The 72,089-nt window shown below is 39.2% G+C and overlaps 1 protein-coding gene across 4 annotated transcripts; it reads right to left on the bottom strand.

Annotated features, from left to right (window-relative positions):
* Window positions 1-13,174: 13,174 nt before the first annotated feature.
* LOC129087225 (pre-mRNA-splicing factor 18) lies at window positions 13,175-68,644 on the bottom strand. 4 transcript variants are annotated; one of them, XM_054594041.1, is made up of 11 exons: window positions 68,470-68,644; window positions 53,073-53,150; window positions 52,931-52,957; window positions 50,279-50,383; window positions 47,652-47,765; window positions 41,703-41,849; window positions 36,176-36,244; window positions 34,568-34,708; window positions 32,920-32,991; window positions 30,270-30,425; window positions 13,175-16,465 (listed from the first exon to the last, which is right to left on the bottom strand). In XM_054594041.1, the coding sequence occupies exons 1-11, from the start codon at window positions 68,533-68,535 to the stop codon at window positions 16,385-16,387; spliced, it is 1,056 nt and encodes a 351-aa protein (XP_054450016.1). In that variant the 5' UTR covers window positions 68,536-68,644; the 3' UTR covers window positions 13,175-16,384. The 4 variants fall into 4 exon arrangements, with proteins under 4 accessions (XP_054450016.1, XP_054450018.1, XP_054450017.1 ...); XM_054594043.1 differs by lacking the exon at window positions 34,568-34,708; XM_054594042.1 differs by lacking the exon at window positions 52,931-52,957.
* Window positions 68,645-72,089: the final 3,445 nt, after the last annotated feature.

Raw genomic sequence — 72,089 nt, 5'->3', positions numbered from 1 at the left:
ACTATGAACTCTGGGTGATTATGATGTGCCGATGCAGGTTCATCAATTGTACCAATGTTGTCACTCTGGTGGGGAATGTAGATCGTGGGGACAGCTGTGCAGGCGTGGGGGCATGGAGTACATGGGAACTCTGTACCTTCCCCTCAATTTTTCTGTAAACTCTAAACTGCTCTAAAAAATAAATTCTATTAAAATATGAAAAAAAAAGAAATTGATTCTTAAAAATATAGGTCACCAATTAAGTTTACAATACTTGTAATTTCACTAATTTAATCTATGGTTTAAACTCACTTAACTGGTTAATTTATATATTATCTTTTATATATGTATATTATACCTTTCTGTCTTTATGTACTTGGGTAGCATAAGTATAACTCGGGTGATATAAAATATAAATTACTTTGAATTTTTAAAAACTTGATATGATCTGTATTTAAAACTTATGAGATTTTTTAAGTCCTATGTAAAACAATTTAGGGTGATGGTATGAAATAATATTACAACATATATGTAGGGTAGGTGGAGGCAGTCTGGCTCCCTCACCCAGATGCGTGGGTAACTGGAGGGAGCAGCTCCTCACAACCTTGAAGGAGTGTGATAAAGCAGTGCTCCCACAGCCTTGAGGCCCAGGTTCAATAAACTGCCCTGTAGCCTTGAGTGGGATCGCATGCCCAGCTCATGACAGTTACTTCACTTTCTGGCCTGTAGCCTGCTTTGTTTAGGGCTAGTATTTAAGGGGTAGGAACTTTGGGTGAGGTGGAGAGTAGGGGTGCCAACTTAGACACCAGCTTGTGGCTTGTGTGCGGCGCAGACACGGGCTTTGTGGCCTGTGTGATTTCCCCAGACACAGGGTTGTGCCTCTGTGACTCTCCTGAATAAAGGCATGTCAAGCATCCCCAAGGCTCCATGCATCTTCTTCCGTCTACCTGAGCCCTGAGTGGACCTGCCCAGCCTAGGGAGGCTGAAACACTATAGTATAATCAACCAATGGAATATTAGAGATAAAAGAAATCTTAGAGTTCTTCATGTCTATTCTCATTTTATGGAGAAATATGGTTCTTACGTGGACAAAAATGCATCTCAGAACACAAAGTATTCTGATTTACTTTTGAAAATCTGATAGTATTATTTAGAAAGCAGTATTTTACCTCCTGTTTTCTACTGTATTTCTCTTCCCCTTTCTTCTGATGCATTCCGGTCTGAAAAGAAGGATTCTAACACTTAGGCATTTTTTGAAAAGCTTACTGCTTTTACTGTTTTCGGAGAATATAAATTAGTTAATTTAATCCCAATTTCCTTCAAAATTTCAAATTCATAGAGTCAGAATTTTTTATTGGAATATTTCTTCTACTTTTTATGTTTTCAGTCACAATCATGATTACTTACTTGAAATATACCCAGAGAAAAGAATATTCTTCTTGCCTAGCTAAATGCACACACACACAAACACACACACACACAAACACACACACACACAAATTATATAGTCAGATTTGATGAGAAATGCCATATGAATATAGAAAAAATGGTACTAAAAGATACTATATACTGAAGTAGTAGAATGGATTTTGTTCCTAGATTATTTCTTTTCTTTCATCAGAATTTCACATGATGTAGGAAAACAGAGACACAGATTTTTTTTCCCCTTAAAGCTTGTTTTTCAAAACCATTCTCATCATATTTGTAATCATTTAGGTAATATATTTATTATTTTGCAAAATATTATTACATTTTACCAGCTTTTAATACAAAAAACTTCAAAGTCCTACAGACAAATATAAAACAATGATCCATAAGAAGAGATTTTAACCCAGTTCTTTAAAACATAGCACAAATTTGATATAGAAAGAACAACATTTCAAAGTATTGTATTTACATTTACTATTAGAATATTATTAAACAGTATGCAGAAACTGATTTGTAAAGAAAGTATCAAAGTTGAGGATGAAATAATTATGATAAATGGCTTTAAAAGTTTTCATTAATTAGTTTTTGTTGGTACGAGGTAAAGAAACTTGATATACTTCATTATAAGCAGGACTCAATGATATGGTTGAGAATTATATTGGGGAAAGAAGGAAATTATGGAATATTCATAAATATTTTCCCTAAAAATTTTCAAAACATCTGCCAAATCACTACTTGTCATTTAGTTGAAGATAAGTATCCCAACCTACCCAGTTTTTAGTGAAATCCAGTGCTAAGTGTTCATATTAATGCAAATACCTACGTGATGCACCCTCCATCCCACTCACATTAGTGTGGAAAATCGAGAGTTGAAGGTCATGCACCTTCCCTGCAGCTCTCATCCTGGGCAGGGCAAGCTTTCACAGGCCCGCACACATGTGCCCTAGCACTGCTCGGAAGTGGAGTTGCTGCTGCAATGATCTAGGACCCACAACCCAGGACCAAGCAAAAGCACCCACCACCCACACTCACCACAGACCAGCGAGCCCCGAATGAGCTGCCACGTGGCTCCAAATCTCAGAAAACCAGTGCTTTCAAAGTACAGTATGTGTAACATTTCAGAGGGCAGAAAATGATGATGACATAGAAACTGCATGTCAAAGGGCACAGGCGACAAAAATTCCACTTGACCCAACACTGACTCTATTTCACTCTTTGTTTAGCCCGGGCCTGATATAAGCAAACAAGAAAGTGACTCACCTGCAAGCACAGGATGTCAGTAATCACCACCGCCCCGCCCCCCGCCCCCTGCCAGCCTAAGTGGGTTTCCACTTATGCAGGAATTACAGTGAATCGCCAGAGGGCTGTTTCCCTCTCTAGAGAATCTAGCCTGTTGTAAACAATCTATTCCAGCATCTTGGAAAAGGCTGACCCTGTTTATTCCCTAAGATTAACAGCTATGATTCCCAGGTCTCTTTTAGTGGCTTAATCATGGCTGTCCCCAAGCTGTCCATGTAAATTATGTGGCTGTACCTCCAAATGGCCACAGCGAGTGCCTGTGGCGAGCTGTGCCTGTGCCTGAGGAGGACAGATGACCTCCTGGTGTACACGAGAATACAGAAAAAAGGGGAAAGAAATCCCACAAACCTATTATCCAAGTTCAACAGCTGTCAGCCTTTGGCATATCTGGACTCACCCCAAACACACACATACACGCATACGCAGACCAGAGTGTTTTAAAATAAACCCCACACATGGGACACATCCTTTCGTGCACCTGCATTTTGGCTGTGATGGTCGCCCCAGGCAGCCGGTGTCCCTCCCTGCAATGCCTGGTTCCCATGGTCTCCCCACTGCCTCTGATTTCCTCAGGCAGAGATTCCGTGACTGATCATAGGAGGCTGTGAAAATGTGATGAGATGTTGATGTTACCCCTCCAGAGATACTTCATTTTAAAGTGGCATCTGAAATCCTTTGCTAAAGCAAACAAATGGCTGGTGTGAGAATTCTAAGGGGAGGAAGGGCGTGCTGACGTGCCGGCCCTGGCTGGTTGACTCCTGCAGCCCCCAGGGCCCACTTTGTCTCTGGTCCTTTCCTACTTAGACCTTGGGCATTTGCCCCCCACCCGGACGGCCTTGCTATTTTCCTGTCAGACTCAGATGCCCGTGACAGAGCCTGTGTCCGGAAGGAGAAGTTCTGGCTCAGCCTAATCTCAGCGGCCAACAGATATGTTCTGCTGACAACGGGCCTTCACAGACCAGCTCAGCCACCTCGAGAGGCTGCTGGGGACAGGTGTTTCCATCTGCTGTGACCACTCAAGGCCTGTCCTGGCAGAGACGTGTGGACACACTCCCCTCCCTCGTCCCTGTGCCAAACATCGCAGGAACACTGACTCTTTCTGCTGTGATAGCTTCAAGGGAAAAATGAGCTTCTCTCACCCCAATAATCAGAACAGAGAATAAATAAATGTTCATGAGACTAAAGTGTTCAGTCAGGCTCATTAAGCAACATTCAGGATTCAGAAAATGTGGTTCTCAGAAGGCCCATTTTTTAAAATTGTCAACTGAGGATATGTATTTGAGAGAGGGGAGAAAAGGGGGGGAGGGGAGAGAGAGAGAGAGAGAGAGAGAGAGAGAGATGTGAAAGAGAAACATCAATTGACTGCCTCCTTTCCCTGCCCCAACTGGGGATTGAACCTGCAACCTGGGTATGTGCCCCCACTGATAATTGAACCCTCAGCCTTTTTGGCTTACGGGACCATATTCCAACCAACTGGGCCAACTGGCTGGGGATGGCCCATTATTTTAAGACAAGTCCAGTGGAAACAAAACTGGTGGATAGAGGAAATAGTCACACATGTCATCACATATGCTCATGTGCGCATCCTATCCAATGGTTCTTTTATTTAAGAGAAAGTTCTTTAAGACAACAAATGTTATGTTCTGAAGGCTTAGAGCTTAAATGACAGAGGGGACCACTCCACAGCTGTTGACTCCATCTCCTTGGACAACATCTGACCATCTGTCTTCGGTGGCCACCAGTGTCAACCCTGTAGGGCCTCCCCCCGCGTCTTTCTTCCTACAGATACTGCAGCTCTGGAGTACAGAAAGCAAGTCATTTGCATGGATGAAGAGACACACACTGATGTGTAGGACAGTACAATGGTCTTATTATTCTCCACTACACTACCATTTTAAGAGAAGGATTAAGTATTTATTCTAATTATGGAATAAGATCTGACAAATTGGAGGTGAACATGGGACTTGATAATGTCCAAACACCTGAATGAAAGCAGTGACCAACACTCCCCCAAATGGAAAATCTATCGTTTACCCAGGCTTCCAGTGTAAGGATGCTGAGGAACAAGGCACACAAACACTTTATTGACAGATTACTTGGCTCAACATTGTTGCAATGCATAGAAGCTCTGCCTCTAATAGGCTACTCCTACTAAATTGTGCGGCTGAGCTAAATTGTGGGGTTATTCTGCCCTTTATTGAGATACAGCTGCTGAAAACCTGACAACCTCTCTGTGCCTCTCGATCTACAACCTGCTGAGAGAAAAGCCATTTTCAAAACGGCTCTCCGCAATTTCCAGCCTTGCCAGAGAAAGTTCCAGTGCAGTCAAGCGAGTCATTCCTGTTAATGGGCTTTAATAAAACAACACATTCTTTACATTTCTCATGAATGGTATTTCTCTAGGCACAGGAACGACCTCAGCCATCAGGCAGCTGTAGAGGCCACGGTGGACGCAGCAGGGTCTTTGTTGGGGGACACCAGAGCCACCTGGGTGGACACGGGGGCAGGGGGGTGGTTACTGTTAATGCGGCTTTTAAAATACAGTGAAACGATGCAAACTTTCATAGACAATGGGGTTCATGCTCCTAGTAAGAAAGAACACTGGAACAAAAGTTAGGTGCCCTACTTTAAAATGCACTTTAGGAAGACATGTTTTACTAGGTGTCATATACTTTTGCTTGAATTCATGTAAAAGTCAAACATGTTACCAAGTTATCTATACTACTGTACCAGAATACAACTATTCTTGCTTTAGGCATCTTACTTCCATATGGACATATTTTAGAAGAAACTAAAGTGCACACACTGTTCTATTTTCCACTAAACTTCATAAAAATGTCCTTGCGGCCTTCACAATCATGGCTGGATGCTGTGTGCTTCCTCACAGGGTGCTGGGCCGATAGCTGGACCCACACAGGACTCTGTTCAGGTCCCAGTCAGGTTCAGCTCTGGAATCTCAGGTCGTTTTAGTCCCTCTAAGCCTTAGTTTTCTCATCTGAAAAAACAAGTACAGTAGAACTTACATCTTAGCTTTGCGGTAAAGGTTCTAAAAGCCACGTTAGTTTAAATTACCACCCAAGTGACCAGATAATGAATAGTATAATTTTGAAATGTGTTTCCTTATAGTCCTTAGGCTATCTTAGTGACGAACAATTTTCCGTGGAATGGCTCATAAGTACCCGTCCTCGGATGAATTGCTTTTCATTTCCCTTGCCTGTTTATGCAAATGTTTTGACAGTGTCCCTAAAATACGAATGTATTTTATTGGGTTGGCTAAAAAGTCCATTTGATGGCTCTAATAGCACTTAGATGCCTTTAGCTTCATTTGAAACAATTTTGTTCAATTGTATTGTGATAGCTGTCATATCAGAGTGCATTAGAAAATCTCATGAAAATTGGTGAATTTTTATGTAGCCATTTATTATTGAAGATGGAAGAAATTAAGCGTTTTAAGCATATTATGCTTTATTATTTCAAGGAAACTAAAAATGCCACTGAAACACAAAAAAAGATTTGTGCAGTGTATGGAGAAGGTGCTGAGACTCATTGAATGTATCAAAAGTGGTTGGAAAGTTTCGTCCTGGAGATTTCCCATGGGACGATGCTAGTCAGGTAGACTAGTTGAAGTTGAGGGCAATTGAGACATTAATTGAGAACAAGCAACCGTATACCACTTAGGATATAGGTGACATACTGAAAATAGCCAAATCAAAAACGTTATTAGTGAAAATGAAAACTGTGTCTCTTATTTTATGGAAAAAAAAAGAAAAACCCAAACAGACTTTTTGGCCAACCCTATAAATACTCTTGTATTTGGTACAAAGACTTTGAGATAATAGTTTTATTTTCATTGGTGCATTTAGTGTTTCATGTGAATTTGTCAAACTTCATCACCTATTTTAAAAATATTTCATCTGATTTAAATCCATCTGCAGTTCATTCTTGTGTCTACAGTGTAGCTAAGAGCAGCCCATTCTCCTCTCTTGTTTTAGAAAGCCTGCTTTACCATACAAGGTTGTAACAAAGTCCTGTTCCAGGACTCCGCACGATGTTCTCCAGGACTTCGCTTTATCTTAACATGGGTTCCTCTCACGTCCTGCTGTAGTACTAGACATATTCTTTTTTAGAAGTTTGATGTGTTTTCAAAGCACATAAATACCATGATTTTGTACATGCAGATCATCTTTGCACTGGCACATTCCAGAATTTAAATTTTTTTTTCCTTAAAAAATTATCCCAACTAGAGGTTAATAGTTTTGTTATGAACAGCTGAATAAAACACTATTTTAATATTTGAAGAAACAGTGTCACATAAAAGGATTCAGATACAGCTGTGAACAGAGCAAGCTGTATCTTAAATTTGGCTACATTGGCAATTTAGTAACAGGATAGCTGGTGGAAACAAAATTAAGATTGGAAGCATTTCCTTTCTACGCAATCCCTGAAGTTTACTAAAATCATCTAAATGAGAGACCAATAAAACAGAAAGGCCAATAAAAGCTACTATGGATTTTATTTCAGAAACCCTGTGAAATCATTGTTAATTAAATAAAATTCTCATTTTGTCTCAACAGCACCCAGACAGGCGGCAGGCTACCTACCATCAGTAGGACTTTCAAGGAGGAATAAAAGGGCTTATTTGTATGTCTATGCATATGAACCACAACCAATTATTTTTAAAACTCTGCGAGGTGGCATTAGTCTTGGGAGTTCTGCCTTCAGCTGGTGGACTGAGAGTTGGCAGAATCTGTCTTTATATCTGGACCTGGCCAAGCACCAATATTCAGTCAAATGTCTGCAAGTCATCCAGGGCACCTCTGCTGCACGGCTTCTTTCCCTGATGAAGACCAAAATGTTTCAGGAAGCTGATCAAACCACAATAAAAAAGCAGATGTTGAAGTTCCATCTGAAACTGATGGTCTCACCCATTCATAAGGGACCAAATTCTGACTTGTTCTTAACATATACCCGTTCTGCAGGTGGGCGTCATCATCATGAGCAGAGAAGAGAGGGAAAGTAGGTGACATCTCAGAGCCACATAGTGTATCAAGCCTGTTTCTGGGATTTGAGTCCAGCTGCCACGCCAGCTCTGTTCACAGGAAGATCGACTTGATCCTCAATTTAATATCCCCCTGCTTTATCACTCAAGTTTATGCTGATAATGACATAATATATAACCTGCAGAGTTGTGTTAATATAGGATGAAATGTTCTACTAATGTGAAATGAATATAAAACTGTATTTTATTATAAGCTCTCAAACACATAATAATGCTTAGAAAAGTGTCAAACACCTAAAGGCTCTTTTAAAATAAAAAATTGTGTGGGGTGTGTGTGTGTGTGTGTGTGTGTTTGGGTTTTCTTCCTGTAATTTGTTTTAAGAACAAAGGTCTGTACTTTCATCATTCTTGTCAGGGTGGCCAGTGATGTGGGCTTTGAAAGAACTCAGAAAGAGAAGAAAATGCAGAGAGCAAAAGGTTATTCACTGTCCAAGGGAGGAAAGGGGCCTAAGGGCATGAGAGGCAGCACTAGGGGCAAAAGATCAGGGCAGGGAGTTTTCATTGGATTATAAAACGGTGGTGGGGAGGGAGGCTGCTGTGTGGCCATTGGGCTATTAGGATCGTTGCAACACAGGAGGTTTGGGTTGGTTTTGCATAAGTTGCAGTTTTCCCCAATGTTATCTTGTACCTGAAGCTACGGGGAGAGGTTAGTCACATTCTGTTTTTGCTTTTTCAGTAATTTTTCAGTCTGGGGACATAAGCTTTTAAGAGTAAAATGGCAATCATGTTTAACAAGGTCATAGGCCTGCTTAGCAAATAGCACCGAACTGTTCTTTCAATTCTGTTTTCCTTTAATATCTGATCATTCACAAATCCTATTTTTCGGTAACACCACAGTAATTTCAATGACCTCACAATCCCATATGGTTTCTCTCATTTGACTCTATGTATTCTTTTGAGATTTCGTCATACCTAATTATCCAGAGTAGACATGAAGAAATGAAGAGGTGGGAGTCCATCCTAGTGTTTCTTAAGGTTTAATTTCAATTACATACAAATTTATTAATTTCTACATAATTTAAAATATATGTATATATATTTCAGAGAGGGAGATAAATATGGATATGAGAGAACATGGATTGGTTGCCTTCTGCCTATACCCAACCAGAAACCCAACTCACAACCTAAGCAAATGCCCTCACCACAAACTGAATCAACCTTTTGATGTCTGGGATGACACTCAAACCACCTGAGCCACACTGGCCGGGCTACAGAGATTTAGTTCTGTTAAGCTGATTCCATCTACTTTCCACACATAGCCCTGCCACTGTCTGAGCGCCTGGCTCGTCTTCGTGAGCACACCACATTCTGCCCCCGCGCCCGCCTCCTTCACAGGCTCTGTCCTAGAACCTCACCAAGAGCTCATGGTCTTACTCTTCTCATATCCCAGATGCTCCCCAAATGAAAGAGGTCAATCTCCCCTCCCTAAACTGTCAGCAGTGTCACTCACCATTTCTTTGGGGCACCTGTATCCCTTTCCAATGTATAGAAAAGCTAATTATCAATATACCTATTTTGTAAGAAATACTGCAAACTCCCTTGATGCAGGCTTCACATGTGATATGTCTTGTATCTTCCACAACATCCTGAAGGCTACTCAGCTTACACAGCTTTCAAACCCCAAGAATACACTCCCCACACTGCATTAACAGAGTCACACACATGAAAACATGAGTATAATTTTTATGATAAGGACTGAATGTTCATTATTCTGAAAATATGTTTCATTCAAAACAAATTTCAAAGAATCCTGTTGATAGTGACAGAATGTCATTATCAATTAAATACTATAGTGATGTATGCCTTTTAATGAATATTTATACACACATGCCAGATACTAGCCACAAATATAAAAATATATTTTATAATATTATATTATTAATATTAATTCAAGTAGGCTTTTTAAAAACAAAATTTTTATTTAGTAAAGAATCTACATATTTAACAAAAAAAAGTTGTTAGATCTAGAAGTTAAAGCCACATTGAGGGAGAGTTCTTTGTGTAATGCAACTTAAAGGAATTCATTTTACATATCAATGTAAGTTCTCTCATTTGGGCCATATTTGTCTCATTTGGCAGCTTCCCTGTGTTTGTTTCTGTGGTTAGAGCTGCTTTGACTCCCTGTCTTAATAGTGTCGTACTGTAGAAAAACACACTGTAAGTTGTAACTTCTGGGATATCTCAACGTACCAACATCTGAACCATAGGGATGCCAGGAGGAGGAGAGAAAGAGCAAGAAATCAAAAACCAAGTTGTATGGGGTGGACCTTAGGGAATCGCCAGGACAGAGCAATCTGTGTCACCGCTCTGCAGCTCCGTGTGGGCAAGGGCTCAGAGAGGGGACACTGCCATTGGCGGGCCTCTGGAGTTTTGCCCAGGGGGAAGCTGTCTCCCAGCACTCGCCCTCTTGCCAGTCACTTCACTTTCTCCTTGTGTGCCACTGGTGCCCTTTCAGCTGTTGCCCTGCTGTTGAATCCTGGAGGGGATGGGTCTGCATGAGCCCTAAGTCTGTTGTGGGCTCTTTAAGTGGAGTATCCGGCAGTTTCTTCTGCTGTCCCAACACACACTGGTTTTCGCACCCAGTAGTTATGGGGACTTATCTTCCTGGCACTGGAACCCTGGGCTGGGTGGTCTGGTCTGGAACTAGGATCCCTCATTCCCTAGGTATCCTTCCCAATTTTTATCCACCACACGTAGAGGTGGAACCACCCATTCCACCTGTGTCTCTCTGTGCCACTCCATGTCTTGTAATTAGAAATAAGATTCACATAATTAGATAAAATGTCTTAAAGAACACTTCTTTTTTAAATAATGAAACCTCCCCATTAACTGATTTTTTTAAAAAGTATGCCTAGTACTTATTTTTAAAGCTTTCTGGTTTACATTGGAAGCTACGTAGTCACCTATCTCTCCTCAGTAGTTCATCCCTTTTAACTGTTACCTTATTTCAAAAACAAACAAAAAAACACTTTTTTATTCCACCAAGCTGATTAGAGAATAATTGGCTGAACCTGCTATGACTGAACTTTGGGAAGGTGTTTGCCCCAAACCCAATCTTCTTTTTGTGGACAGATGGAGGCGTAACAGTACAATCAGGTGACTCCTGGCTTGTGAGTGAGGGAAGCCATGGGGCGCTGAGAGTGAATCCGTATCTACTGTGGTGCGTGCTGGTGACGTACGCCCTGGGCTCTTAGAGACCGCAGTGCTGCCCCGCTGAACATTAAGCTAATTGCCTCAATAATAATTGCACTACTTACACTAAATATACTGGTCATAGTAACTGTCTCTAATATTCAGAAATACACTCTATTCCCAAACTGTGTAAAAACTGTAATCTCATACACCATTTCCACTAGCCCAATGCCCACTGTAACGTTTATCTACTCCAGCCAAGAAACAGTAATTTCTAACTGACACTGAGTAACAATTTGAACTATGGAACTATCAGTCAAACTAGACTAGTTCTCAGAGGCATTTACTCATATACCAGGAGCACTACTTGTCATGTGATCTGTTAAGGCCTTCTCAATATGACACAGGCACTCAGATCCAAATGTCAGTCAGTGTATTCTTCAGGTACCTGCTGGTATTTCTCATCACAGTACTAATCCAAGTTACCACTCACGATGGTTTTCAATTTATTAGCTGAGAGAGTAGGAATTACATCATTCCTGTTAACTGGCTGATGCCACGGCTGAGCAGATACTACTACTGTGCCCTGCAAGCAATCTTACATCACCATATCGGAGATACCAGCTTTATTTTATCAATGCATGATTCCCATTCAACCTTAATACAAGAATTACAACAGATCTTCTTACACAACGCTGACTTCTTGCTAACCAGATTCCTCCCAGCTGCTACCAATCAGCCCAATTCGGATTACCCATGACTGTCCTCGGCCATGGAAGGCCCTACACCCGTCTCAGAACTACTCCACTCAAACAGGCATTTCTCCATTAATCTGACTCCACCCACTTACAGAAAACAATCTTAATTCAAACAATGTCATGCCTAGGAGCAGCCACCACACTATTTATAGCAGTTGGTGTCCTCACCCAAAATGGCATTCAAAAAACTATAGCTTTCTCCACCTCAAGCCGAGGCCTAATAACTGTAACCATCAGCATTAACAAACCTGATCTAAGCCTTTTGCTGTGTGTGTACATACGCATTTTTAAAAGCCATTCTATTCTTATGTTCAGGGTCTATTGTTCACAGCCTGAACGAAGAACAAGATATTTGAAAGATGGATGGACTGTTCAAAGCACTGTCCTTCACTATCACCACACTCATTATTGGAATTCTGGCATTAACAGGAATACTTTTCTCAACAGGATCTTATGCCGAAGACCTAATTATTGAAACCCCTAACTCATGCTATACCAACTCCTGACCCCTATCAATCACTCACATCACTACATCCTTAACAGGAAAATTATATTTAAAACTTTACATTAATGAGATCGACAATCTTGGCAGCAAACTGCTGGTACCACTCCTTTCCCCATGTTAAATTTTCTTGATAGAATAGAGGCTACTGTTTTTCACTGAAAAACAAACTTTTATTCTTACTGCAATCTGGTAGGATACAGAGGACAGATATTGGTATTTCCATTTCAGTGTTACAATCACAGCAGGTAATACTCTTATGCAAGTTTTACACCCCTCTTTAGATGTGGGTCTGGGTATAGAACCCAGAGTTCTTGGTTTTTTTTTTTTCCTATGTGCCATTATGTACTTCAGATGCTGCAAGACTGGGTTATCCTACCTGTACCCAAAGGACTCTAAGTGAATTTTATAAAAATATTGTAGACTTCCAGCCAAGATGGAGGATAGGTAGATACACTTGCCTCCTTGCGCAACCAAAAGGACAACAAATTTAGAAACAAAAAATAACCAGAACTGCCAGAAAAATCAAACTGTATGGAAGTCCGACAACCAAGGAGTCAAGAAACATTCATCTAGATTGGTAGGAGGGGTGGAGATGGGCAGCTGAGGTGCAAAGGATGTGCGGCAAGCAGCGGCTGGAGAACTGGGCAGTCCCACATTTGCGTGCGGATAAACCAGAGGAACAGCTGGAGAGCAAGACAGACCGCACAATCCAGGGTTCCAGTGCAGGAAAAAGAAAGCCTCAAAACCTCTGGAGGTAAAAACCTGTGGGGGTTGTGGCAGCAGGAGAAACTCCCAGCCTCATAGAAGGGTCTGTTGGAGAGACCCACAGGGTCCTAGAATGTACACAAACCCACCCACCTGGGAATCAGCACTAGAAAGGCCCAATTTTCTTGTGGGTAGCAAGGGAAGTGACTGAAACCTTGCCCAGAGTGGAGCAGACAGCACTGTTCCCTCTCTGACCCCTCCCCCACCACGGCACCCCAACATAGCTAAGTGGGTTACCCCACCCTGGTGAATACCTAAGGCTCTGCCCCTTTCAACCTAACAAGTGTGCTGAGACAAAGAAATATGGCCCAAATGTAAGAACAGATCAAAGCTCCAAAAACAGAACTAAGCAGGAAGAGACGGCCAATCTATCAGATGCACAGTTCAAGACACTGGTAATCTGGATGCTCACTGAATTGGCTGAGTAAGGTTGCAAAATGGAAAAAGTGAAAGCTATGCAAAGTGAAATGAAAAATATCCAGAGAACCAACAGTAAAGAGAAGGAAACCGGAACTCAAATCACTGATTGGAAGAAGGAGGAGACAAATATTCAACAAGAACAGAATGAAGAAAGAAGAATTCAAAAAAAAATAACAAGAGGCTTAGGAACCTCTGGGACAACTTTAAACGATCCAACATCCGAATCACAGGGATGCCAGAAGGAGAAGAGGAGGAGAAAGAAATTGAAATCTTATTCGAAAACATAATGAAGGAGAACTTCCCCAATATGGCAAAGGAAATAAGACTTCCAGGAGGTCCAGGAAGCTCAGAGAGTCCCAAAGAAGTTGGACCCAAGGAAGCACATACCAAGGCACATCATAATTACATTACCCAAGATTAAAAATGAGAGAATCTTAAAAGCAGCAAGAGCGAAGCAGAGTTACCTACAAAGGAGTTCCTATAAGACTATCAGCTGATTTCTTAAAAGAAACCATGCAGGCAAGAAGGGGCTGGAAAGTAGTATTTTAAGTCATGAAAGACAAGGACCTACATCCAAGATTACTCTATCCAGCAAAGCTATCATTTAGTGTGGAAGGGCAGATAAAGTGCTTTCCAGAAAAGGTGAAGTTAAATAAGTTCATCATCACCAAGCCCTTATCATATGAGATGTTAGAGACTTACCTAAGAAAAAGAAGATCAAAACCTACAAACAGTAAAACAGAAGAATTAGGGGAAAGGTACAGGGAATAAGCAGCATAAATAGTAGGTACAAAATAGGCAGGGGGAGATTAAGAATAATATAGGAAATGGAGAAGCCCAAGAACTTATACATATGACCCACGGAAATGAACTAAGGAAGGGGGGGGGGAAATGCTAGTGGGAGGGTGCCGGTTGGAGGTGAATAAAGGGGAGAAAAACAAATGGGACAACTGTAATAGCATAATCAATAAAATATATATTTAAGAAAAAATAAAAAAATATCATCATAGCCCTTGCCACTGTGGCTCAGTTGCTTGGAGTATAGTCGCATGTCGCATAGCTGAAAGGTTACAGGCTGATTTCCAGTTAGGGCATATACCTGGGTTGCCTGCAGATTCTTGAAGTTCCCTTATAATTAGAAAAGTAAAGCACGTTCCTTCAGCTAAGGTGTATAGGAATTTGGGCAAAAAAGTTTGAGAGAACAGAATATATAAAGGAATTATTTAGTCAGTGGCTGGTTTAAATTGCATGTGAGGAACTGTTTCTAAACTATTTCTTAAAAATTATTTTTGTGGCCATGTCATGGCCAAGACAGCAGATGGGCACAGGGCTCCTCAGTGGGGCAGGGCCTGGTCCAGAGCCCGGGGAAGAGTCAGAGATCCTGCAGCGGAGCCAGTAGCCAGGTGGGGACCCACAGAGTGTGGTGAGTGGCACGAGGGCAGTGGCAGGGTGCTAGTCCTCACCCATCCCGACCCTGGAGCACAGGGCCACGAGCAAGCTCTCTGCAAGCTGCAGGAAAGTGCAGGAGAAATGAAGACAACGGTGTCTTTCACAAAAGCCATGAACAAAAACGGTCAGCATCATGGAAACTAAGAAATGCAAATACTTCACCAAGCCAGACACACAAATTCACAAATGCAATGAACAGCCACGCCAAACTAGATGGATGATGACAGAATGGATCCCAAGTTTATCAACCTGTGGAAAAAGGGTACAGAGCAGACAGGTGGTGTGTGCACAACAACTGAGCAATGGAACCAAGATGAGGGTCCCAAGAGGGACTGTGCTAGGCCTTACCCCGCCTCTGGCCTGTGCTGTGAGGGCCAGGACTACATGACCACGTGGGCCGTGGGGCGTGGTCGGCGATTAGGCAAGCGCGGCAAAGGTCTGTCACTGGACCTTGAGGTGTACTAACCCTAGATAGAAATGTGTCCCCTCCACCAGACCCAGGGAGGCTGAGGACTGTGACAAATACTCAAAATGCCACCTATGGTCAATGGGTAACTGAGCTAAGACAAACATAGGAACCTCGAATTTTTTTTTTTAAATGTTCCCAACAGTAGACATGTTGGGGTCAAAGTCCCTCTTATGAGCTCACAGGCTCCGCCCCTTCCCTCGGTTACCACAGATACTTGGCTAAAAGAAGGCCAGCATCCCGCTTTGTGAGCTGTTGGAGAGTAAGGAGTGAGGAGGAAAGAGAGGAGACAGAATTGTGCGAGCAGTTGGAGAGGAGTTTGAGATTGACTATTCCTGTGTTGAGCTGGTGTGGGAGTCCACCTGAGAGGCTGGTGAAGAGCAGGTACCACAGTGACATTGCAATCTGGAGCCCTCACCACCAGGACCACCATGACGCTGAGGTTCAGACCACCCACCACCATGACCAAGCTGCCACGGAGGTCCACCACCTCGACCACGACACCGCTGAGGTCCAGAGCACCTGCCACCTGGACAACAATGCCGCTGAGGTCCAGAGCAGCCACCACCGTGGCCACTGAGGTCCGCTGAGGCGTCGCTGAGGTCCGGCGGCCCCACCATGTAAATCGGCAACATTTAACTTTCAGCAACATTTAAGGATTGTGAAGTTTTGTTAAATGGTTCCATATTTTTGTTGAAATATATGAAAATACTTTCTGAAAATATGACATAAAGGATGATGTGAAAATTGCCATATTTTACAGAAACAATTAAGTCCACCATCATATGTACCTTTTCAATCATCAAACTGCAACTTTCAGGTCTAGAGGAAAAGGAGTCATTTTAAAGCCCCTTCTGTGACCGCTGTCTGCACATTTAAATTAGGGGGAAAGTCTTCTTGAACTTAATTTTTCAACTATTTAAAATGTCAGCAAGACAGAAATCACTTTGCAGTCAGATGTGGTATGAGTGCCAAGACACTTCTTAAAACCAAGAGCTGCATTAGGTAGAACCCAGAGTTGAGGAAATCCATTTTTCTTCCTCCCTTGTTCCTGCTGGTGTTCCAGGAGTCCGAACCATGCTCCCTTAAGTCTCTCCTTGTCATCTGCACATCGTACACAGATCTCAGAGTGCATTGTACTCCACACATTTTGAGGGATCAGTAGGAAAGTGCTTCTGACAAATGGTCATTAACCTCTTCAGTCCCTAAGAAAATAAGGAAAATAAAGGTTGGTTACGATACAGTTGAACTTTTCTTACTTGCCCTCCTCTGTATTCACTCCAGTTTACCCATGTCCCCAAGAAAATGTGACAGTCTCCAGCAATACCACTCAGATGTATACCTAGAGAAACATTTCTTCGTGTATACCCAGGGATATGTACAAAGTGGTTGCGGCAGAGCCGGTCACAAAACAGCAGCAGCAGCAAGAAAATGGGAAACAACCCAAATGTTCATCATAGGAGAACATGTGAAAAAGCATTAGTATGCTCACAAATGGCACACTTCACAGCAGTCAAAATTAATTAACTAGATAGAACTACATGTAACAGCTCAGGTTCCAGGAGAGAGTTAAGCTCCACTGCCTAGTCTCAAGCATCCATTGTATGTAATTAGACAGCTGCTCTCCAGTGTACATGCTAGAGAAGCATGAGAAAATAGGCACTCAAATCATCTTCTGTGTTCTATAGTCCAAATGGGAAACTCTGGTTGAGAACAACTGATATACATGAATCTTAGAAACAATGCTGAATGTAAACAGCGAGTGGCAAAGTTGCACAACAGTGTAACTGTATTTTAATAAAACTCAAAAAGTTCAAAAATAATATATTGCTTAGAAACACACACATAACATGGCAGAATTATTTTTGAAACAGCAAGGAAGGGACAGATTCAAGATGATGGTTACTTTTAGGGTCGAGAAGGAAAATACAGGTCCACGATTTTCAAAACGCTCTAGTTCTTAAGCCGCGATTAAGGCCCTTAGATATCTGTTTTGTTTACTTCACAACTTGCACGTGTCCTTTTGTATGCACAAAATGCTGCATAATGAAACCATTTTAATATCGTAACACCGGGTGCAATGTTCCAAACGTGACCTGGCCAATCTTGCCGAACTCAGCGTCATGCTGCTGCACTGCCTTTGTTCTGCACCTTTGCCATCTGTGTCCCCGGGGCCTTCAGTTCTTTGGAGACAACTACAACACACACCACAAATTCCCATGACCTCACAAATTTCAAGTGCTTTTTATCTCCACTGCAGTTAGGCCAGTTCTTAGCTCGTCTTTAACTTTATAGTGATACTTTTACCTGACGACAAGAACTACCACTCTTAAAATTCTTTGTCTCTTGCAATTCATCCTTACGTCTGTGATCTTTCAAAACCCTTAGTTGGCACACGTTTTCAGTTATTCCCCTTAGCCTTCTCATCTGCTGGTGAGCATATGTGCCTCTAAGTCGTCATCCAAATTCACAAACAGGCCAGAGACCAGCGCAGAAACCTGTGTTATGTTGCTTTAGGTCTCTCTAGAACAGTGCTGGGAAGAGTTCTGCAACCAGCAATAAATCCTATTAACTGTTTTCTCTACCAGCCTCCATGTGTCCTTGTTTACAAGGAGAAACTGTCAAAAGTCTTGCTGAAATCTATGTATCTACAGCTATATTGGCTAGTTATTAAAAATAACAACCACCAAGAACAGCAGCACTTAATTTTAATTACCTCCAATGTCATTTTGGACAAAAATTATTTTAAGGTTTCTCATCTTGGTTCACAAAAATTACAATCACCAAATTCCTATCACACTGACAGGAATAATGAAATCCTATCAGAGGGCAATGGTTGACTATGCACAGGCCTATACTGGATATTGAATATGAAAAGTGAATATACAGCACCCTGCCTGGTACTTAGCTAGTATTCCCCCCAAATTTGTTTTATTTACTCAAAATGATACAATCAAGTATCATCTCTTCAAAGAAAGAGCTTCATGACTTAGTGGGAAAGCAGAGTATGTGGCTATAACCGCACAACCCAACAACAGAAAAGCAAATCTGGAAGTCCAAGGAGGAAAGGCAAAGAACTGCCTTGAAACGCTGGCAGATATCTCAGGTACCTGACCTGAAACATCACGAGGCAGGTAGAATTCTTCATTACTCTGTAATTACCTAAGTATTCCAACAACTTTTAAACCCAAAATAAAAACAAAACAATTCATGAGAAACAGGTGAGAAGAGGGGTAAAGAGGAGAAAGAGAACACCCTGATGAAATACAAATAGCTTTAGCCAGTAGCAAAACCTGGCAAGAATTAGGATAAGCAAATAAAAGACAAACGGATATTAAGAGCGATGGAGTAACTTTCCTTTTAAGAACTGGTATCTTAGGTATTTGCCCCTTAAAGAAGATATCTGTGAGGTTAATTTACCCTTACTCAGCAGAATCTGATTTAAAAATTAATATAATTGTCTTGACTGAAATGTTAACTGCCAAAAAGTTTGGAAATGAACAGTACAAGCCATTAACAGTTTACATTATGGTAAATTTCGCAATAAGGATAGTACACAGCACAGATTTTTAAATTAAAGGGGCATAATTTCACGGCAGCACAGCTGAGGATTGAATTCTCTACACCACACCCACTGGCCCCACATAACGCACACTTGCACTAAACGCACTTTCCCCATCCCCTCCCACCCCCCAGTCACAATGCTTAGAGAACGCAATATTCAGGATTTACCTTACAATGTCTACAGATACTCTCCAAACAGGGCCACACAATATATTATGACAATCTCTCTTTTCACAGGTATTCTTTCCCATCTTTTTGCTCTTCCATATAGATATCACAGTTCGCTCTCTAACAGTGAGACGACTCTCAGTATGACCAAACACATTGGTCATGTCTGTCCCACTTTTCTTCCCTGGAGCCCTCTGCCTGCCTGTTCCACTCTAGACCAGCTGGATTCCGGACCTCCTTGTATACTGCTACGACCTGAGAACATCCCTTCACTTTCAGCCTGGGGCTCCTTTTCCCTGCTCCTGGGCCTCCTTTTCCCTGCTCCTGGGCATGATCTCATTTCCCACAGTTTTTTGTTTCTTTGTTTGTTCCCCTCAAGTAGAGGCAATATAACAGCGGAGTTAGGACAACCCAGGTTCGAATCCCAATCTCACCACTTCCTAGCTGTGTGGCCTTGGGAACTTAATTCTCTGTGCTTTGGTTTCCCCACTTGCAAAACAGAGAAATCATAATATCCTCATGCTGTTGCTGTAAACTGGTGAAGGGGAGCACGCAGAGGACAGCACAGAAGTGCTAGCTGTCACTGTGATGATTCCCGAGATGGACATGTGAGAGGGCTCATTTTGAGACTTCACCTGTCTGGAAATATCTTGAGCCTATATTTATACTTGATTGTTAGTTCAGATGGAAAGAGAATTGAGTTGGAAATCATCTCCCTTAGTATTAGAAAGGCACTGCTCCACTGTCTTCCGGCTTCCTGAATGAGAAATTACTGTTAATGAGAAGTATGGTGGCATTTTAATCCCCGAGCCTTTTTAAGTGACTGTTCCTTTCCTCCAGGTGCATTTAAAATCTTCTCTTTATCCTTACACTCCAGTATTTCATTACATTTTGCCTTAATGTGAGTTATTTTCTATTTATTTGCCTATGTACTCAGTGAGCTCTCATTTTCATTTTGTGACCTCCTATCCTTCAGTCCTTCAGCTCTGCGAAGTTTTCCTGCGTACCTTCCAGTTTCTCTGCTCTCCTTTTCCTGACATTTGAATAGTTGCAGACCTTACACATTCATTCCCCTATTCTTTTATTTTCCATATATTAAAGTTTTTGACTTTATCTTGTTTTATTTAATCTTTACATTTCTGCCGTAAGTTTAAGATCTAAGAACTCATTTTCTCTTTGCCCTTTCTCTTTCTAGTGGATTACTCTTATTTCATGGCTATGACTTTATCTAAGGCTGCTATGTTTTTCAATGAGGGTTTTTTCCTCTTCTCTATGCTCTAACTTTTTCTCCGAGTTACTTCTTTTCCATGCATTTGTTTTGATCTGTCTTTTATGTTGGAAACTTTCTCTAAATGTCTGAAGAGGCCTAGGTGAACATTCCTTTTTCTGAATAGGGCACTAAACAGCTAAAAGGAACTCCCTGAATGAGCAGGCCTTGTCAGTGGAACTTCATCTTAGGACACTAGGGCAGCAAGCTAGTTTTTTCACTGGAGTAATACTAAATGGTAGTGACTGTAGGTCTTTTCTCTTGAATCAGTTCACAGAAGCTCCAATTTCCTGACTAGGGTTAAAAGCCTGGCTGTCAGCAGCAGAGGAGCCTGTGGAGAATGGGAACTAGATGCCTCATGTGTCAACACACACTTTCACTGACATCTCCTGTTCTCCTACGGCATCACCATTTCCTGAGGTTACCCCTTCCTGAGTGATTCAAATACCTTAGAAAGTATCGTATTTTGCTGTGTAGAATGCACTCCCATGTTTTGGGCCCAAACTTTCAGGGGGAAAAAATCTTTCGTGTCAATATTTAAATTCAATTACTTACTTATTTATATTTAGATACTTGTTTTTTGTATTATAAAGGAATTTTAGCACTTATTTTTTAACAGTGTGGTACAAAAAATTTATCATAACATAATTACAAAACACAAGAAGAGATACAAGGTACAAGAAATTTTACATACTGGTAACAATTGTATGATATTTACACCTCACAGAAGGCCAAGAACTCTTAGTCACTGTCATTCACAAGTATCATCTTCAATTTCTACATTACCGATGTCTTCTGAAGAGTAACTTTCTTCATCCTGGTAAATTTCATCATCATCCTCAGTTCCATCCACAGCAATGCTGATACTGCATTTTTTAAACGATTTCACAACCACTTCCTTCTTGACACTGTTCCACAGTCTTAGGATCCAATCACACACCTGGGTGATGGATGCTTTCCTGATCCTGCCTGTAGGTGTTAAACCATTACCAGCTGACTGCATCCATGATGTCCACTCTTCTTCATTAGGGCCTTAAAGGGCTTGTTCACCGACATGTCAAGAGGCTGCAGTTGGTTGGTTAGCCCACCAGGTATCACAGCAAGTTGGGTTTTCAAGTCCGCTGTGATGGCTTTTGCACTCTATGTAACATGGGCTTGGAAGTGATCAGAAACAAGCAAAGCAGGGTTTTTAACTAATCCCCCAGGCCTTCATGACCAGACTTTGTTAAACCAGATCTTCATGCCTTCTTCATTTGCCTGTCCTTTTTCATGCACACGGACAATAACTCCACTTGGAATCTTTTCTTTCGGAAACTTTTTTTTTTTTAAAGATGACCATAGGTGGGAGCTTTGCCCATCTGCACAACAGGTGAGAACAACAGTGAAATGCGTTTTCTCATGACCACTAGTTTTAACAGCCACGGTCTTTGCTCCTTTGACATCCAGAGTTCTGTTAGATGACACATCAGATGTGAGTGGGACCTCATTCATACTGGCAATTTGGGACCGCTCAAAGTTGTAAGTCTTTCAAAGATTGATTAACATAGGAATGAGATTCCAAAACTTGGTTCTTAGAGGCTACTGGAAGTTTTGGGGCAACTTCCTTTCATGTCTTCATGCTCAAACCTTCTCTCTTCATAAGGTTAAAGCACCATTTTGGTGTCCCTCAGAAATCATCAATTTTTTTCTCTCAGGGAGTCCTCTTACCTTTTTCTTGTGTCATCTTGGTTGAAACGGAGATCCCAGTTGGATGCTCCTCCAGAATTCAGGTTTTCACCTCCTGGCTCCACCTCCAGCCACTTTGGAGGTATCCCTCACATTGCCTTCTTTTGTCCTGGCATCAGAAGAAGCATTTTTTCTTGTTGCTTCCACAATCTGATGACACTCTTTGTGAGAGGAGATCCAACATGTCTCTTTACAGTTCTGCTGCCATGCTTTTTAGCATATTTCATAACGGTCAGCTTAAGGCTTGCAGTGTATGAAAAAGATTTCAACATTCCAAGGGATTTTCCATTAATTTCTCCCGCCTAAAGCATACGAAGAGGAGTACCACGCTGTTGACCCTACGGTAATAAAGTTGGCATCACCTATCTCATCGGTGGCTAACAATCAGCATCATCTACCTGACTCTGTGGATGACAATATGTGGCTCTTCATTTCCTTTCGTTGTATGATTGGTCAAAACTGCTTTGTTCCAAGTTCCTCCTAAATTCAACAAAACTGATTATTGTATTCCAGGCTATTATTTTGCATATGAATATTGTTATTACTTACTGGAGTTATACTTTTAATGCATAAGCATAAACAAAAGAACTGAAAACACTTATACAGATACAGAATTAGTACTACCCTTGTATAATGCACTTCCTATGTTTATCTGAAAAATTTGGGCAAAACATTGTGCATATACCCAGTGAAATACGGTAAACCTGATTTGTGCCAGAGTGGGAGAAGGGCAGGAGAGCCCAGCTGTGCAGGGCAGAGGGAACCTTTGGACTATTTACCCTAATTCTCAGCCACTTGTTTTCATCCCTTCCCATGGTCAGGACTTTTCAAGTGCCTAACAGCCCTGAGTCCTGCACCTTTCCAGAGTCTACGTAAACGGTTCCTTGACTTCTTCCCTGCATAATATTTAACTAAATTAATTTTTAAAATCAGTATGTTTCTAGGAAAAGTCTGCACTTAAAAGTCTAGCTGATGAACTATACACTTAAAAGCAATGGTAAATTTTGTTATGTGCATTTAACAATTAAAAACAATCTAACTGAAAGCAGCATAGAATATGCTAGATAAGGTATATATCAAATACAGATACGATTCGGTGTATCTCACACACACACACGTGATATAGGATACAATCCTGAATGACAGTTCTTTATATCCAGATAATCAAGAAACCATTAAAATGAACAACCTGATCCACTATTCTTTTTTTACTGCAGAAACAAACATTTTTTTAAACCAAAGAAACTTTAGCTATATCTCCCTTTTCTTTCATAAACTATCATTAGTTGATAGAACTTGGAAAAGGTTTTTTTGGGGGTCTTTAAGGAATCTTTCATTAAAGTCTAAAAAAGACAGTTTATCAAATCAGTATTTCTATACCTGTCAAAAGTCTACACCGTAAGGACAAAGGCTTGAGGATGAAAGCGCAAACTCATTTAGTCATACAGCTTGAGAAGCTGAAGAATAAGAGAGAAGCTGAAGAATAAGAGAGAAGCTGAGTGACATGTTCCACCTAGCTGTTTAAAAAGTGCTGTCGGTAAACTGTCAAGTTCTAATAAAGGAATGAATTAACTTGTGACACTTATGTTAACAATTATTCCTAACTTCAGACTAAAGGAATGTTCATTTGACCTGTGTGTAATGGGATGTTCAAAAAAGGTTTACTTAATGATTAAGTTAATTTCTACGGTTTCAACTAGCATCTGTAGTTACATATAAAAAAAGCCAATGCTTCAAAAACTGTCTACAAGAATTCTTTCCATACAAGGATATCACTCAAATTGATTCATCTACATAATTCATTCTAGACTGTTACATAACTGATGGAGAATTAGCCACTTAGCAAACCAAAGGGTCACAGGATCAATTTCCAGTCAGGGCACATGCCTGGGTTGCAGGGCCAGGTCCCCAATGCGGGGGTGTGCAAGAGGCAACCACACCTTGATGTTTCTCTCCCCCCCTTTCTCCCTCCCTTCCCCTCTGTCTGAAAATAAATCAAAAATCTTTAAAGAATTAATACCCCAAGGAAAATATCTATTTGCTATCAGTGAAGCTGCCAGCTGACAAGAGGCATGGCATAGTGTGTGTCAGCCTCACCCAAAATGTGTCTACCCAACATTGGTATACTGTGAGACGCTACAAACTGGTGTGTGTGTGAAGATAAAGACTAGCAGTGTTTTTCTCTAAAAAGTTGTGTTAATATGCTGAGGAATATTAAATGGGTAGACAGTTTGTTACCACTGCAATAACTTGTTTTTAAGAAAAGGTTTATTAGAGCCAAGCATGCCTGGAAGGAGCAGGAAGCCATGTGACCCACGATGTATGACGTACGATGGGATACATGGGAGTGTTTACTGACCAACCATGATGCTGTGTATTTAACACATGGACCAAGTTGTGATCACTAATCACAGTAATGAAAGTCTGTGTTATACCATTTTGGCGATACATGAGTACATTATAAATCTGTACATGTTCCAGGGACAAGTAAATTTGGCAAATGCTAGTACAGGTCAAATATACCAAAACCCAAAATATGGATTGAAATAACTGATACAAAATGTTGGACAGATGTTATTAGGGAATTTATAAACAACCTGACACAGAAAAATAACACAGGGCATTTTGCCTGCTGTAATAAGTGAAAGCTTAAGCAAAATTACTGGGAATGAAAATTACTCCTTAATCTTCTACTCCCCAAAGAAATCTGTGTGGTAGTACAGTACACAGGTCAATTAATCTACACATACCAGGAAGGGTATTGTCAAGAAACAGAGGGCATACTCAAACTGATTAACGTGACAGTGGCAGTTCCAAGGACTTTACAAAGGAGTGGGCAGGATATGGGACAATGAGATAGTACAGTATCCCAGAGCTGACAATGCCTGGAGGTCGTGGCCATCCTGAGTTCTGAAGTGGGATGGGAGGAATGTGCTTACTAAAACCCAGGGAGGGTAACTGCATGGAGACAGGTACGAGAGGAGATATGATCTTGGGCAGAAGGTGCAGGCATGACGACTCCACAGGCAGGAGGAACCCAGGGAAACAGGCACCCCAAACTCATTCTGCTCCCACCTACATAATGCCTCCCAGTCCCTTTCACTGCCTGCCCCAATCAGAAGCCTGTCCATGTTGTTCATAAAGCTGGGTTTCTGGGACAGAGGACAAAGGAAAGAAGGGCAGAGAGGGGCATCTGGAGACGCAAATAGCCATTTGATGCCAATTTCACCATTTCATCCTTCTCGTTTTTACCGATAGGTAAAGACACCCAAGATGTGAACCTTTCCAAGACAGGTCTTGACATGATTGAATTATAAAGTCACTAAATAATCAAGAGCTTCCTATAATCTGTATAAAAGCAGCTTTATACCCGAACCTAGGCCAAAAGCTACATCTGTATTTAGCAGAACAAAGTCTTTGAACTTACTACCATCAATTTAAATCTCACCTTTAGAGGATGATGATTAATTTTAGAGAGAGGGGAAGGGAGGGAGAGAAACATAGATGTGTGAGAGATACATCGCTAGGTTGACCCTTGTACGCTCCTAACCGGTGACACCTGGCCTGCAACCCAGGCATGTGCCCTCACCAGGAATTGAACCAGCACCATTCTGGGTCACAGGCCAGTGCTCAATCCACTGAACTACAGCAGCCAAATTTAAGGCTCACCCTGAGATCTGAGCCACTTAATAAGCTACACAACCTTTCTTTGATTTGCACAGTGTGACCATCCTCTCTGTGGTGTGTTTAATTTTTGTGAGGAAGGGGACACTTCAAACGACTTCCACAGTTTAAATTCTCTAGAGGTTTGCATAAAACCGAAAGATGAAATAGTATTAGAGTAAAATAACCACTTGAATGGTCTTCTAACATATCTCATAAAACAGATATCTCTCACCAGTATTTCTAAATAAAAGAAACAATCACTCCATACATTGTAAGATTCCACTAAAATGGTGTCCAAGGACAGATAAAAATAACTAATAATGACACAAATCAGAATAGTGGTTACCTCTTCTGACAAGGAGGATTGAGGCTGGGAAAAGGCATCAAGAAGACTTCTGGAGTACTGCTAGGGATGTTCTATATCTAAATCTTGTTTTACATCTTGATACATGTTACAAATACCAGGGATCATTGTATCCTGGCCAGCTCAGGTGGCTCAGCTGGTTGGAGTGCTGTCCTGTAAACCAAAAGGTCAGTTTCGATTCCTGGTCAGGGCACATGCCTAGATTGCGGGTTCTGTTCCTTTCGGGGTGTGTGCAAGAGGCAACCAATTGATCTTTCTCTCCCTCTCTCTCTACCATTGAGCTCTACAGTTAAGATTAGTACACTTGACACACTCCACTGTCTGTTGGTATGTTCTATGTCAATTTTAAAAGAAACAATTACCCCATTAAATGACTTGCAATTACCTCCACAGCAAATACCTTAACACAGAAAAGGTCTGGGTTTATGTATTTACCAGGGGTCAGCAAACTATGGCCACGGGCCACCAGCCTCTTCTCTAAATGAGGTTTTACTGGAACAGCTGCAGGCAGCATCCGCACTACAGCTGCAGGGGTGAGTAGTTGCAACAGAGGCCTATGAGCCTTTAACAAAAGGTTTGCCAACACCAGACTTAAACTTCAAATAATATCTGTTCCTTTTTGTAGGATAATTCAAATCAACCTCACCTAAATATCAAACTAACAAGGAGATTCACAGGAAAGCTTAGAAAATTACTCAGTTAAATGTAACTCAGAATTTCATAAAACTCTCACATTGGGGTGGCAGCATTCTTTTGCCTTGAGCTGCACTATGGTTTTAATGACACAGTTGACAAATTGGGATTTTATTTGGCTGTAAACAATGTTAATATTTTAATATTTGATGCTCGTATTTTAACAGTAGGAGTGTCCGCATTTAAAAGAAATAAAGAATTTGGCCGCTCATACCAAATAAATAAATAAATAATGGAAGGTGATGGCGCAACATTGGAACCATATTACTATAAAGTAAGAATGAGCTACTATAACTCCAACAACACTGAGCCTAAGCATTCACTGACACTTCACACTGTGCTTGCAAGGCCTACTTTTTGGACAGTTGTCGCGTTGAGCAGAAATAAAATATTGCTATTAGTGCATGCCTACGTGAAAATTAGGAAAACAAAAGACAGGGGTAGGGTGTTCCTTAACAATCACTCACTTGTTACCTTACTGTGCAGGGCATGCAAGTTTACAACTTTAGGTTTAAGCAATGGCCTCTATGAAAATGGCAGAAAAGAACCAGAGCAATCAAAAGGCCAGAAGGACCAGAAAGGGCAATAGGTAACTCAATGCTTGCAAATACCAAGCATCTCCTCCCCGATCTCTTCCAAAGCGGCCCTATACCCATTTCAGGTAATTCTGCACGGTCCAAAACTTCTTTGTACTATTTTTGCAACCTTTGTGAGTTTATATTTATTTCAAAACAAAATGTTTTTTTAAAAAGCATCTCCTTACACTGATTAGAAGTCTGTCTTCCTGTACCTGGATCAGCCCATGGCCACATGCGACAAGTTTAATCTCTCTTCCACCAAAAAGCTCTTCCATTACCTATACCTCTCTTGCCCACATCTCCATAAAGTTTCCTTTCTCAAGGACTCTCCTGTCCTATAGAGTATTCATTCAATTTGATCAGCAAATATTGAGCACCCACTGTAAGTATAGTACATCCTGGATGTTAGGGGTCTAACAGTGAACTTGCCTTGTGAAACCAACACAAAATTATCATGTCTAATAATATAAGCTATCATTTGACTTTCCAGTGACCACGACATAGTACTATAATTTTATCACCCTTACAGTACACAGTATGCTTGTATTTTTTTTTTTCTCTTATACATTGCTCAGATGTATGCTCAAGCAACTAGGTTATCGGATCCAAATTTCTTCATGGTCATCCTAGCTAAATGTTATCTTTTAAGAATCTGTCCTTCCCCTGACTGGCCAGGCTTAGTTGGTTGAGCATCACCAGACAAAGTGAAAGGTTGTAGATTTGATTCACAGTCAGGGCACATGTCTGGGTTGTAGGTTTTGTTCCTGGTAGGGGCACATGTGAGAGGTTACCAAGCGATGTTTCTCTCTCACAAGGATGTTTCTCTTCCTCACGTTCTCTCTCTGTTGCCCTCTCTCTAAAAATAAAGGAATAAAACCTATAGGAAAAAAAAAAGATTCTGTCCTTTCTGCTGGCTGTCAAGAACTTCCGTAATACCAGTCTCTTTTCTACCTTAATTCACACCCTATCCCTTCTAGTCTTGTTGTATAAGTCTGAGCAATATACCTCTCTGTAAAATCATCTGAATCGGTCATTAAAATGTTCAGCAGGGCAGCACTGCGGTCTCTAAGAGCCCAGGGTGTACGTCACCAGCACGCACCACAGTAGATACGGATTCACTCTCAGCGCCCCATGGCTTCCCTCACTCACAAGCCAGGAGTCACCTGATTGTACTGTTACGCCTCCATCTGTCCACAAAAATAAGATTGGGTTTGGAGCAAACACCTTCCCAAAGTTCAGTCATAGAAGGTTCAGACAATTTTTTCCTAATCATCTTGGTGGAATAAAAAAGAATTTTTTTTTAAATAAGAAGGTAACAGTTAAAAGGGATGAACTACTGAGGAGAGATAGGTGACTACGCAGCTTCCAATGTAAACCAGAAAGCTTTAAAAGTAAGTACTAGGCGTATATTTTTTAAAAAATCAGTTAATGGAGAGGTTTCATTATTTAAAAAGAAGTGCTCTTTAATTCAGACATTTTATCTAATTACATGACTCTTATACACACTATAGCTTTGACTAAGGCATAGCCAAACACACTAAGCAAATTTAATCATTGGAAATTGTTTTCTATTGTTAAAGCCAAACATCTTCCCCCCCATCCCCCATTGCCCCCCGCAACTAAAAGCTTTTTGCCTTCAATAGAGTCACTGGTGGTAATTTAAAAAAAACGGGAATATCCTTAAATTTCCATAAGTATATTTGAACTCTATAAATGCTACAGTTTTTCATATCATGAAATGAAGGTGAGATCATTTTTTAAAATGCCAATATATGTGAATAAAGCATAACACAAATGAACATTTATCGCTTGGAAATGACATACAAACCAAAAGATAATTCATGATTATACTAATGGTTGTTCTTGTGGCAGAAAATCTGAAGGCACTTTATGCATTTTAAATAAATTTTAAATTTTAAGTAAACTTTCAGAATATCATCTTCTACCTTTAGAATTAACATCCAGCAAAGTCATTATACAGATACAACCTGAAATTCTTGACAGTTTGGCAAAAGCTAAGAATAGAGTTGATTTTTCCCAGTAAGAAGAAAAATTTAACAGGAACAGTCCACATGATTTCATGTGATATATATACAACTAAAAAAATAAACTCTAAACATAAACACTTTAGAGCTATTCATGTACAGAAGCATTGTTACAAGGTACTTAGAAATTATGTTCAAACTGAACTAATACGCAAAATAGAGACAGACTCAGAGAACAGGTTGACAGCTCTGGGCTGATGCTGGTGGGGGTGGCAGGTAAAGGGATTGAGCAAAAAAAAAAATGATGGACAAGGACAACAATGTGGTCATGGCAGCGGGGGATAAATGGTGGTGGAAAAAAATTGTTTTCAAAATTATTTAAATTTAAAAAATCATGTTCATAAAAGCCAAATTTTTACTATTTATACCTTTTATCCTAGTAGATATTAGATCTACTTTAAAAGCAACAAAACAAGATTTACTGCAAATTATTCAAAATTTGCTGCTCTTCAATAAACTCCCAAAGGAAACTGTGATAGTCTTATTTTAACACCAAGGTAATTAAAGCATAACCCTTCAACCTGGCTTGCATTCGGAAGGGGTCCCCAACCCCCAGGCTGGTAATGGCCCATAGCCTGTTAGGAAGTAGCCGCACAGCAGGCTGTGAGCAGCAGGCCAGCCAGCTAAGCTTCCATTGCATTACAGCCTGAGCTCCACCTCCTGTCTCTTCCTCCCTTCATATCCTCCCCAACCACACTGTGGAACAACAGTCTTCCACAAAATCCATCCCTGGTGCCAAAGATGTTGGGAACCACTGACACATAAAACTTAAAAAAAAAAAAAATTTATTTTAGTGAGTGAAGATGTCTTAAAGGACTGGACTTATATCTGATCATGGTATGTCCTATTTGCTATCGTCCTTTTGCTCTCAAAATACACAGTTTTGGAACAGGAGAACATTAACGTCCAGAGAAATGTCTTTCCCTCCCAAATGCTTACCTGAATATATTTCCTCTGTGTTTCATCATTTAAAACATGTGCAACATGCTTGGAGAAAATCTTTTCTCTACCAGTTCTGGCATGGATACCAACCATGGTGACACCAATGGGCCAAGGGGCATTTCCAATGGCCATCTGAAGATAAGCATCATTAGCCTAATAAGAAAGATTAAGAGGAGATCAGAAAAGCAGAAATATTGTGTTGGTCCAAATTTTTATTTCAAATGTTTCACAGCTTTTTATGATGTAATTTTCAGCCCTCTCTTAAGCATGTTGAAAACATTACCATTCCCCTTATTCAAACAAAAGAAGTTAAAATATGGGATGACTCACTGTCCTGCCCAGGACCACAAATGTCCATGGGAAACGGAAACCAGAGCTCACCTTGTGAGTGAAAGACAAACATCCGTTTGCAACCTTTGTGCACTGAATATGACTGCGTTTTGACCTAGAGTTACCAGGCAGGGAATCTGATGCACTGCCAGAAAGCTCTAGTTTGGCTCCCCTTCCTACCCAGCCTTCTCCACAGGTGGTCACGCAGAAGACAGAAGCTGACTAGTTCCTCACCATCCAACCTGAAACGCTGTCCACTCCCTGCACAGCAGCCAGGCCTCTGGCAGCAGCGGGGGCTCCGCACGCCGGGGCTACGAATGGAGGGCCCATGCAGAGGTGGAAACAGAATAAATGCTGGCTCTTGAATCAGCTCAAGGACGGGATCCGTTCACTTTGGCCCCCAAAACTCCCACCTGCCTAGAACCCTAAATTACTGTAAAAGCTATGAAACATAAAGACAGAAACCAATGAAGACACATGGTTCTTTTCCTAAAACAAGTCTAGTGACTTGCGAGGAAGGAAAACAAAATAGCAAGGAAATTCTAGAAGCCCTTGAGTGTTTCAGAGAAGCCTATATAGCCAGCCTCAAAGAGATTTTCGTTTAAAAAATCAAACACCTACATGCTTGATGTGCAGAACTGACTTTTAAAAACCAAGTATTAACAAATCAGTTTACTGAAAAATCATTTCTTCTCTAACGATCGATTTGAATTTGCTCTATTCAATTTTTTTAAAGCTTAATTTTAAAAGAGTGTATACACATTTAAAAAGATTTATTAATTTTAGGTTTAGAGAGGGGAAGAGAAGGAGAAAGAGAGAGAGAGAAACATCAATGTGTGGTTGCTTCTCAATCTCCCCCTACTGGGGACCTGGCCTGCAACCCAGGCATGTGTCTGGTCAATCGAACGAACGACTGGCTGGCACACAATCCACTGATCCACAGCAGCCAGGGCTTATGCACATTTTTACCACTGATCCCCATGTGTGTAAACTTTAACACTGGATATTAATCAAAGAAATCTCCAATATTTAGATTCCCTAAATTTCCAAAGAAAATTGTCAAATAGGTTATTAAAGTTCCTTGGTTCCCTGTGCAGTTTATACAATATAAACCTTGACCTGGATGTCATATATGAGGATGGAAAATGTATCAAGAGGAAAGGCAAGTGACCTGAGTTCTTTTGCAGTGACGGTAGCCTTATCCATCCATTCCAATGCTGTCCTTGGTAAGCAGCATGCAACTAACAGAAACTATCCAAGAATACACTTAATAGCCATAAAACAGATGCATTTTCTTTGACAAAATTAACTGGCTCCCATATAGAGGGAGCAAAAACACTACTTTAGCCTCATCAGCATGAGGCTCTGATGAAGGAGACCACCCAGGCACCCAGGAGGGCCAGCAGTCCCTCTGAGCACAGACACGCTGAGCCCGGAAGAAGCAATGCCACCCCCTCTTTCGGTCAGAGCCTGCCTCCTGTTCTGGACCTGCTGCCCCTGAACTGCTGCACCGAAATTCTCCACGGCTGCCCTCTGGGAGGCGCAGCCACCGGAAGGCCCGCTCCTCCCCCTCAGCATACGGCCCACCAAGGAGTGTCCCATTTCCCATCTCCACCCCTGGGGCACTAACTAGGCCCTTCTTTCCTTCTTCCGCTCCACCAATTGACAGCCCTCCCTTCTCCGCTTTCTAAACTCTACCCCAGCAAGTGCTTGGACACCAGAGCTCTTTCCCCATGACCCCTCCTCCCAGCGCCCATTCAGGAGGGAGTAAGGGGAAAGGGTCCCCCAACCAGGGGTCGGCCATGGCTGCGGTCCTGAAGTGGGACAGATGGATGCTGGCAGGCTGACATGGAACTTATTCTCATAGAAACAAGTGTAAAGGGTGGTCAAATTTCACTGTATAATTAAGTACCACTGTTCAGCTATATTATGAATAGTAGGTATTTAAATCTCCACAACATTGCTTCTGTGGAAAAATTTATCCCAAGCTGTAACCAACAATCTGCAAATTTTGAATCTCAATCCTAGTCATGAAATGCACCTTGCCCATATCTGTACATGATCTAAAGAATCTTTACATCTGCCTTAAAAATGACTAAAAAAATACAGTGTGGTCTGAAAGTTTAATATTCAATGCCCAAAATTAAGGTGGCAATACATTAAGGAAATAAAAGGTTTTGTTTTTTAAAAAAAATTCATTTTATTTTTATTCTTAAATCTCCCCCATGATAAACATTTCCACAGTAAATGAACATATTATGTACACAACCTAGATATGCTCATAACCATAATTTCAATGCACACCATGGTAATGTACCTTCACATACTCTCTCTGCAGCATGAACTTAATAATATCTGTTATGGATTCTTTAATATCAGCAGGAAGATTCTGGAAAAGGAAAAGAAGCAAAATTAATTTTGGAAGCTACTGTGGGTAGATACAGACTGAATTTACTCTAATTTCATATATTCTATTTTTTAAAAAGATTTTATTTCTTAATTGGGTTGTTTGGTGTTGAGCTTGTCAAGTACTTTGTAAATTTTGGATATTAACTCCTTATCAGATGTCCCAGCAAATATGTTCTTCCACTCTGTGGGTTGTCTTTTTATTTTATTGATGATTTCCTTTGCTGTGCAAAAATTTTTTAATTAGTTTGATGTACTCCTATTTGTTTGTTTTTTCTTCTGTTTCCCTTGCCTGGAAAGCTATCTCCAACAAAAAATTGCTACAAGCCATTTCTGAGATTTGGCTGCCTATGTTTTCTCATAGGATTTTTTATGGTTTTGGGTCTAACATTTGAGTCTTTGATCCATTTTGAATTTATTCTTGTGTGCGTTGTAAGAACATAGTCTAGTTTCATTTTTATCTATGTTATCTGTCCAATTAAACAACCCAATTAAAAAAAAAGGCAAAGGATCTGAATAGACATTCTCCAAAGAGGACATGCGGATGGTCAATAGACATATGAAAACATGGTCAGTGTCACTCATCAGAGAAATATATTAAAACCACAATGAGATAGCACCTCACACCTATCAGAATGGCTATCATCAATAAATCAACAAACAACAAAGTTGTGGCGTGGATGCGGAGAAAGGGGAACCCTTTTGCACTGTTGCTGGGAATGCAGACTTACTGGTAGAGCCACTGTGGAAAGCAGTATGGAGATATATCAAAAAATTAAAAATGGACCTGCCTTTTGATCCAGCAATCCCACTTCCGGGGACATATCTGAAGGAACCCAAAACAGTAATTTGAAAGAACATAATCACCCCTACGTTCACTGCAGTGTTATCTACAATTGCAAAGATAAGGAAGCAGCCCAAGTGTCCATCAACAGATGATAAAACAACTAGGGGACATTTACACAGTGGAATACCAGTTGTCCACAGAAAAGAAAAAAATGTTACCCTTTGAGAGGTATGGATGGGCCTGCAGAACATTATGCTAAGTGAAATAAGCCAGTCAGAGAAAGACAAATGTCGTATGATTTCATTCATATGAGGAATCTAATGAACAAACTGAACTAACAAGGAAAATGCGGACAGACTCACAGATGGAGAGCAGGATGACAGCTTTGGTGGGGAGGGAGGAGGTTGGGGGAGGAGGGATTGAGCGAAAAAAGAAAAAGGACTTGTGGACATGGACAACAGTGTGGCGACTGCTGGGGGGCAGGGGGGATATAAGGGGATTAAAAGGTAATGTCAAAAAATATATACAATAAAGATTAAAGAAAAGATTTAATTTCTTTCTAGGGAGAGGGGAAAGGAGAAATATTGATTGGTTGCCTCTCATACTCACCTGACTAGGGACCAAACCCGTAAGTCAGGCACGTGCCCTGATCTGGAATTGAACCGAACTTTCGTTTTGCAGGATGATGCCCAATCAACTAAGCCACACTGGTCATGGCTGTATGTTATTTTTTAAAAATCAGTTAACAAAAGCATTTTTTGAGATACCTCACCCTTTTCCGCAGCTTTCTGAAAAGGGGTCTGAGATAGGACTCAGTCTGTTTCTGTGTAGCACTGTTCAGTTTGCCCTGCACACTGCGCTTCACATAGTCTTCTCTGGCATTCAATTCTTTAGCCCAAACACCAAGGAGGAACTGTAGAAAGCATGGGTAAATTTAGACCACAATGCCACCCAGTGGTTGAACAATTTGAAAAGTTCACTAACACATAAAGCCATGTAGTACCATCCTTAGAGTAAATTTCTTGATGGATTACTTTATCATCCACTAATAATTAATGAACTATATGTGCTGATTCTGTCACATATGCTTTAAAGTAGCACCTCTGGCAATTCACAAACCTCCCTGTTTTATATATATTCCTAGTTCAAAGATAATCTACTTCCCCCTAGAAAGAATTACCAAATTACATGAATAAGTATTTGATAGAAATAAACTTTTAATTATATTTCTATCACATAAAATTTGCCCCACCTAGATTATCAGCTGTAACACCATATATACTGTGCTAGTTAATAAACCCCCCAAGTACGATGTTGTATATTTGGACTTTCTACTTTTGCAGTAGAGACAAAAATTTAAAAATCCCCACGAAAGCACCTAACTAAAAGAGGAGAACAGAACAGAAATAGAGGAGACTACGACCCATACTCTCCCCCAACCAACCCTGGAAAACTACCGCAGTGCCCATTGGATTCACCTATACAACAAGACCCTTCTACAGGCACGTAAACCACAAAGGCTGAGGAGAACATTCCCAACTTCTTGTGCAATCCTATATTAGGAGACGCTCTCATTCTAAAATTCCAGTTCTTAATATAGAGTTTCATGCCCTATGTAGTTCCCTATCATTTCCTCAATAGATTCAGAATCTTTTTCAAAAAGATTTTTTTATTTGTTTGTTTGTTTATTTGAGAGAGGGAAGGTAGAAAGAGGAGGAGGGAAACATTGATGTGAAAGAGAAACATCAATCGGTTGCCTGTAAGACATGCCCAAACCAGGAACCCAGGCATGTGCCCTGACCAGGAATAAAACCAGCGACTTTTCACTATGCAGGACTGAACACAAAATATTTTTGAATAAATGCTAAACCGCTAAAGACACATGCTGAGAAGATGGAGTGAGCATATCACAGCAAGAATAAACAGCTATCTGAAGAACTGAGAAAATTAACAATCTCTAAAAGGTTACTGATGTGTTCGCAATTTTCACTGCCAATGTTGTCTTCCCTCCTTCCTTTCCTTACTGTCATCACCTCCCATAAAAGCTTCTACAACTCTCTCCTCATTGCAGTCCTTCCTCAAGTGCTTCAAAAAAAAATATAGAGTTTGCCATACTTCTTGTTCTATCCAATGCTGTAATTCTATTCTTTTATTTACATTAACAAGTCAACTTTTTCAAAAAGGGCCAAGGAAACATAAATATATGCCATCTTTGATTAACTTCTATATGCAAGTGCAGAGCAGTACCATAAAGAGTGCACACACCAGAAATGTTTATTGAGCTTTCCCGTCCCTATCTTTAACCCTTGACAACCCAAAAATACAAAAACAGTTATTAACCAATGAAAATATTCTCCTTTGTAAACTTAAAAGTACATACCTTAAGGAATTTGGTAATGATGTCCATGTCTTTATGATCATCACCTTTTCCTAAAGATTCTCCCAAAGCCTGAGGAAAAATAATGCTTCTGCTCATGAGTAAAAAGCAACAACTGAATAGGTATGTTAGCAACACCAGACTGACCATGGCTCTTTATTACACAGACTGTCCAATTTCTATTGAAAAACATGATGGAATTTCTAGATAAGTTTTTAAAAAAATACCAACTTGCCATTTAAATTGTGAAAGTATGTTATCTTTTATGAATCAAAAGACAGAGGAGAGGTTAAGGGGAGTGAGTGTTAATGCACAGGAGAATTTTGCCTCCAGGGAACAAAGTCATTCTAAAACTGGGGTGAAATGATAATTATACCACCCCAGGAATATACTAAAGACCTTTGAATTGTACACTTCAAATTGGTAAATTGTATGGTAGGTGGATTGCTCCATAACGCTGTTAGAGAAAAAACAAAAACCTAGAATGGTTGCACATACCAATTACTCCAATACAATTTAAAGTCCATAAATATGTGTTGGGGTGGGGGAGGGGGATTACAATTAAGAGGACATCCTCCTCACCTGTGATATCAACATTTGCAAGGGCAAGAATTGAAAGGAAAAGAAAAATGAACACTTTACATTGTATTAAGTATTAAGAGATTTACACTAAGCCAAATTAAACTAAAGAGCTTTAAACTTGAGCTAGATAGTTGGATAATACAACATTATACTTTAATTGAGATTACATATATCACTTCACCTTCAACACACTGACAAAAATTAGAAAGCACAAGATTGCCCAGTGTTGACAAAGAGTAGGGATGTGAGACACACCCTGCTGGTGGGGTACAGACTGGTACAGTCATCTGGAGAACAGCTGCGTGGTACAGTTGAACCCGGTTCTCAAAAGTAATTCCCTCCAGAAAACTGTTTGAGAAGTGATCTGCTTGAAAACCAAATATCCTTTCTGTGTCACCTGAGAGAAGCATGACTGATCAATCATACAGGTATCATCAGGAAAGGGTCACCAGGTAGTGAATCGAGACTCAAAGTTTTGTTAGACAACCAAGACATCTATTTCATGAACAACTTGGTTGAGAACCAAAATTTTCAAGAACCGAGACATTTGAGAACTGAGGTTTCACTGTGTTTAGACAAATTAAATATATATAAACCCAGCAATCCCACTTCTGAGTTCACAGGGGTTATGTACAAGATTATTCATCACAAAGCTGTTAGCACCCTAGTCACCCATCATTATGGGAGAACAAAAGTAAACAGCAGTGAATGCCACAGGGTATGAAATATTACTCAGCAGTTAAAAGCAAAGGTTTAGATGTACACAGGCTTCAAAGATGGGTATTAAACATATCGTTCAAAGTACAAAAAGGAAAATCAAAAGCAGAAGGAATTTCATAGTATTAACATCATTTATGGAAATCAAAAACACATGCTCCCAAAACACTACTAGAGCTGTGCCCTCAAAAGGCACTGCCATGCACTGTGGTGCATAAGCCTGACTGCTGAGGACAGAGTGACAAGATTAGCGATTGCAGGAGACAGACACAGAGAGTTGATTCCTGGAAGTCTCAAACACACTGCCAAAGGTCAGATGAGGTCAACATCTGACATTATCAGAGGAAGGAAAGGAAAGGAAAGGAAAAAGGAAAGGAAAAAGGAAGGGAAAAAGGAAAGGAAAGGAAAGGAAAGGAAAACCTGTCTGCTACCACAGTTCACACCACAAAATCAGGAAATCTAGGCAAATCAAGTTAAGAAGCAGAAGAAAAAAGGAGTTTCACAAATAATGCGAAGGAAAAGAAAGAGCCCCCAAATGAGGGGAAAGGAGGAATCCCCACAGAGAGAACTAAATGAAATAGAGGCAAGTAAACTATCAGATATTGAAGTCAAAACAATGGTTCTAAGGAAGCTCAGTGAGCTCAAAGAGAATTACGAGAAACTACAGGAAAATTATGAGGAACTTACTGCAAACTGTATCAACATGAAAAAGGACACAGAAACTATCAATAAGACACAAGAGGAAATGGAGAATCCAATCTCTGAATTGAAGAATACAGTAGAAGGAATCAAAATCAGGCGAGATGAAGCAGAGGATCAAATCAATGACCTGGAAGACAAGTAGAAAAAAGTAGCCAGAAAGAGCAAGAAATCAAAAAAAGACTCAAAAAGAATGAAGAGGCATTGAGGGAAATGCAGGACAACCTGAAAGGTAATAATATCCATATAACAGGGATACCAGAAAGAGAAGAAGAGGAGGAAGGGATAGAGAACCTGTTTGAAAAAGTAATGATGGAAAACTTCCCTAACTGGAGGAGAGAAAAAGTCTCACAAGTCCAGGAAGCACAGAGGGTCCCATACAAGAGGAACCCAATGAGGCCCACTCCAAACACATCATCATTAAAATGGCAAATATCAAAGACAAAGAGAGAATCCTAAAGGCAGCAAATGAGACACAGGTAGTAACATACAACGGAACCACGATACAGCTAGCAGCTGACTTCTCAACAGAAACACTACAAGCCAGGAGGGAATGGCAAGAAATATTCCAACTCATGAAAAGCAAAGGCCTACAACCAAGACTGCTCTACCCAGCAAGGCTCTCAGTTAAAATGGAAGGCAAAATAAGGAGTTTCCCAGACAAATGAAGACTAAAAGAATACATTTCCACCAAACCAGCACTGCAAGGTACGCTAAAGGGATTGCTTTACTGCTTTAAGAAGATGAAGAAAAAGAGTGAGAAAGAGAAGAACACAGGTACAAAGGGAAAAAATGAATAAGTACCTATCAATAATAACTTTAAATGTAAATGGACTAAATGCCTCAGTCAAGAGGCACACGATAGCTGAATGGATAAGAAAACAAGACCCACACATATGTTGCCTACAAGAGACCCACCTCAGAACAAAAGAACTACACAGACTGACAGTAAAGGGATGGAAAACAATATTCCAAGCAAATGCACAGGAAAAAATAGGAGTAGCAAAACTTATCAGACAAAATAGATTTCAAAACAAAGGCCATAAAAAGAGACCCAAAGGGACACTTTATAATACTCAAAGGAAGAATCCATCAAAAGACAGAAACATTGTAAACATACATGCATCCAACACAGGAGCACCCAAATGTATAAGGAAAATCTTGGAGGACTTCAAGAAAAATATAGACAGCAACACACTGATAGTAGGGGATTTTAACACCCCACTGCCAACAATGAATAGATCTTCCAAACAAAACATAAACAAGGATATTGTGGAACTGAACAATGCATTAGCTCAAATGGACTTAACTGACATATAGAGAACCTTTCTTCCCAAAAAAGCAAACTACACATTCTTTTCAAATACACATGGAACTTTTTCAAAGACAGACCACACAAAACAAGCTTCAACAAATTCCGGAAAATTGAAATAATAACAAACATTTTCTCAGACCACAAGGGCTTGAAACTGGAGACCAACCTCAAGGAGAAACTGCAGAAACTTGGAAACTCATGGAGACTGAACAACACACTATTAAACAATGAATGGGTCAATAATGAATTAAGAGAAGAAATCAAGAAGTTTCTGGAAACAAATGAAAATGAACATACAACAGTCTAAAACCTATGGGACACAGCAAAGGCAGTCCTGAGAGGGAAGTTCATAGCATTACAGGCCTACCTAAAAAAGATAAACATTTCAAATAAATGACCTAACACTATAACTTCAAGACTGGAAAAACAACAACAAATAAATCCCAGAGCAAGTAGAAGGAAGGAAATAATCCATATCAGAGCAGAACTGAATCACATAGAGACGAAAAGAACAACTCAAAGGATCAACCAACCCAGGAGCTGGTTCTTTGAAAAGATAAATAAAATCGACAAGCCTTTAAGCAGACTCATCAAGAAAAAAAGGGAGAGAACCCAAATAAATAGTATTAGAAATGAAAGAGGAGAAATAACAACTGATACCACAGAAATACAAAGGATTGTAAGAAACTACTATGAACAATTATATGCCAAGAAATTTGAAAACCTCAATGAAATGGACAAATTTCTAGAAAAATACAACCTTCCACACTGAGTGAAGAAGCAGCAGAAAGCCTGAACAGACTGATAACAGCTGGGGAAACTGAAGCAGTAATCAAGAAACTCCTGGTACAGAAAAGTCCTGGGTCGGACGGTTTCACGAGAGAATTTTACCAAACATTTAAGGAAGAGCTAACCCCTGTCCTTCTCAGACTATTCCAAAAAATCCAAGAAGAGGAAAGACTCCCAAACTCTTTTTATGAGGCCAGCATCAACCTCAACCCAAAACCAGATAAAGATGCTACAAAGAAAGAAATCTACAGGCCAATATCGCTGATGGACATAGACGCTAAAATCCTCAACAAAATACTGGCAAACTGCATCCAGCAATACATTAAAAGATCATCCACCATAATCAAGTGAGATTCATTCCAGGGATGCAAGGATGGTTCAATATTTGCAAATCAATAAATGTAATACATCACATAAACAAAAGGAAAGACAAAAACCTGATCATCTTAATAGATACAAAAAAGAATTCGATAAGGTACAGCACCCATTTGTGATAGAAACACTCAGCAAAATGGGAATAAAGGGGGCATTCCTCAACGTAATAAAGGCCATATATGAAAAACCTACAGCCAACATCATACTGAACGGGCAAAAACTAAAAGCTTTCCCACTAAGATCAGGAACAAGACAAGGATGTCCACTTTCACCATTTCTATTCGACCTAATATTGGAAGTCCTAGGCACAGCGGTCAGGCAAGAAAAAAAAAATAAAGGGCATGCAAATTAGGAAAGAGGGTAAAACTATCATTATTTGCAGACAACATGATAGTGTACATAAGAAACCCTACCAACTCCACCAAAAAACTACTCGACCTAATAAGTGAATCTGGCAAAGCAGCAGGATACAAAGACACTCCAAACAATTTTATACCGTCTACCTTTCTAGGCTTATCCTGAAAAGCACCTGCTTGGATCAGATCACCCTAGAAGGTGCAATTTGGTGCCATATTCTATCCTCAAATCCCTAAACCAGTAACTTTGCAGCCTAAAATGATAATTCTTCTCTTGGTTGTGTAGTGGCCTTGCAACTCCAGCAAAGGATAAAGATAATTAGAGACATGATTTTAAAAATATATCAATCACATAGTATTAAATCAGTGTCCCCACTTTCCTGTAATTGATCAATTTTTAAAATGGGAGGGAGGCTTAAGAACTGGTGTTTAGAAGTTTTGTGATCATTGTACTACTTTGTGTTTGTTTTCTAAGATTTTTTTAGAACACTAAACATGAGTTGATATACCAAAAAAAAAAAAAAAAAAAGAAGAGGAAGAAGGGAGTTAATAAATGAAAGCATGAAATGAAAGAAGGGCCTTTGTAATGATCAAAGATGACAGGGTGCTCTAATTGGGCAATCTGATGAACTCAACCACTGGCTGCAGCGAAAGAGAGGTGTAACAGGGAATGAGGTAATGAGGGTGTAGAAATTACCTCTAATTCTTCTATTGTGGTGTTTTCTTCATGAACTTTCAAATCATTCTGTGTGTCTTCCTCTCCAGGTTCCTGACCGCCCACAAGTTCATTGAGGTACTGCTGATCAATCTTATCCAAAGCTGCTTTCAGATCATTTCTCAATCCCTGAAAAAGGTGAAAAATTACATCTAGTATAAAATTTGACTCATATTACATTTGATTTTTCCCTAATAATGAGTATAATTCATCTCAGACTACCAGTCAAGATGGCAGAGTAGGTGAACACTGCACTTGCCACCTGCCATCTGTACTTGCCATGGAGAACAACCTGAAGACTATTCCAAATTCCAAAAACATTCAGCAATGTCCACTGTATAAAACTAGCATCTCCCTATAACCCAGGCTATCAATACATTTTTAGCACCATCAAATTCCACATTGTATTCACATTCAGTTTGTGACTAATAAAAATGGAAGCCTTAAGCTGGATCTTCACTTTACTCCATATAAAAAAATTAACTCCAAAGGGATCAAAGACCTAAATGTAAGAGTTAAACTATAAAACTCTTATAAGAAAACATAGGGGGAAAGCTTCATGACACTGGATTTGGGAATGATTTCTTATATAGACCACTACAAGCACAGGCAACAACAACAAAGATAGGTAAGTTGAACTTCATCAAAATTAAAAACTTTTATGCATCAAAGACACTATCAACAGGGTGAAAAGACGGCCCATGGAAAGGGAAAACATAATTGAAAATCACGTATGTGATAAAGACTGATATCCAGAGTACATAAAAACTCCTACAACTTAACAACAAAAACCATCAACATGATTGAAAATGAGCAAAGGACTGGAATAGAGAGAGATGTGCAAATGGCCAATAAGCAAATGAAAAGATGCTCAACATCACTAGTAAGTATAGACAAGAAATCCAAACCACAATGAAAGATCAGTTCACACACAAGGATGGCTATTTTCAAAAAAACAAAACAGAATAAAAAACAAAAACCCAGGATATAAGAAGTGGTATCTAGGATATGGAGAAATGGGACCCTTAAGTACTGCTGGAAATGTAAAATGGTGGAGCTGCTGTGGAAAACTGTTGGCAGTACCTCAGCGAGTTAAATATACCCACACCAAGACACATTATAATGAAAATGTCAAAAGTTAAAGACAAGAAGAAATTCTTTCAAGGAGCAAGAGAAAAACAATTTGTTACGTATTGTACAATGAAATCACATACACAGTCAACAGATTTTTCTGTAAGAATGCTGAAGGCCAGAAGAGAGTGGCACAATATATTCAAAGTACTAAAAGAAAAAGTCTTCCAACCAACAATACTCTAACTGGCAAAGTTATAATTCAGAACTGAAGGAAAGATAGTTTTCCAGACAAGCAAAAGTTAAAGGACTTCATCACCACTAAAATGGCCTTACAAGAAATGTTAAAGGGATTTGTTTTTCTCAAAAGAAAGGGCTCAAGTGAGTAACAAGAAAACAACATGAAAGTATATATCTCACTGTAAAAGTTACGTATAGAGTAAAGGTAGTGAATTAATCACACATAGAGCTGGTATGTAGGTAAAAACAAAAGGAGTAAAAATAATTATAACTACAATAATTAGTAAAGGGATACACAAGATAAAAAGATGTAAAACGTGACATCAGAAACACACAACTTCTGGTCAAGATGGAGGCGTAGGTGTACATTGCTTTCCTCCTCGCACAACCACAGCAACAATTACAACCAGACTACAAGGCAAATATCACCCAAAATTGTCAGAAGATCAATCTGAATGGAAGTCGGACAATCAAGAGGCCACATTCATCCAGACAGGTAGGTGGAGGAGGAGACACAAAGACGCAGAGAGGCATGCAGATGCGGAATGGGTGGTCCCAAGTCCCATGCCTACGTGTGGTAGATAAAAATGAGAGGGATACCGCAGGAGGGTCCCAGCTCAACATCAGATCTCCTCGCCCAGGGTTTGAACTTCTTTCCACCAGACCCTGAACTGGGTCCTTCCTTCCAACTCTGCTTTTGCAGGTTGCCCTTGTCTTCTTTCTCTCCATGCCAGTGATTTGCAACCTTTTTTTATCTAATGGCACACGTAAACTAATTACTAAAATTGTGTGCAAACTAAAAAATGTATTATACTTTTTGCCCATCTGACAAAATAATAGGTATTTTGATTCATTCGCACCAAGGGATATTGTGTTTGGCTCTTGTTGGTTTACTTGACATTCTAAGGGAAAAGAGGTCAGTGCTGCAACTAAATTTAAAAATTCTTGTGGCACACCAGTATGCCGCAATGCACTGGTTGTAAATCGTTGCTCCATAGTCCTATATTACACTTAGCATTGTTCTTTTCAATACTTGGCACTGGTATTACATAGAAAAGCAAGGACGTACGACCTAGATACTGTATCCAGCAAAGCTAGCACTGAGAATCAAAGGACAGATAAAGTACTTCCCAGACAAGTTAAAACTAAAGGAGTTCATCATCACCAAACCCACCCACCCGGGAATCAGCACGAGAAGGGCCCAACTTGCTTGTGAGTAGAGGGGGAAGTGACTGAAAGCCAGCCGAGAGCTGAGCAAACAGCACTGTTCCCTGTCTGACCCATCCCGCACATACAGCACCACAACACAGTGATATGGGTTGCCCTGCCCTGGTGAATACCTAAGCCCTGTCCCTTCCAACCTAACAGGTGGGCAGAAACCAAAAAAAAAAAAAAAAAAAAAAAAAAATAGGGCCCAAATGAAAGAACAGATCAAAGCTTCAAAAATAGAACTAAGCAGGAGAGAGAGCCAACCTATCAGATGCACAGTTCAAAACACCAGTCATCAGGATGCTCACAGAAATGGTTGAGGATGGTCACAAAATAGGGGAAAAAGTGAGGGCTATGCAAAGTGAAATAAAGAAATGTATACAGGGAACCAACAGTATAGGGAAGGAAACCAAGACTCAAATCAACCATTTGGAGAAGGAAGAAATAAAACATTAAACAAGAACAGAATGAAGAAACAAGAATTCAGAAAAGTGAGGGGAGGTTTAGGAACCTCTGGGACAACTTTAAACATTCCAACATCTCAATCATAGGCATGCCAGAAGGAGAAGAGCAAGAAATTGAAAGCTTATTTGAAAAAATAATGAAGGAGAACTTTCCCAATCTGGCCAAGGAAATTGACTTCCAAGAGATCCAGGAAGGTCAGAGAGTCCCAAAGAAGTTGGACCCAAGGAAGCACATACTAAGGCATATCATAGTCACATTACCCAAGATTAAAGATAAGGAAAGAATCTTAAAAGCAGGAAGAGAAAAGGAGACTGTTACCTACAAAAGGGTTCCCATAAGACTATCAGCTGATTTCTCAAAAGAAACCTTAGAGGCAAGAAGGGGCTGGAAAAAAGTATTCAAAGTCATGAAAGGTAAGGACCTACATCCAAGATTACTCTATCCAGCAAAGCTATCATTTAGGATGGAAGGGCAGATGAAGTACTTCCCCAAAATGGTGAAGTTAAAGGAGTTTATCATCACCAAGCCCTTATCATATGAAATGTTAAAGGAACTTATCTAAGAAAAAGATCAAAACTATGAACAGTAAAATGACAACAAACTCACAACTATCAACAACTGAACCTAAAAACAAAAATTAAGGAAACAATTGGAACAGGAACAGAATCACAGAAATGGAGATCACATGGAGAGTTATCAGTGGGGAGGAGGTGAGGGGAGAATGGGGAAAAGGTACAGGGAATAAGAAGCATAAATGGTAGGTACAAAATAGAGAAGGGAAAGTGAAGGAAAAAAAAGATTTTTGAAGTAATAAAACATGAGTAGTAAAAAAGATAAAAATGTAGTAGTTCACAGCCATATTTTAGTCTAGCTTTTAATAAGGAAGGTGACTTAAGATATAGAAGAGAAATAAATATTGGTGAAATGAAGCAGTATAAAAACCCGTAACTCTTTCCAAGAATTCAGGTGAAGGAAGTATTAGAAAAGACTAAAAAGAAAGAAAAACAAATTGTTCTTAACATTAATTATATAAATAAAGAAAAACTTTCAAAATTCATTTATGCTTTGGGGGAAAAAGTTAAAGAGAATTATCAAATGACTCAGTAATTCCACTTCTGGGTATATACAAAAAATGAGTGAAAGGAGGGACTAAAACAGGTATTTGTACAACTGTGTTCATCAACTTTATTCACAATAGACAAATGGTAGAAACAACTCAAGACATCCATCGAGGATGAATGGATAATCGAATTGGGTTTTGTACATACAATGGAATATATTTCAGCCTTAAAAAAAAAAAAAAAGGAAATTCTGACACATCCTACAACATGGATGAATCTTCAAGGTATTATAAGTTAGAAGACTGGTCCAGTGGAGCCTTCAGGTGACCTTAGCCATTCACCTGACTGCCATCACCTGCAAGATTCTAAGACAAACACTGCCCAGCTTAGCAAAATCAAACCAAAGAACTGAGAGAGATAATAATAAATTATCTTAAGTTCCAAGGTTTCAGAATGGTTTGTTACAGTCATAGATGACTGGAAAGATTTTATAATAAACTGTTTTAGGGTACTTAGTTTTGGGTGGTTTGGTATACAGTGATATATATACTACTCACACCTGTGTCTAAGTAACTGCTAGAACAAGTGGTTAAGTTAATAAGGCCCCAAGATATCTGAACAACACTACTATAAATGACATTAATCCAAAGCATAAAGCATACTCTTTTCAAGAGCCTGAGGAACAGTCACCAGAACAAACCATAAGCTGAGCCATAAAACAATACCAGAGTCCTAAATGTAAAAGCTAAAACTTACTAGCTTTTAGAAGAAAATACACAAGAATATCTCAAGACCTTGGGATTTGGAAAGATTTCTTGGGCAAAACACCAAAAGCAATAACCATGAAACCAAATCCTGATGAAGCAGACTTCATCAAAATTTAACCCCCCTCCCGCAAAAAACAAAGCAAAAAACACCAATGAGAGAATCAATAAGGCACAGACTAGCAGAAAATAGTCACAAAATATATTTGTATGTATCTTACAAAGGACTTATACTCAAAATATATGAAGAACTCCTACAATTCAAAAATAAACAACCCAATTAAAACATGAAGAAACTTTAACATACACTACACAGAAAAAATATAGTCAGTAAGGCCACAAAAAAATGCTCATGATCTTTCGTTATGTGGAAAATGCAAACAGAACCACAATGACATACAATTATGCATACAAAAAAAATCGTTAAAATTTAAAAGACTAATAATAACAAATGCTGATGCCATTTGAAAATATTTGGCATTTCTTAAATAGTTAAGCATATATTCACTCTTACTATTCAACAAGTCCACTTCCAGGTATTTACCCGAGAAATAACGTAAATTCAAAAGAAATTTTGTATAATAATGTTCATGACAGTTTTATTCATAATGGCCAGAAGTTGAAAACATAGTGCGGTATATTCAGATGACTCAATACCATTGGTTGATATCTGCGATAACATGGAATAATCTCAAAAATATTATGATGATCAAAACAAGCCAGACACTATGACTTCACCTGTAAGAAAAAACTATAACAAGTAAAAGTAATCTATGGTGACAGAATTTAAAAAGGTTGTTTCCCTGTGAGTGGAAGAGGAGGAATATGGGACTGGACAAGAAGGGGCACTGGGGAACTTTCTTGGATGATGAAAATGTTCTATATCTTCATGAGGATAGTGGTTACGAACTTACACAGAGTTGTCAAAATGCACTGAACCATATACTTAAGATAAGGGCTTTAAATTTTTTTTAAAAAAATTACATTCACCAGCAATAATAATCTGGGAACTTTTTCCATTTTTCATTACAATGATGCAATTGATCAAACTCCATCAGACTTCATACTATGCTACTTTATGTGCCACAGAATACTCTTCTAGCTTTGTTCTTACTTCTTACCTTGTTAACTTCTGGTGTGAGGATCTCTATTTTTCTTAAACGTTGAAAAGCATCATAATCAGTTTCTCCAAATAGTCTAATTGGTTCTCCTCTTTCTCTTAATCTTCTGATAACCTATTAAAAAATAAATAAATAAAAACTCAGTAGTAATTCCTCATGTTATTAGTAATTCCTATTTTAGGTGACCAAACATTTATTTTGAAATGTCAATGAAATAGTTGTGCTTGTTTTTCCTTTAATTTTCCAAGAACAAACACACTAATTCATTGTCATACCTTAAATGGCCCTAATGGTTTAGTGTTGGGGACCACTTTGTGTGGTATCGGGAATTGTAGCCCCGTGTGAGCTGGGCCCTGCCTGTAAGGCTCGACTGGAAAGCCTGGGATGCTCTGAGGCAGACATGACCCGATACTGGCACCAAGGATTCCAGGGGGAGATCTAGCCTAAAAAATACATTATATTTGCTGAAGCTTGCTCTGCTTAGTACTGCCCTGATAAGGAAAAACCAGGTGCCTGACTTCAAAGCAGGGGAAAAGATTTCCAAGCCCCTGAACCTTGGCTTGATGACCATTTTGGCATTTGCATGTCTGACAGACCCTAACCCAAGGCTGATCTATGTGTTCCTTTTACTGTTATCTATAGCCCTCTAAAGTAGATTGATAAGCTTTTGCATCACGTATGCTGTATACCCCTATGCATATTGGTCTCAATAAAAGCCATTTCAGAGAAGGGTTCCGGGCATTCTCCACTACAAGGAACTGCCACCCACTTTTTCCTGGCAGATCAAGAGTGTCTGGAATGAATTATTTCTTCATCTGCAGTGGCTAGGGGGACTCTGCGGGATGGGGTACCACCTCAGTTTAGGTCCTTTGAATGTTTCAGGGAAGTACCAGTCTATGTAATAGAATACATAAGAAAAATACTAAGATGGGAGCGAATGGTAATACTTACACAGAGAAGGAAAATAAAGTTTGGAGCCAGCTGGTAACTCAATGACCATAGTGCCAAGGTCAGTTGCAATACTACATTTAAACTAAACCCTTCATCCTCCCAAGAGAAAGTGAGTGCAATCAAGATGCGGCACATGCAAGGCTTTTGAGGTGCTAATAATATTCTATTGCTTGACTTGGATGGTGGTTATGTGGGTGTTTGTTTTAAAATTATCCATTATATTGAACATATGTATTTTATATACTACATACATGCTATATTTCATGGAAAGGAGAAACAAAAATTATAATTAAAGGTTGATCCAAATTTTTTTTTTTTAAAGTACCAAGAGCTTTAGCTGGAAACACATTAAGAATCCATTAGCAGGGCTCCCTGTGGATTAACTGAAGCTGGAATTAAAAAGAAACTTAAGAGGTCATCTACTGCTTTCTCTAATCAATGCAGAAATGACATCAAAAACATCTTTGTCAGGTCCCTCCCTGATAAATTACAGGAATTACATCCCTTCATGAAAGAGCCACCCTTCTCCATTTTTGTACACGTTTTGCTTCTCTAAATTAAAATATACCCCCCCCCCTTAACCTTCTACTATATCATCTTAGCTCTACTTTACGAAAGCACAGAGAATACTCAATTCTCTTTCAAAACTAGAGCTGCTGTCAATGGATGCTTTTAAAAGTCTCTAAGAGTTAGCCATCCTTTCTTCTGAGAGTTTCCTTTTGTCTAAAGCTCATTTTTGTTTTGTACTTTCTGAGTAGTTTGAATTCTTTGTATCACATTAATATCTTCATCTGAGGATAAGTCTGTTGATTTTATTTTTATTTATTGATTGGTTTTTATTGATTTGATGGAGAGACAGAGACAGACATCAATCAGTAGCCTCCCGTACACACCCCAACCAGGGATCTAACCCTGACCAGGAATTGCACCTGCAAACCTTTCTGGTGTATAGGACAATGCTCTGACCAACTGAGTTCCCAACCAGGGCTCACATAAAAATCTTCAAAAACAAATTTTTTTTAAAAAGAAAACAATAGTTGATATTGATGAGGACATGGGCAAACACTACACATGGGAATATAAACTGATGTAACTGATATACAGCCCCCAGTAATACATATTAAAAGTCTTAGAAATGTCCAGAGACTTTAATCTTTTGTAAATACCCTCCAGAAATCACACCTCTAGAAAATTTTCCAAAGAAAATAATCATACATTATTATACATGGAATCACGTCTATAGAAGGATACTCCTCTTAGTATAGTTTATCATAGGGAAATGCTATGCAATCTAAATAATCATTAATAAAGAACTGGTTTTTAAAGTGTCTCTGTATTTTGCCCTAGAAAGTTGTATTAAGGGAAAATAAGTTACGAAGTAGTACATTATTTACAATGATTTAGACAAATAATTATTTAGAATTATACATTTAATGTACTTAATTTTTGAAGTTTAGAATGATGGATACTTTTAAAAGTTTAACATAACAGTATCAAGAAAAGCAGAGCTAATTTAGAACTTCATGATGAAAACTGGCTAGCTGCACTATAATTGAGTTCAGTTAGGTAATCTTCTACGGGAAATAATCACATAAAACTACTGGATAGAGCCAGAGATAAATGCGAATGCTTTGTAGAGTTTTCTTTTTTCCACAACACATTCTATATAAACTTACCTCTTGCCTAGAAAGAGTCATGGGTAACTTTTCCTCTGCCAGTTCAAGTTCTAATACTGGATTTGATGAAGTTAATGGTTTCTGGTCCTCCTCTTTTGTCTGTATCTATAAAAGCAAAAAGCAAAAAGAAAATAAAAGAAACGAAATGAAATTCAACTTTTAAAATATAGTTAATATTTATCATTCTATTAGCTTAGCTGTTTCATGGAAGTTAAATATGTTTTAAATATTGAAGGTCTTCTAAGCATTCCTTCAAGGAAAGAGCTCACAATAAATGTGCAGTTTCCAAAAGCTTACCAAACTTGTACAATTCAGGGATGGCATAGATAGAAAGCATGCACATTGGAGACAGCATTGTTGCTACAGAAGAGTAACATAAGTATAAGTCTCCAAAATCAAAACATTACAAGAGCTGAAATTTAGACTCACTTTCTCCCTGAACTCTAAAGAATTTTACTCTTTTCTCAAAAAACAATCAACCTGCTTCTCCTCTTTCAGAAAATCATCTTACAGGGTTGTCTGATCCTTGCTCTGGGTTCAAAATGGAAGTCAAAGAATAGAACTGCTTTCCTAGAGAAACCTGTGAAGTCTCAAGATCCAGCTTTTCCCTACTCTAATTTTTGAAAGGTGTTATTCCAAGTGCACAGAAATCACTGTTGGACATGTAGAAAAATTTCCAATGCTATACAGAACTTGCCCACAAATGGAGCTATGATCCCTGTGATAAAATAATGAAAAAACAGCACCTCTCTACTCATACCACACAAAGAAAAGACTGGACATACTTCTTGATATGAACCTGCAGAGAAAAAAAAAATCTCTTTATATATTTCCTTGAGTCTGCTGCCCCAGTCACAGTTTGGGAAACTCGTGTTCAGCAATTTATAAGCCCCACTGTGTGGTCTGTAAAACGATATTGAACTATAGTTTCCCAACTAACCAAAAGACAAATCTAAGATGCCAAAAGAAGTAAGATCAAAAAAATATAAAGATCAACATTAAGGAAAAACTCACATTCAACCAAGAAAGGCTACATGGTTAAAATTACATAACTTATGATTCTATATTTTATGGTTAGTAGATTTATCAGTAATAATAGTATAAAAGAAAATTAAGATTAAAAATACTATCATATTTTTACAAACCAAATCAGCAGCAAGCCTCAAAAATGGGAACTAGTTTCTATAAAAAAAATAAAAAGTAATACAGGCTATATTTACATTACTACCAAGAAAGAAATATTAAAAATGTTTTAAAAATAACCCGTGCTTTCTTTTTAAGCATAAAAGCAGGTTATTTCTCCAAAAATCTTAGGTTGAAAAGTATTCTTAATTATGGAATGACAGCTGAATTCAACGGGATAAGCAATACCTTTACAGTACTTTTTTTGTTCTAGTGCTTTCTTATATATAAGCAAGAAAAAGTACTGCCATATCACTGAAGCAACCTACGCAAAGCAAAAATGCCACCATTTTAAAAAATTATTTTCCTACCTTATGAAAAAGTTGAAAGGTTCAAATTTAAAGATTTGGGAAAGCAACAAGTCAGCAGACTAAACCCAGGATAATCCTTATTCCAAATTGAGTTGGAAGTTAGACAATACTGGGTGAGCAAAGCATGAGAGTTCTTCTTTCTGAGTATCTATTCGATGGTTACTTACACAAAACATATTCTAATTTCCTAAATTAGAAGTAAATGAGATCAATATATTCATGGAAAATAGCAAAATATCAATATAAACTTTCATATCTTAGAAACCTATCAGAAATATGACATTTGTAAAACTTGCCCTTTCCCAACACTACAAAATAAAACCAAATGCATATACATACCATTTGCATTGCTCATGCTTCCCTCCAGAAATGCTATGCCAGATAAATTTATTGCCAGAACTTTCAACATGACATGCACAGGAGGAATGTTTTAAATTGATGTTTCACAAGCAAAAAGTTTATTTCAAATTTATGATTTGGCAAATGTATTTCAGAGAATCTCTGAAATTTGATTAAATAAATTACTAAAATAGATACGGTCTTTTTAAAATAATTTAAACATAACTTCACCTCATAACCATTAACCCCTCCCAATAAAAAACCCAATACGTTATTCAACGAGAATCTCAAAGATAATTTCAGTCATGCTTCTAAAATATAGTCTTCCAGAAAACTCATTTGTTTCTAACAAATATTTCAATATTACACTTTCTATCCAAGAGACTGGTCAGTATTTGAAATGCAGTTTCTTATTACAAAAAAGCACATAAATGTGCTATGGCACTATACTTCTGGTAGAGGTACTTAGGGCCAAAAAGAATTGTTAACAATGCAAACATAAAAGCAATGGTTTAAATATTCAGAAGGAAGCAGGGAAAATACCACTGCTAATACCACTGTTGTTGAAGGAATAAAATGTTTTCAGCCCTTTAAAAATAGACTTTTATTGGGAGAGGTGGGGAGAGGAGTGGTGGGGAGATGAAAATGAGGGAGCGTAAGATCCAGGACTTAATTTAAGGGGTGGGGGGAATCAAGCTTTGATCTCAAGCCACCTCATGCTGTCCACAGAAGGCCAAACCATTCCAAGCCAAAAGTCATGCATGTGTTTTCCTGAATTCAAGATTAAAAAAAAAAAAAAAAAGAAAACCAGAACTCATACCTCTCCAGATGGCTTCTCATTTATAGGCTAATGTATAACATTGATAAATTGAACAGAGATCAATAATTTTGTCATTTTAACAACAGCTGTACAAATTTGAACTCAGAAATAGGTCATTTAACATAAAAGCAGTAATTCATACCTTGTAGCCACATCTTTCAAAATATGCTTCCTCTTCTTTTTTTGCAAGTTCACTACGCTTGAAGTATTTTTTATTTTCCTATTGAAGAATGAAATGAGTTAATAATGTATCCTTGAACAAAGTTTCATGTCCCTTAGTCAAGAACTGGAAAACATTCCTTCATTTTTTTTTTCTGGTGTTTCAGACAACACCAGAGCACCACCCAACCAACACCGTAAATGACCCAACTGAGGCAGATCTAACTGGCACCAGAGCGCCACTAACATACTCCCACTCTGGAAGGCCAGAACCCACACAACGGCTCATCTGCTGTAGTCACAGAGAGCCCTTGCAGCCAGACAGTCAATGCTGTTCATTGACCTGCCAACAGCAATCAAGGCTCAACTACAACAGAGGAGCACACATGTCCCACACAGGGGCACCCACTGAGCATTTGGCTCAGATGACCGAGGACACTTCACCACTAGGCTTCGGGAAGATACCTGCTACATAAGGCCACACTGCCAAGAGTGGGAGAAGTAGCAGATCTACCTAATATATAGAAAACAACAGCCAAAATGAGGAAACACAGAAACATGTCCCAAATGAAAAAACTAAAAACTTCAGAAAAAGAAGTAAACAAAATGGAGATGAGCAATCTACCAGGTACACAGTTTAAAGCACTGCTTATAAGGATGCTCAATCATCTTAGGGGAAAAGTAGGTGAGCTCACTGAGAACTTCATCAAAAAGACAGAAACCATAAAAAAGAACCAGTCAGAAATAAAGAACATGATAACTGAAATGGAAAACAAATTAGAGGGAACCATCAGCAGATTAGATGACGCAGAGCATCACATCTGCAATCTGGAAGAAAAAGAAGCAGAAAACATTCAATTGGAACAACAAAGGAAAAAGGAGTCCCCCGGTCCCCACGCCCCCAAAATGAGCCCTCACCACTGCTGCTCAGTTGGTTGGGCGTCCTCACGCAAGGCGAAAGGTTGCCGATTTGATTCCTGTTCCTGGCACATGCCTGGGTTGTGGGTTCAGTATCTGGTTGGGGTGCGTACAACATGCCAACTGATGGATGTTTCTCTCTCTCCCTTTTGTTCTCCCTCCCTTTTCCTCTCTCTAAAAATAAATAAAGCCTTCTTGAAAATTAGCATAGTTTAAGGAACCTCGGGGACAACATTAAGCATACCAACCTTCTCATCTTAGGGGTACCAGAGGGAACAGAGAGAGAAGAGAGGGATTGAAAACCTATCTTGAAGAAATGATGGCTTAAAACTTTCTTAACCTGGCAAAGGAAATAGACATACAAGTCCAGGAAGCACAGAAAGTGCCAAACAAGAAGAATCCAAAGAGGCCAAAACCAAAATGCATCCTAATTAAAATGAAAAAGGTTACAGACTAACAGAGAATCTTCACAGTAGTAAGAGAACAGCACCTATTTGCATACAAGGGAGCTCCCATACCACTGTCAGCTGATTTCTCAGCAGATACTTTGCAGGCCAAAACAGAGTGTTACAAAATATTCAAAGGGATGAAAAGCAACCCAGCAAGACTATCTTTTAGAATTGAAGGAGATCAAGAGCCTCCCTGATGAGAAAACGTTAAAGGCATTCATCAGCACTAGGTCAGTATTACAAGAAATGTTAAAGGGGCTGCTTTAAGTAGAAAAGGAGAAAATCCAAAATATAAATAGGAAAATATAAGAAAAAAATTTTCACTGTCAAAGACAAACACTAGGTAAAAAGCAGTGGATCAACAAACTATAAAGCTAGTACAAAGGTTAAAACGCAAAAGGGAGATCAAATTGCAAGAATAATTAAAAGATACACACAAAGTGAAAAATAATGACAAAAGCATAAACATGAAGGGGGTGAGTAAAAACAGCAGTGATTTTTCAATGTGTTCGTACTTAATTGACCATCAACTTAAGACAGACTGCTGTGAACACAAGTTGGTATATATAAAAAAGCACATGGTAACCACGACAAAAAAAAAAAAAATCTACAAGGAGGTACACAACAAATAAAGAGAAAGGAATCCAAAAACAACACTATAGAAATAAGCAACATATAACAAAGCAAGAAAATATGGAACAGAAAAGAACTACAATACCAACCAGAAAACAATAAAATAGTAATAACTATGCACCTACCAATAATTACTTTAAATGTAAATAAAGTAAATGTTCTAATCAAAATATATTGGGTGGCTGAACAGGTAAGAAAACAAGATCTGTACATATGCTGTCTACTTCAGATGAAAGACACAGACTGAAAGAAAAGGGATGGAAAAGTACATTTCATACAAGTGAGAATAAGAAAAAGCTGGGGTAGCAATATTAAATCAGACAAATTAGACTTTAAAACAAAGGCTGTAGACTTTAGGTCAAGATGGTGGCCTAGGTAAACACGGCTCGCATCCTCGCACACCCACACCAAAATTACAGAACCACCATCACTCAGAACCATCAGAAATCAAGTGCAATGGAAGTCTGACAACTATGGAGTTAAAGAAATTGCATCCATCTAGACTGATAGGAGGGGGAGAGATGCAGAACAGGCTCATCCCACATCCATGTGTGGTGGATAAAAATTTGGGAGGGCTCTCTCAGGAGCAAGGAGTCCCAGCCCCACACCAGGCCCCCCAGCCCACGGTTCCAGTGCCAGAAGATAAGTCCCCATAGCTTCTGGCTACAAAAAAACAACAGGGATTGAGTCCCAGGAAGAAACTGCTGGGGTTCGAAGCAGTTCCTCTTAAAGAAACCACGCAGATACTTGGACTCACTTCCTCTGAGCTCCAGGAACAAGGTAGCAGCCTGAAAGGCACCAGTGGCACAAACAGAGGAATTGTGCAGTCCAGCATCAAGGCAAGAGCTGGAGGACATCTTTATCCCAGACACTAAGGCGGGCAGAGCCACAGAGTCTGCAGGCTGGTGCCATATCTTAAGTGCCATCAACCTGACTAACACTGTCTGTCTCACCCTGGAGATCCCAAGGCGCCGCCCCACCTAGCATACTGCTAGCAGTGTCAACAGTGGCTTTTTCATAGGTTGGTTGGTTGTAGCCTCCTCCCTCTTGCTAAGAGGCCTCACACGCAGCACTGGGAGCACCCAGACTAGATTCACAGCTTGGGGTCTCCTGGGACCTCCAAGCACAGCACAAGTAGCAGCCATCTCAGACTGCTTTATAGCTCAGGCACAGTGGCCCAGGGCAAAACGCTGGTGGGGGCTGACCTTGGCCTGCACCGCCTTGGAAACCTCAGGGTCTGCCCACCCAGTGGAAAGCTGCAGACCATGTTGGAGCATCACCACCCTGCCCCTCCACAGCTGAACATTCAGAGGGTGGGGGCTGGTGGTCAGTGGTCATAGCCAATCCTTCCAACTGACTGGCCTCGGTAAATCCCTCCCATTGATCTGCCAACAGAAACCAAGGCTCAACTACAAGAAGAGGTTGTACTCGGCCCACACAAAGGATGCACCACAAATACCCAGTTTGGGTGATAAGGGAGCATGTGCCACTGGACCCTACAGGACAACTACTGTATTATGCAACGGTTAGGTGACAGAGAGCAATAGCTCTCTACCTTCCCAATATATACAAATAAACCTAAGAAGGCTACCAAAATGAAGGGACAAAGAACGTGGCCCAAATGAAAGAACAGGTAAAACTCCAGAAAAGAGCTAAATGAAATTGACATAAGCAATCTATCAGATGCAAAGTTCATAACACTGGTTATAAGGATGCTCAAGGATCTTAGTGAGGACCTCAATGGCATAAAGAAGAGCCAGTCCAAAGTGAAGGATATGCTAATTGAAATAATGAACAATTTACAGAAACACAACAGTAGAGTGAAGAAAGCCAAGAATCAAATCAACGCTTTGCAACATAAGGAAGCAAGAAACAACCAATCATAACAACTAGTTGAAAAAAGGATCCAAAAATACAAGGCTAGTATAAGTAGCCTCTGGGACAACTACAAGCATTCCAATATTCAAATCCTAGGGGTAACGGGAGAACAGAAAGGGCAAGAAATTGGAAATCTATTTGAAAAAAGAATGAAAGAAAACTTCCATAGTTTGGTGAAGGAAATAGCCATCCAAATCCAGGATGTACCGAGTCCCAAACAAGATGGATGCAACCACTTCAAGTCATACCATAATTAAAATGCCAAAGCTTAAAGATAAAGAGAGATTCTCAAAAGCAGTAAAAGAGGAGAAGAGAGTTACCTACAGGGGAGTCCCCATAAGGCTGTAGCTGATTTCTCAAAAGAAACTTTGCAGACTAGAAGGGGCTGGCAAGAAGTATTCAAGTCATGAAAAGCAGGGACATACAGGCAAGGTTGCTCTACCCAGCAAAGACATCATTTAGAATTGAAGGGCAGATAAAGCACTTCCCAGATGAGAAGAAACTAAGTGAGTTCATTATCACCAAATCATTATTATATAAAGGGTAAAGGGACTTATTTAAGAAGAAGAGAAAGTTCACAACTATGAACAATAAATGGCAAAAATACACATCTTTCAACAATTGAATCTAAAAAACAAACTAAACAAGAAAAACAGACAGAATCATAGATGTGGAGAGCGTTTTGATGGTTGCCGAATGGGATGGTTGCCAAATGGGAATAGGTGAAAAGGTAAGGGGTTAAGAAGGACAAATAGGAAGTTACAGAATAGCTACAGGGATGTAAAGTACAGTACAGAAATAGAGCAGCTGAAGAACATACACATGACCCGTGGACATGAACAATGGTGTGGGGATTGCCTGAGGGAGTAGGGGTGGTGCTGGGTGGAAGAAGGCAAAGAGGGAAAAGCTGGAAAAACTATAATGGCATAATCAATGAAATGTAATTTAAAAAAAACAAACAAGGGCTATAAGAAGAGACAAAGAAGGGCATTTAAACCAATGATTGAACCAGTGATAAGGGATCAAACCAAAAAGAAGACATGACTATCCCAACCTTCTATGCATCCAACATAAGAGCACCTACATATATAAAGCAGGCACTGACCGACATAAACAGAGAGAGGGACAGTGATAGCCATAGTAGGGAACTTGAATACCCAACTGACATCATAGAAAGATCATCCAGGCAGAAAATTTAAAAAAGGAAACAATGTCCTTCAATGACACATCAGATCAGATGGACCAAATTGATATTTTTAGGACATTTTACCCAAAAGAAGCAGAGCATACATTCTTTCCAAGTATACATGGGACATTTTCCAGGACATACCACATTAGGCCACAAAACACACCCCAATCAATTTAAGAAGACAAAACACGTCCCAATCCATTTAACAAGATTAAAATTGTATCAGTCATCCTCTCTAATGACAATGGTATGAAACTGGAAATCAATTACAAGAAGAAAAGTGAAAAACACACACACACATAGAGGCTAAATAACATGCTACTAAACAATGACTACATTAACTAGATCAAGGGAGAACTCACAAGATACCCTGAGACAAATAAAAATGACAACACAATAACCCCCAATCTATCTGACACGCCTAAGTATTCCACCAAAAAAATGATTATAGCAGAACTGAAAAACGATTTCATTAAAGTAGCAGGATACAAAATTAACACTCAAATATCATTCACTATTTTACATACCAATAACAAACTATCAGAAAGAGAGATTAAGAAAACAATCCCACTTACAATTTCATCAAAAACATAAACATAAAATACCTAGGAATAAAATTAAACAAAGAGGTCACAGACCTGTACTGGGAAAATTACAAGACACTGAAGGAAAAAACTGAAGAATATGCAAATAGATAGAAGCATCTATCATGCACATGGTGGAGAGGAAGAATTAGCATCACTAAAATGTCCACACTACCCAAGTAATCTACAGATTCAGTGCAATCCACATCAAAATACCAGTGGCACTCTTCACAGAACTAGAACAAATAATTCTAAAATTTATATAATACCACAAAAAATCCCAAACAGCAAAAGAAATCTTGACAAAGAACAACACTGGAGGCATCACACAACCTGAAAACTAACTATACTTCAAGGATTTAGTTTAAAAAGAAGAAGAAAGAAGGAGGGGATGGGGAGCATAGTCCTGGCATAAAAAGAGACACATAGATCAATGGAACAAATTAGAGAACCCAGAAATAAATGCACACCTATACAGTCAATTAATCTAACATAAAAGAAGGAAGACTATACAATGGAAAACAGTATGTAAGTTTCGCAAGAAATTAAAAACAGAACTACTGTATGTCCCAGCAATTCTACTTCTGGGTATTTATCTGAAGAAATCCAAAACACTAATTCAAGAAGATTCAGATATCCCTATGTTCACTAAAGCATTATTTACAATAGCCAAGATAGGAAAGCACCCTAAGTGTACGTTGATGGGCAACAGGATAAAAAAAGGACACATATATACAATGGAATGTCACTAGGCCAAAAAAATGAAATCATGCCCTTTGTGACAACATAGATAGACCTAGAGGATATTACGTTAAGTGAAATAAGTCAGGCACAAAGACAAATACTGTATAATTTCACTTATATGTATACTCTAAAAAACAAAATGAACAAAAGAGAAAACAAACTCAGATACAGAGAACAAATTATTGGTTACCACATGGAGGGGCATCAGGAGGATGGATGGGAAAAGGGAAGGGATTAAGAAATACAAATCACCAGTTACAGGGATAAAAGCGGTCATGGAGATGTAAAGTACATCCTAGAGAATATCATCAATAATAGCATAACTATGTATTGTGTTAGATGGATACTACACTTCCTGAAGTGATCACTTAGTAAGTGATATAAATGCCAAAACACTATTATGTACACCTGAAACAATATAATAATGTATGTCAAGTGAAAAAAAATTTTTTTAACTATTAAGAGAAAACACATTTGCTGCTGCTTCACGCTCACTTTCACATGCATGAAATAACTGTCAGATACCAAAAACTAGTAATAATGGCTGCTTTGGAGGAGGTAAAGTGGGTCACTGGGAGACATGAGTTAGAAGAAAACATTTTATCATATACCCTTCAGGAAGTTTTCAATTCTGAACAAATTATTTCATGTCAATAAATTAAATTTTTTTAAATAAATTTGCTTTGCATTTTGAAGTTGTAATGAGAAAAATTTAAAAATTCTGCTTTGTACTGGTGACCCTTTGCTTTATGGATGTGGCTGTCAAAACCAAGATTCCCTTCCATGTTTCAAATGGCACTCTTTGTATGTATATTTTTTTCAGAAACAAAAAAGCAGCTTGTAAGAAAAGCAACTAATGCAGTTATTTTTAAGCAAGGGATATAAGGAAAGAAAAACCAAATGGGACTACATCAAACTAAAAAGCTTCTACACGGCTAAAGAAAACATCAACAAAATGAAAAGGGAACCAACCATATGGGAAAACACATTTGCCAATGATACCTTGTACAAGAGTTTGATCTCCAAAAAATATATAGAATTCACACGACTCCACTCCAGGACAAATGATCCAATTTAAAAAATGGGCAAAGGACCTGAATAGATGCTTCTCCAAGGAGGACATAAAGAGGGCCCAGAGACATATGAAATGATGATCAGTATCACTAGCCATCAGAGAGATGCAAATTAAAACCACAATGAGATACCACTTCACACCAGTCAGAATGGCCATTATTAATAAATCAACAACCAACAAGTGCTGGTGAGGTTATGGAGAAAAGGGAACCCTAGTGCACTGTTGGTGGGAATGCAGACTGGTGCAGCCACTGTAGAGAACAGTATGGAATTTCCTCAAAAAGCTAAAGATGAAACTGCCTTGCGATCCAATAATCTCACTGCTGGAACTATACTCTAAGAATCTTGACTCACCAGTTCAAAGAACCTATACACCTCAATGTTCATAGCAGCATTATTTACAATAACCAAGTATATGAAACAACCTAAGTGCCCATCAGTAAATGAGTGAATAAAAAAACTATGGTACATTTACACAATGGAATACTATGCAGCAGAAAGAAGGAAGTCCTACCCTTTACAACAGCATGGATGGAACTGGAGAGCATTACGCTAAGTGAAATAAGCCAGGCGGTGAAAGGCAGATACTGTATGATCTCTCCTATAAGTGGAACATAATCAACAAAACAAACAAGGGAGCAAAATAGAACCAGAGACATGGAAATGAAGAACATATTGACAGTGACCAGAGGGGAGGGGAAAGAGGGAAAATGGGGCAAAAAAAGGGAAGGGTCAAGTCAAAGAACATGAATAAAGGACCCATGAACAAAGCCAACAGCGGGAGACTGGGGGAGGACTGAATGTGAGAAGTGGGAGGGGGAAGGGCAGGGGAGAGTAATGGGGGGAAAATGGGGACAACTGTCATGGAACAAAAATAAAAAACAGCATAATTTTATAAAGTACAATGAAAATATACTTTGCAGTATATGTGCTGTAGATGCATTTAGGAGAGAATTAAAATTGTTGAAGTTTAAAATTCAGGCATCTTAACGTACCCCATTATAGATAACTCAGACAGGTTAAATAACTTGCCCAAAGTTAAAGAGCAATCTAGGAACTGGACCACCATTAGACTTTAGGACTTATTTGCTCAGTTTACAAATTTAGCTTCTTTTCTAACCATATTCAAAATTTTCAAACTCTAAGTTAGTAGAATTAACTACAGAATATATAATATAGTCCTACAAACAGAAAAGTCTAAAAGTGACTGGTATGTATTTTAAGACAACACAGGAACTGACGATTAAACTTCTCTGGATTCTCCCCTAAAGCACCTACCATTTCCATTGGGCCTTTCATCCTGCCATATTTTTAAAACAATGTGCCTAGGGTATACACAATTAGTGCTTCTCTTTTTGAAGACTGAACCTAATTCCTACATGGTTCTTTACAAATGTTATTCTTGGACTCTCTCCAAGATGTACTTTCTGTATTATAAAAGGAAAGACATTAACTCTTAGGTACAGAAACCTTTCTATCATATGACCTGAAATGTCTGCCCACAATAATAGAAGAAAATCAAAATTTAAAAAAAAAACCGTAACTGTCATCATTTCATTAATTTAAAATCATTATTTCTTCAATAATGTTAAGGTTTTTTGTTTACTTAAATAGAACACAAACCTCATGAGAGCTCTACAGAAAGTCACTGGAGCACTAACAAATACACGACCTAGATAGGCAGAGGAGACAGCACATGTGGTATAACAAATCATGTGCAGGGTCAGTATCTGCTGAAGAATAACAATGAGCCTTACAAAGTCTGAATTAGTAAGCCAAATGGTTGCACACACAAACAAAATTTAAAGAGACACAATGCTTTTCAAAGGAAAAAAACTGTAAAGTGTTGATGAATACTGTCAGCTAGACAATACGTTTTTTTCAGTAATGTCATCCAAAGCAGAAAACCACACTGACATCCACCCTGCATAGGTAGAATGCTATTTACTTTATCATTATGTCTATTTACATAATTACATGCAATATAAAATACATAAAATTAGATCATGTAAACAGAAATATCAATCTTACAAAAACTCTTTAAGAAAATAAAGTCCAACATGAACTTACTGTAAGATCCAAACACTCATTACACTAAGCATTGACTCAAGAGAAATGAAAGGATATGTTTATACAAAAACTTGTACCCCAGTGTTCATAGCAGCTTTATTGTAAGAGCTCAAATCTAAACAGGAGGGTAGAATACCACTCAGCAACAAAAGTAACGAATTTTTTTAAATTTTATTTAAATTTATTTTTTCAAATACATTTGCCTCTGCCTACCCCCCACCACTTTCCCTTGCCCCCTCCCTCCTTCCCTCCCTCGGCTCTTCCCCTTTGGTTTTGTCCATGAAAAGTAACAAATTTTTGATACATACAACCACAGGAATGAATCTCAGAATTATCAGGATGAATGAAAAACAAGAACACACTGAACCAGTCTGTTTACATAAATGTCTAGGATATGCAAACTAACCTGAAGTAATAGGAAACAAGCCAGTGGTTGCCTGTGAACAGGTGTGCAGAAATGGGTAAGGAGATGGACTACCAAGGAGCAAAACAAAACTCTGGGGTGAGATGGACACGTTCACCCTTTCTACTTGGGTGAGAGTTGCACAGGTATATACCTGTATCAAAACTCACCAAATTGTACTTTAAATATGTGCATTTACTGTATGTCAATTATACCTTAGCAAAACTGCTATAATGTATAGCAAAGAAGAATAGGAGAACAGAGGAAGGGGAGGGGGAAGAGGAGGGGGATGGGGAGGAGAATAAAAAACAATAAAAAAAGAAAAACTAATTGCAGTGGTGGTAGCATCTGTATTGACCGACTCACCATAATGCTACAGCAAGCTAGAGGGTGTAGCATTGGCATGAAGATCAATGAGAAGGTTACAAGAACAGGCTAAAACACCCAGAATGTAGCCACAGAAGCAATTACACTTCATTCTTGAGCAACATGGGTTTGAACTGCATTGCATGGGTCCACTTATTGTATTTTTTCCAATAAATACTGCACATGTATTTTCTTTTCCTTATAATTTTCTTAATAACATTTTCTGCTCTCTAGCTTTATGGTAAAAATACAGTGTATTATACATATACCATACACAATATATATCAATGAACCGTTTATATTATTGGTAAGGCTTCCAGTCAACAGTAGGCTATTAGTATTCCACGTTTAGGGGAGTCAAAAGTGATACAAGGATTTCTGAGTGCATGGAGGGTCAGTGCCCCTCCCCACTCACATTGTTCAAAGGTCAGCTGTATTGATTTTTGATGGCACCAAAATTAGCCAAAGGGAAAAGAAAAGTATGTTAAGCAAATGGTGCTCAAATAGCTGGGTATCCACATGCAAAACAACAGACCACACCCCTACCTCTTCTCATTAAAAAAAAATATATATATATATATATAACAAATTTTAAAACTCTTCATATAAAACCATAAAGATTTTAGAAGACAATATAAGAGGATATCTTTCTCTGAGTTGTAAGGAGTGGAATGGCTTGATTCATAAAATATGTGAGGTTTTTATTTTAAGAAACTGCCAATCTGTTTTCCAATAGAAAACAGATTCTATTTTATATTCCCAGATAGAACACAGAAAATAGTAACCATAAAAAAATTGATAAACTGAGGTTTATCAAAATTAAAAGCATTTGCTCTAAGAAAATGCACAGAAAACCTACAGTCTGGGAGAAAATATTCCTAAAACATACCTGGCAAAAGACTGATCCATAATATAGGAATAATTCCTCCCAATCAGTAAGGAAAAAGAAACAAAACTGAAAAATATGCAAGTGATTTTAACAGACACCTAACAAAAGATGCTTAAAAAAATAACATGTGAAAAGTATTCACTGTCATTAATTATGAAGGAGATGCAAATTAAAACCACAATGAGGTATCACAGCACATCTACCAGCGTGGCTGGAATTAAAAAGACTGACAAATCTTTATAACAATGGAAGGCATCTGAACTCTCTTGCTTTACTGGTGACTGCGTAACACAGTCCAACCACGTTGGGAAAAGATCTGCTTGCTTTTTATAAAACTAAATACATGGGTACTCTATAACCTCTCAATTCCATTCCCTGTCATTGTCCCAAGAGAAGTGAAAATCTAAGACTTGTAAATAAAGGTTCACAGCAGGTTTAATCGTAACAGCCCATCATCAGATCAGAAGGATGAATTAACAAATTGGATGTATACATACAACAGATACTACTCAGCAATCAAAGGAATAAAAAAATACTGCATTCAACAACATGAAGAAAACTCAAAACATTATTCTGATTCAACGAAGTGGGACATGAGAGTACACAGTATGGTCTCATTTATGTGAGGTTCTATGGGAAGCAAAACTAAATGCAAAGGAAAGAAATCAGAACAGTGGTTGCTTCTGGAGGCAGTGGGGGCAGGGACTGAATGAAGAGGGTATGAGGGTAATATACTGCAATATACTCGATGCAGACTGGGTTTGCACAGACACCTGCATCTGTCAAAGTTCATTAATGGCACACTAATGATATGTGCATTTCTTCATACATAAATTTTTGCATACATACAAAAAAGTATAAACAAACACTAAACACTAGTTAATAACATGCATGTCAAATTGTTTAGGGAAAAAGTGTACCAGTATCTGAAACATAATTTGAAATGCATAAAGATGATTAAATTGTTATCATTACCCTGCCTGCAGCTGAAAAACACTGGTTTGTTAGGGCTTGCTGTTCCAGCAGAGCAGCTACATCTCTGGCCCTTTAAAGTGGCATCTCAGGTTTTATCTGATACCTAAAACAGTAACTGCTTAGCTTGTGAATACCTCTTGGCGAAGTGGAGAAGCTGCTAAAAAAGCCTATCGCCTGGGTCAAAGACCCACCTATAAAACCTGAAACAGTAAATTACATAGACGATGACACGGGTACTCAATTCAAGGACCTTGGTCTTAGAGAAGACTTTATGAATTTGACTCCAAAGGCAAGGAAAGTAAAGGCAAAAATAAATGACGGGACTATATCACACTAAAAAGCTTCAGCGTCGCAAAAGCAGCCGCGAACAAAACAAAAAAGTAACCACTAAATGGGAGAAGACACCTAGAAACAACAGCTCGTATGGCTGAACACCAAATCATTTAAAAAATGGGCAGAGCACATAACAGACACTTCTCCCAAGAAGACATAATAAATGGTCAACCGATATATGACAAGATGCTCAACTTCACTAGATATTAGAGAAATAAAATTCGAAACTACAATGAGATTCCACCTCACAACTGTTAGAATAGCTACTATTAACAAGACAAGTAATAACAAATGTTGGAGAGAGTGTGGAGAGACTCAAACAGCTTGGTTTTCTACATAAATAAGGCACTGCGTTAAGTATAGATTCACCAATCCCAGGATTCCAAAGCATTGGCACTTGAGAGATTCACAGTACCTCCTAGTTACACCAGGCAGTACAATTTAGGACAGGTGTTCTCTTCTCTTAGGAGCTTCTCCAGCTTAACAAAGGGGCAATCACCAGGTATTTACTATTTCGACTATCAGACTAACAATTAAAAGCTGGGAAACCACTTGAATGATCAGGAGTAGGTTCTTCTGGAAGAATGACACACAACAGAGACAGGTGTTTCCCAGCTACAGATAAGGCAAGGAAAACAGTTCAGTGATCTCCAACCAGCATTTAAACATAACGGATTAAAATAATAAAGCAAATGATAGAATCACATGTAGTTGTTTCATGAAACTTTTTCATATACATACCAGAACTAAACATAAAAATTTATTTCTCCTGTGGCTGGAGCAGTGAAAAAGTATGAAAGTTACTGACACTAGGATGCAGAGAGAAAAAGTCTATAAAGCAACTGCTCCTATACAGTTATAAATAAAAATTCTGTATCCCCATGCATACAAAAAGAAAAGATGTCCAGTGATGCACATTCTCTTATACAGGAATGCCTTGGAGATACTGCTGGTTTCACCCAAATCCCCGCAATAAAGTGAGTATCGCAACAAAGCAAATTCCAACTTTTTTGCTGGTGGAGGGTCTTGCCTTAAGTTTCTAAAAAACGTGGTATCTGCGAAGCACAAAAGAGCGAAACATATTAAAATGAGGTATGCCTCTATTATTCAAGAGCACTCACCTACATGATTATGCAGTCACACATTATGAACTTGGAGAGGGAGCTCAGCTTTTCATGATTCAATTTTTCCTCTAAAGTATTTAGATTTCAACACCGAGCCCTCCTAACATCAACTACACATTCCAACATCTATATTACTTTTCTCAAATACTCTCAAATCACTCATTTGAAGAAAAAGAGATCCTGAAGCACTGATAAAATATTAGGTTACAGATATGGACATGCTTTCCCCCTTTATCTGCTAAATAATGTTCTATGTAATGAGCTCCAATTTGCTAATTAGTTTTAAAGTTTCATTGACTATGAAATCAGCCTCCCTCCAAACAATCCCAACTTACTTACACGACATAGACATTAATCTTACATTACATCCAAAAACCTGAGCAAATGTTTTCAAAGTGTTGTTGCAGGACCCCTGGGATCCTTAGGATCCTTCGCAAGGGTCTGTAAGGTCAAAACTATTTTCAGCACTAACGTACTATTTGCCTGTACACTCTTGGACATTTGCATTAAGGGTGAAAAGCAAGGATAAGTTAAGTTTTCTGACCCTTGGCAAGCATACATAAAGCACTTCTCATTTATACCGAAGTATGATGACTGACTGGAAGGAAAGCTCTTCTGTCACTGTTACAAACTAAACTGGCTGCTTTTTTTCATGGAATATTATTTTAACATGAAAGAGTAGCTACACACTACAGTTATTCCGACTTAGACAACTTCCCAAAAATGAACAAGGTTAACCTGCCACTGCTGGGAAACAACTGATAGTACTTGCTGTCAATGATAAAATGCCAGCTTTCAACTGAAAATTAAATTGTGGAGATCTTATACCTGTCACCACGAGCCTGACAGTGTCTCGATACTTAAAGATGTTTCTCAAGACGTCACTCGTGACATTAAATGAGATTTTTAAAACACGGTGGACTGAAATATACCCACATTTGGAAGATGTGCATAATTCAATGAACCAATACTAATAAAATAAACAATGAATTACAATATATAAATATCTTTTAAAGATTCTCGGGTTTACCTTCTAACACAGTAAGTGTCGATAAACACACAAACAAAAGCCCTTCGGGGTTCTCAGTAATTTGGAAGAGTTAATGGGGTCCTCACAGTAAAAGCTTTGACAACCGGTAATCTAACGTATTGTTCTGCAATAAAGTAACGGACATCATCAGTTTAAGGAAGTTCCTAAATCACGCAATTCTTTCTCCTTTTCTCCACTGTTTTTCCAACACAGTCTTAGCCTTCCTGTCAGTGAAGAGCTGACCAACAAACTTTCCTATGTGTATTGAGGGGGGAGGGAATGTAATAAAAAGCCCATTTTGCCAGTAGGAAAGAATCAAAATTAAAAACTAATTCTGAGTCTGCCCTTCCTCTTTGCTTCAGCGGGACACAAACCCTTAGTAAACCACACACGTAACGACAAGAGTCGGGGCAGAATTCTGAAGACTACCGACAGATAAGAACGAGTATGAGGCACAGTTAGGGAAACTGCGAGGGAATAAAGAGCAGCTGGGGGAAATTTTGCCAAAACCTTGGGTTTTCCTGTACCTCCCCCACCTGCTCCCTAAGGTTCCCGAGTAAAAGGGGGTCAAGGGTGGACCTGGAGGGGCCGCTGCAGGGTAGGCGAGGGCACCTCTCGTTAAGCCCAAAACTGCCGAGTCCTCTCAGTACCAGTCCCCTAACTCCCAGCCTCCCCTCTCGCGACCCCTATACAACCCCGCGCCCACGGCCACAAGACTTACCACCAACAGGTTCCGGTCCTCCACCAGCTGCCGCTTCCGGAGGATCTCCGACTTCAGAACGTCCATGTTGCCCGACTTTAGGTTTCCCTTTGGGGGTCCTCCAGCGAGCTCTCACCCAGCGGCCGAAGCCGAACCACAAAAGCTGTGACCCCAACGCTGGCCGACCACAGAGACAAAAGCGCTTCCGGCGGAAGCTGAGATGAGCGGCAGGAGGAACAGGGCGCCCAAGGTATCTGTTGTTGACAAAGGTGCTGTGGATTAACGGCCCCTGGCGGCACCCTCCGGCAGTGCGCCTGTGATTCCCGCTGCTACGAGCGGACTGAAAGGCCAGTCTTCTGAATGGTGTGGAGTTCGACAGGCTTCATTTTTAACGATGTTTTATACCTCTTTGTACCTACTAGTTCAGGTCCAAAACCCTCCTCACAAAACACCTGAGTTATTTTTAAATATTGCCATTTTAACAGAAGTTCTTATCAGACTTTCTGAAGTTACCTGCTTGCCAAAATTAAGGTACTAGGTAGAGTGAGAGACACGAACTACCAGCTCATTAATATAAAGATTAAAAGGCAGTGTTCAATGCTAGCCTGTTAAATCCCCTGTAAAGTTAAGCAGCCACATCCATTTAAGTTTTTTTGGGAGTAAATATATCTTTCCCACCCTAACTACCTCACAGGAATACTGTAAGACTCTTGAGATGTCAGGTGTGAAAGTTTGTTCCGAACTACGAGGTGCAGCCCTCAATTAAAGTCTGATTATAATGACCCTTTTATCCGCTCCAGTGGCTCTCACCACCCCTCCTACCTGCAATCTTCTCCAACTGCCCGTGTCTATCCAAATCTTTCTGTTGTTTAAGATCAAGCCTCTTAGGAGCCCTCCATCGGAACTGGGTCCTTCCTTCCAACTTTGCTTGTGCCTGTTGCTCTTGTCTTCTTGTCTCCGTATCAGTGATTTTCAACCTTTTTTTAATCTCATGGCACACATAAACTAATTAATAAAATTCTGTGCAAACCAAAAAAGATATTATACTTTTTGCCCATCTGACAAAATAAAAATAGGTATTATTTTGATTCTTTCACACCAACAGCTATTGCTGTGTTGGCTTTTGTCAGGTTTTTTTTTTTTTTTTTTAATTTGACATTCTAAGGGAAAAGAGTTCAGTGCCCCTGACTAAATAGTCAGGTATAGCATATTTTAAAAATTCTTGTGGTTCACTAGTGTGCCAGGATGCACAGGATGAAAATCACTGCTCCATAATCCTACACTATGCTTAGCATTGTACTTTTCAATACTTGACACTCGGGGTGTGTTTGTTAAATAAGATCCACACATCGAATTTCAAAGACCCTAGAGAAACTTCTGTAGAAACCTTATTACAGCAGTGAGAAGTGATAGTTGAGAATAGAGGAGAAGCCTGTAAAAACCCAAACTGAGAAATATAAAATTCTGCATATATATATATATATATATAGTCTCACTGACTGAAGTAAATAAAGATTGAAAGGGACTAATAAGGATTAATCTTAAATACTAGGCTTAGAAAAAAATTAAACAGAAAATCCTGTGCTTTCTTGCACAACCAAAAGAAGGACAACAGCAAATATGAAAACAAAAATAACCAGAACTGCCAGAAAATTGAACTGTATGGAAGTTTGACAACCAAAGAGCTAAAGAAGAAACATTCATCCAGACTGGTAGGAGGGGCAGAGACAGGCAGCCCAGGTGGAGAGGCCACATGGCAAAGTGGTGGCTCGAGGGACCAGATGGGCAAGACTGCAGCTGTCTGACTGGGTGGTCCCACATTTGCATGCAGATAAACCAGAGGAACAGCTGGAGAGCGAGACAGACTGCACTATCCATGGTTCCAGTGTGGGAAAAGAAAGCCTCAAAACCTCTGGAGGTAAAAACCTGTGGGGGTTGCGGGGACAGGAGAAACTCCCAGCCTCCCAGGAGAGTCCATTGGAGAGACCCACAAGGTCCTAGAATGTACATAAACCCGCTTACCCAGGAATCAGCACTAGAAGGACCCAACTTGCTTGTGGATAGTGGGGGAAGTGACTGAAAGCCTGCCAAGAGCCAAGCAAGTAGAATTGTTCGCTCGGACCCCTCCCCGACATACAGCGTCACAACTCAGTGACCTGATATGCCCTGCCCTGGTAAACACCTAAGGCTCCTCCATTTCCAACCTAACAGGTGCATTGAGACAAAGAAATATGGTCCAAATGAAAGAACAGATCAAGGCTCCAAAAATAGAACTAAGCAGAAAGAGATAGCCAACCTATCAGGTACACAGTTTACAGAAAAAGTTCACCTTTCTGTGAGTCATCAGGATGCTCACAGAAATGGTTGAATATGGTCACAAAATGGAGGAAAAAGAGAAGGCTATGCAAAGTGAAATAAAGTAAAATACACAGGGAATCAACAGTGAAGGGAAGGAAACCGGGACTCAAATCAACCATTTGGAGCAGAAGGAAGAGATAAACATTCAGCCAGAACAGAATGAAGAAACAAGAATTTAGAAAAATGAGGAGAGGCTTAGGAACCTCTGGGATGACTTTAAACATTCCAACATCCAAGTCATAGTGGTGCCAGAAGGAGAAGAGGAAAAGCAAAAAATTGAAAACTTACTTGAAAAAATAGTGAAGAACTTCCCCAATCTGGGGAAGGAAATAGACTTCCAGGAAGTCCGGGAAGCTCAGAGAGTCCCTAAGGATTTGGACCCAAGGAAGCACACACCAAGGCACATAGTAATTACATTACCCAAGATTAAAGATAAGGAGAGAATCTTAAAAGCAGCAAGAGAAAAGGAGACTTACCTACAAAGGGGTTCTCATAAGACTACCAATTGATTTCTCAAAAGAAACCTTGCAGGCAAGAAGTTTTCAAAGTTATGAAAAGCAAGGGCCTACATCCAAGATTACTCTATCCAGCAACGCTATCATTTAGAATGGAAGGGCAGAAAAAGTGCTTCCCAGATAAGGTCAAGTTAAAGGAGTTCATCATCACCAAGCCCCTATTATGTGACATGTTAAAGGGATATATCTAAGAAAAATAAGAAGATCAAAAACTATGAACAGTAAAATGGGGGAAGGGGAAGAATGGGGGGAAAGGTACAGGGAATAAACAGCATAAATAGTAGGTACAAAATAGGCAGGGAGAGGTTAAAAATAGTATAGGAAATGGAGAAGCCAAAGAACTTATATGCATGACCCATGGACATGAATTAAGGGGCAGAGGATACTGGGGGGTGGGGCGGTTCAGGGTGGAGGGGAATAAAGGGGAGAAAAAAATGGGACAACTGTAATAGCATAATCAATAAAATATATATATTTTAAAAAAAGAAAACAAAACCAAAAAAATCCTGAAATATAATGACATTATTAGAATCTGAAGAATAATTTCATGCTAAAAAAGAGGAGTTCCAAGTATTTAACAGCACTGAACTCTTTCACACAGGTGCTAAGTTTAGGAACTGCCATGAAATTCATTTTATTGATATATATTTCATTGCTTTCCTAGATTATCTGCAATAACTATTGGATATTCAAAATAGTTTCTAAATAGTTTTAAAGGGGCTTTAAATCATAAATGATTTGCACTTAAGATGCCCTCATTTTAGAGAA

Source organism: Pteronotus mesoamericanus, unplaced genomic scaffold (assembly GCF_021234165.1).
Source record: "Pteronotus mesoamericanus isolate MK-2021 breed Mesoamerican mustached bat unplaced genomic scaffold, CSHL_Meso_final contig_130, whole genome shotgun sequence".
In the NCBI taxonomy this organism is placed as follows: domain Eukaryota; kingdom Metazoa; phylum Chordata; class Mammalia; order Chiroptera; family Mormoopidae; genus Pteronotus; species Pteronotus mesoamericanus.
Note: the sequence above shows the minus strand (reverse complement) of the source record. Positions and strands in the feature narration are given on the sequence as shown.

Coding starts and splice junctions, on each gene's coding strand:
- LOC129087225 (XM_054594041.1), bottom strand. CDS start 68,535: ATGGACGTTCTGAAGTCGGAGATCCTCCGGAAGCGGCAGCTGGTGGAG. Junction 34,709..36,175: donor TCATTACCAAATTCCTTAAG/GTATGTACTTTT, acceptor TGCTTTCTACAG/TTCCTCCTTGGTGTTTGGGC. Junction 30,426..32,919: donor TGCAGAGAGAGTATGTGAAG/GTACATTACCAT, acceptor CTTTCTTATTAG/GCTAATGATGCTTATCTTCA.